General features: G+C 43.6%; 3 protein-coding genes and 2 long non-coding RNA genes across 8 annotated transcripts; 4 read left to right on the forward strand and 1 right to left on the reverse strand.

Moving 5' to 3' along the window:
- Positions 1-24620: 24620 nt before the first annotated feature.
- On the forward strand, positions 24621-27720 carry LOC136506956 (uncharacterized). Its single transcript, XM_066501832.1, has 6 exons — positions 24621-24821; positions 24948-25010; positions 25110-26408; positions 26472-26799; positions 26881-27443; positions 27591-27720. Exons 3-6 carry the CDS (start codon positions 25138-25140, stop codon positions 27718-27720), a joined length of 2292 nt encoding a protein of 763 aa, XP_066357929.1. The 5' UTR covers positions 24621-24821; positions 24948-25010; positions 25110-25137.
- Positions 27721-28149: 429 nt separating this feature from the next.
- LOC136508968 (receptor like protein kinase S.2-like) lies at positions 28150-31635 on the reverse strand. Of its 2 annotated transcripts, none has more exons than XM_066503744.1 (2): positions 31502-31635; positions 28150-30605 (listed from the first exon to the last, which is right to left on the reverse strand). In XM_066503744.1, exon 2 carries the CDS (start codon positions 30554-30556, stop codon positions 28526-28528), a length of 2031 nt encoding a protein of 676 aa, XP_066359841.1. In that variant the 5' UTR covers positions 30557-30605; positions 31502-31635; the 3' UTR covers positions 28150-28525. The 2 variants fall into 2 exon arrangements, with proteins under 2 accessions (XP_066359841.1, XP_066359842.1); XM_066503745.1 differs by having other exon boundaries at positions 28150-30599; positions 31502-31612.
- A 1278-nt stretch (positions 31636-32913) lies between these two features.
- On the forward strand, positions 32914-37250 carry LOC136509119 (pentatricopeptide repeat-containing protein At4g18975, chloroplastic-like). Of its 2 annotated transcripts, none has more exons than XM_066503924.1 (10): positions 32914-33217; positions 33878-34149; positions 34392-34413; positions 34506-34619; positions 34974-35084; positions 35678-35821; positions 35898-36110; positions 36229-36433; positions 36643-36746; positions 36844-37250. In XM_066503924.1, the coding sequence occupies exons 2-9, from the start codon at positions 34061-34063 to the stop codon at positions 36738-36740; spliced, it is 996 nt and encodes a 331-aa protein (XP_066360021.1). In that variant the 5' UTR covers positions 32914-33217; positions 33878-34060; the 3' UTR covers positions 36741-36746; positions 36844-37250. The 2 variants fall into 2 exon arrangements, with proteins under 2 accessions (XP_066360021.1, XP_066360022.1); XM_066503925.1 differs by having other exon boundaries at positions 33926-34149.
- Positions 37251-38716: 1466 nt separating this feature from the next.
- On the forward strand, positions 38717-40807 carry LOC136506611 (uncharacterized). Of its 2 annotated transcripts, none has more exons than XR_010771677.1 (5): positions 38717-38793; positions 38929-38985; positions 39149-39219; positions 40029-40101; positions 40748-40807. It is a non-coding gene; the product is annotated as an uncharacterized lncRNA (long non-coding RNA). The 2 variants fall into 2 exon arrangements; XR_010771676.1 differs by having other exon boundaries at positions 38720-38793; positions 39153-39219.
- A 27-nt stretch (positions 40808-40834) lies between these two features.
- On the forward strand, positions 40835-41914 carry LOC136506612 (uncharacterized). The gene is made up of 3 exons (XR_010771678.1): positions 40835-40853; positions 41194-41362; positions 41877-41914. It is a non-coding gene; the product is annotated as an uncharacterized lncRNA (long non-coding RNA).
- Positions 41915-72089: the final 30175 nt, after the last annotated feature.

Raw genomic sequence — 72089 nt, forward strand, 5'->3', positions numbered from 1 at the left:
CAATAACATCTTGAGGATGCTGGCCCAGGTTACAAAGAAGTGATGTCTCGTGATTGTCTAAAGTCAACCGTTTTAATCTGGAAAACTATAGGGTGAAAACCACCTACAAATGGAAACAAGGAAACTAGTTTTAAAAAATACTTTTGTAATTTGAAAACATATATAGTGCATCTACTCCTATATATCTAACCCACATGCAAAAGTTGGGATGCAGACTTATTTTTGAAAAAAATATACAAAAATCACAAATTTCACTTGTATATGCACTACAAGACAAATTCTGGATTTTGTCTTCTAGTATTATTGCACATGAATTTTGTTATTTTCGTATGATTTTTTTAGAAATGATTTTGCATCTCAACTTTTAGGTGTGGGTTCATGTATGGATGGACTACATATGTGTCGAGTTTCAGAAATTTTCAAGTTACAAAAGTGTATTTTTTAAATTACTTTCCATGTTTCCACTTAGTTGGTTTTCACCGCATATTTTCTCTTTTAATCATTAGTTATAAATTATTTTCACCTATTTAGTATAAAATAATACAAAGTATGTTTGTATTAAAATCTGGTTTCATGGAAGTACTATTTTACCATGTCTTGCAAGTATTTTGTGATATGTACTAATAAGTTGTTTTATGGAAACCGTCTTTGCCACCCAAACCACCTTTTTTAGAAAGATACTAAGAGTGACTCATACATGATGTTTATCAAGAGAAACAATAGATAGCACACACAAAAGGAGTACTACTTAGACACAAACATCTAAATAGTAAAACTACATGAAGATCTTTTTGGTCATCTTCCTTCGATTGTTTACCACTTGTTGGCGCTTGAAGATTGCACTAAGAAGGCACAAAGGAAAAGATATGCCTGCAAAATGCCCTCGGTTCACAAAGCCTTGGAGACTGCAATAACCACTCGATGCTAGCTAGGTATATAGTAATCAGTGAAGAATAGGGGAGCACTCCAAGAAGGCTTACAATTCTTCACAAAAACAGAGTTAAAGAAATTGGGTCTTGTCGCAACCCCCCCTAAAAGAAGACTCCAAAATTGGGTCATGGCGCCAAAAAAAGCCCCAAAATAAGTCGGAGTCAGTGCATCAAAAGCTATTTCCCTTTGATCAACACATACAAATCTGGAACAACATACATCAGAAGCCCTTCGTTAGTGTTGGACGAACATCGACGAGGTCAGAAGAGGTCAAAGGGACATTATTCTAATACGCCATTGTTGTCGTCACCTCCCCGATGCCACAAGGAAAACCAATTCTTAGAGGAAACTAAAATCTATTAGAAAGCAGAAACTAGAGTTTGGGTTTAGGGTTTAGGGTTTTTTTATCCTATTATAGACGCACATGCTCGTATACATGAGCATACCCTGATACTTATGAACATATGCGCGCGCGCACATACACCTACGAGCACCTCCTAAGGATCCCGCAAATCTCAAGAATGACAAAGTCTCCACAGGCACCTCCTGTCGATGTAGTGGCAGTCACGGTCATCATCGCGCCGTTCTTTGCGGCGGTCATCGTTACGACGCGGCTGGCGATCAGACCGAGAAGTCCGGGTGACGTCATCCTTATGGTGTTGGTCGGCCTCTTCAGCATTGGCGTACGAATTGGATGTTTGCAACAGCTCGCCAATCATACGCGGCGTCTTCTGGTTGAGCTTAGAACACAGCTCGGGGTGATGATAAAGACCCCGAATAAACGCAGAGATGACCTCGCCGTCATTCATGTTGGGGATGGAATTCCTCGTTTCCGAGAAACACCTGATCTAGCCGCGGAGAGGTTCACCGGTTCTTTGATAAAGCTTCTCCAGGTCATGCTTCGTACCTGGTTGGACGCATGTCGCCATGTAGTTCTCAATAAAAACTATCTTGAGATCACCCCAAGAGCCAATGGAATCCGCCCTTAGGCTAGTGAACCAGTTCATTGCTGAAGGACCAAGCATAACAGGCAAATAATTTGCCATCGCATCACAGTCTACCCAGCAGCGCGCACGGCAATAGCGTAAAGCTGCAACCACCGCTCGAGGTTGACTTTGCCATCATAGGGTTCAACCCTAGAGATCTTGAAACCGGATGGCTAGCCTGGAGTCTTGCTGTGATGGGATGGGGTCCTTTGGGGTTACCAGCAGCGGGCAAAACAGCGTTGCCGGGATTAGCCGGCAGGTGAGTGTTGGTGGGATTGCCGAATTCGTCGTCATACGGCTGTCAGCGAATGGCCCCGTGCTCATGGCGCTCGTTGCGTTGCCACTCGATGTGGTTATGAACGTCATGGCGGGCATTGAGGATATTGCAAACATCACCAATAGGCTGATCGACTTCCTAATTGGCGTTGCCAGGATTAGCAGGTTGGGGGGTCGGTTTCCGGCTCCTCGCTGGCCATGGTGATTTCTGGCTCCTTGCTGGCCTGGATTGACGGGTGTAAGGTCGAGATGGCAGACTAGAGGGGGTGAATAGTCCTTTCTAAAACTTCATCATGTCGGCTAACCGAAACAAGTGCGAAATTAAAACTATCAGTTTAGCCAAGACTATACCCCTCTATCTTTGTTATATAGCACCTTGCAAAGATCATAATTAAGCAACTAAGGTGCCGGCCTAGCTAGAGCTCACCTAACCAATTCTAGAAGCAAGGTCACACAAACCTATGCCACTAGTACTTCAAACAACGAGGGAGCTCCTACACATGCTAGTAAGCAAAAGCACAAAGCCACCTAAGCTCACTAGCAATGCTCAATAACAAGGCTACATAAGCCAAATTATAGTGCGCAAATTACTTAGCTACACAAACTAAGCAATGTGACTAACAAGGTTACACATACCAAATTAGCCACGCAAGGTAGCTACTTCTATGCTACACAAGCAAGAAGATAACTAGTGAGCTACACAAGCTAACTAATTACAAGAGCAACTACACAAGCACAATGTATATGAAATGTAAATATAAGCTTGTGTAACGAGGATGCAAACCAATAGGAATACAAGGATGACACAATGATTTTTATCCTGAGGTTCACGTGCTTGCCAACACGCTTTCCCATTGAGACAAGCTCCAAGGTTGCCGTCGGTCCTCTTGCTAGTGGCGACCCACAAGTCACACTCTCCCAAGTGGAGTGCTTACCACAAGCTCTAGCACTTGACCTGGCCAGACCACTTGTCGCCCTTCGTGTCTCGCTCTACTAGAGTTGCTCTTCACGGCTCCCGCGAGGCGAGCCCAATGCCCCTCACAAAGCTCTTCTTCGAAGCACCGCACAAGCTTCATGTGGGCTTCGATGGAGACCACCACCAAGCCATCTAGAAGGTGGCAACCTCCAAGAGTAACAAGCGCCACTAGCTTGCAACTTGATCACCTAGTGCCACTCGATGCAACCTCACGATGCAATCACACTAGAATCGCTCTCTCACACAATCGGATGATCACTATCAAGCATATGTGAGATGGAAGGCTCCTAAGCACACCAACACAAGCCACCTAGGCTCTAGGGTGCTTAGCTCTTCTCCGCTATTGGCCGAAGGCCAACCAACACTTCTATTTATAGCCCCACGGGCTAAAATAGCCGTTACCACTTCACTGGGCGTTTTTTTGGTTGACCGAACACGCCGGTCACACTGATCGGACGCACCCGGCCAGCCTCCGATCGCGTTAAGTCGTCCATGTGTCGCTCTGTGTTCAACCAGAGCCATCCAATCTCAATGGTAACTTCGCGCGTCAACGGTTAAGTTACGACCGGACGCAGCACAACAAGGATGACCGGACGCTGCTACGCCTGAGTTTGGTCGTTTCCAGAGAACTCCTCAAGCCTCTATTTTGTGACCGGACGCGTCCGATCATAGGTGACTAGACATAGACCAGTGTCCAATCAGTTCTGCGCCCACGCGCCAACTTCAGCGCCGCCTATGTCACCCTACGTCACCAATGACCGGACGCTGCCCCTGTGCGTTAGGTCACTTTCAATGCCAACGTATGATCGAAGACCGACGCCTACACGTGCTCTACTGCCACTGACCGGACGCGTCGGTTCTGTCAAGGCCAGCGTCCAGTCACTCACAGTGACCACCTTTCACCTCCTTTTCTTCACCGAGTTGATCCGTTTAAACTCCAACTTCTTCTCCTTTGCAAATGTGCCAACACCACCAAATGTACACCACCATGTGCATGTGTGTTAGCATTTTCACAATCATTTTACAAAGGATTAGCCATTCAACTTGCCACGCCACTCGATCCTAGCGACGATGCAAAGTTAGATCACTCGAGTGGCACTAGATGACCGATATGCAAACAAGTTTGCCCCTCTTGATAGTATGGCCATCTATCCTAAACCCGGTCATAAACTTTTCTACACACCTATAACCAATGAAATGAAATGCCCTAGGTTATACCTTTGCCTTGCGCATTGCATTCCATCTCCTCCATTGTGGATGCAACACATGCACCAACCAATCACCAAATGATACGATCCACTTCATATCATCACATGACCGTATTGGTTCATCGATCTTGACTTCACTTGCTTTTCATCGTTGCCTTCGTCCATTAGTGCCAAGTCTTGCTCAAGCTTCACCGCCACATGGTCCATCACTCCAAAGCCTCCAACTTGCCCATCACACTTGCAACCGGTCCATCAAGCCAAGTCATGTCTTGATCTTCTCCACCTTGATCACATGACTCAATGTCATGTCTCATGTGCAATGAGCTCCTTCATCATCACATGTGTGAGCTTTGTAACATCTCCGAGCCATTTCCACCTCCATGGCATATGTTGCTCACACACATGTACCTATGGACTAATCACCTTTGTATCTCACATAAACACAATTAGTCCTCCTAGGTTGTCACTCAATTACCAAAACCAAACAAGGACCTTTTAGTCTCCCCCTTTTTGGTAATTGATGACAACTCTACAAAGAAATGGAAATTAAGCTCTTTTGGATTCATGTTGCTTGCCCAGGTAATTTTACCATGTGTAAATGATTTTGGACAAGTACCACAAATCCGAAATGGTAGTATTAGCTCCCCCTACATATGTGCTAGAGTATTTGGTTTGAAGCTCGCACATATGCATAGATTAGAATTGTGGGAGAATAATTACTACCAAATGATGCTAAGGTGTATAGAATAAACCTTTAACATGTTATACCAATCGGAGTTGCACTTTTGACACCATCATTAGCACCATGAGTAGCTAGACAACAAAAATACTAGAAACCCCGTAAGATCAACAATATAAGCAAGGTTCTAGTACCACGTGTAATAATAAAAGTCTAGCTACCATCCTATGCATGCTAGTTATCAAATCATCATTCAAGTTCTACAAGTAGCATACACCACACAAGCATGCATATTGAATTTAAAAACTTATGCAATGCAGGCAAGCACATGAATATGCATATATCAAATGCAACCAATCAAAGTTCATGAGCTTGCTCCCTCTACTTGTGTGCTTCTCTTGTCCAAGAATTTTGATCCATCTCTTTTCTTCAATGTTGCTCTCTCTTTGCCCATGTCCATGTCCAACCTCTACTTCTTTGTCTCAATCTCTCCCAAAGCTTTTATATCTTTGTACAATCTCTCCCTCTTTGTCATCAATTTCCATATAATGTGTGCTTCTCATTGATGCAAAGGTTTGTATTTGGGGTAGATGGTTGAGGCTTGAATCTTGCATTTTTTATGGACATCACTTGATTATTGGAATGACATAACTTGTTGCCCTTGAAAAACCACACATTGGATCTTTGACCTTAATACCAATTTATGGGACACCTCCCCCTAAGTCATTTCTTGGGTCATCCATTTGATAAACTTGAGCTCTTATAGTGAGGGATGCATTCTTCATTTGATGATCACTTAAAGTTGAGGATCACTTGTAGAATCATCATCTTGCATGATTGATACCACGTGTAGATGTGATACCACTTGAAAGAATTTCTAGTATGGAACCACTTGTTGGATTTATCAATAAAAACTATTTCTTGAACATTTGCTATCTTTATGAGTGCCACTTTATAGGATATCACTTGTGAGTTGATCTAGACATCACTTGTGAATTCTTGATGAAATTCTTGAGTCTAGATACCACTTGAAACAAACTAGATATCCATTTGCATTGTTGTCTTGTGCTTGTACTCTTATCGCTATCATGATCTTCTATGGTTGACTTACACTAAATTAATTTGCCTAAGCTTCCAAGTCCGATTTGAACCAATGACAAGCTTCTTCACACCTCTTACAAGAGTTATCTTGCCAATGTTGTAGTTGTCACTTGTTAGCAATCCAAATTAAATCAACTACTAGGGTTCACTAGCTCATGAACAAATTCATATACTAACCACTAGATCAACTAATCATTCAAGCAATAGTGGTAGGCTATGAATTTAAATATTTTATTTGTAATGCATGATACTATGAAGCATGTACTATATACACTAATCGCATACTAGTAAGGGATGAAATGATCATGTATATTACAATGATACCTTTGCTATGTTGGAGTAGAGGATAGTCACATAGATACCAATTCATTACTTCAATAGAAATGTGAAGTCCAATTTATAGCTTGGTGAAGACCAATCATCATAGATAGAGACCATTCTTCACCCATATGAATTGAGAACCACTAATGATCAAGTGCACTTTCTTGTAGTGGTTAGCTTGCTTCAACTTTTGATCAATGCTTGCATGAGAGAACTATTTGGAATACAACTTGAATGGCTATGACTATCTCTCTTTTGGGTGTTGCTTGTTTTTCTTGATCAACCATTTTGATTGCTTCAACTAAGCATCTCAAATGTCTCTTGGATCACTACTTTCATGTTAGCCTTTCAAGTACCACACTTGGTTTACCTACACATAGGCGGCAAGCCCCTACACTAGGGTGAAGTGACCTCTCTCCAAGAACCATTCTTGACACTCACTTGAAATAGCTTGATTGATTGATCCAAGTGATGGACTCAACTTGATGAGTAACCTTGATTCTTTCTTTAAGTCCTTTTCTTTCTACTTGTTTAAGTCCTTTTGTTTCTACCAAATGATTTCCAATAGTCTCTAGAACTTAAACTTTATCTTCATCTTGAGTTTGATCTTGATCTTCTAATTTGAGTACTGAATGTGTGCAAAGTACACTCCACAATCAAATGCCCTTGTACTCTTTGCTTGTCATGCTTCTAGATCATCTCAAAACCAAACTTAGGTACCTCAACCACTTATAAACATGTTTCCAACTTGATGACCTTTCAATCAAAGTGACTCCAAATAAATCCAATAATTGCCACTTTTCTGGCAGATTCTGTACACTTCAAAGAAAAATGCATATCTCCCAAAATACAAATCCAAATACCACGAAATTTGGTGGAGATGTGGTTCACTAAGTTATCTAGCAGCTATAAAATTTTGGGCTTCATTTGACTTCTAGATTGCTACCAGATTTCAATTCTTCTACCACTGCTATATGCTAAAAACTACTGCACTATAGCTGATAAGATCTACTCCAAAACCGAAGCATCTCTTATCTAATTCATATGAAATTTGTACAACATCTTATACCATAAGTCTAGAGCATGTAAACCAAATTTTTAATGATAATCCAATAAGTTTTGATCACTCAAATATGGCTAAGATCATAACTAGCTCAGATTTTCAATATAGGACAGATTTCAATCACTAGAGCTATACTTCATCAAATGTGAATCAAACTTGAAACTAACTTATTTGAATACTTTAACAAGATATAAATCCATTGAATCCACTTACTAAATGCCATCTTATGAATTTATCCAATACAAATAAATCCAAACTTGAATACTAAGCAATTGTCCATTCAATCATCTTATAGCAAGCAACATTGTATATTTATCCACTTCAATCAACTCATATGCACCCAAATGAAATAATCAACAAGAGATATACCTTGGTTAGATTATGATCATCCACTAGCAAGCTTAATCTCAAATTCTTTTGCAAGCCATCAAATAATCCAATAAATCACCACAACTTGAATTATAGCACTTGTATGATGTAGCACATTTGGACTTCACTCAATTATCATGGCATTGGGTTTGGATGTGCACTAGGCTTCATAACTTGATTCAACATATGATGATTAATATGAAATCAATTGAATCAAGTCTCCAATACCGATGGTACCTGCAATTAATTATCCACTTTTGATGGTACCCAAACTAGTTTGGATCCTCTCAAGTTAGGTGCAACATACTTAGGCATAGCCTTAGTATGAGTAGCGGGATGTTTTGTAATTGCAACCGTAGAGATACCATTACCATCCTTTCTAAGCATATTATCATCAATAATTGAAATAGGCTTAGAAATATTACCTAGGGGACATGAATGTGCCATGTGTCCCCTTTCCTGGCATGAGTAGCACTTTCTCTTTAATTGAGCCTTCTCTTCCTTACTCATGTGGTGCTTCCCATTACCTTGCCTCTCATGGATTGCTCGAGCCTTCTTCTCAAGCTTGGTAGGACACTTAGAGGCAAAGTGTCCCATATTTCTACACTTAAAGCACTTGATGTGAGCATAGACTTTCTTCTCATCTTGTTTCTTGCTCATCATCTTGGCATCTTGAGTTTGCATTGGATGCCTTGCCTTTCCACCCCTTCTTGTTTTCTTCTTCTTCTTCTTCATCAAGTCACCACCATCATGGTTGATCTTGATTTGCTCTTGGGGTGTCTTTTCTTTTGGCTCAACTTGAGGCTTCTTGGTTGGGCAATACTTGGCAAGATGTCCCATATCATGGCACCGGTAGCACATGAAATGAGATATCTTTTCTTCTTGCATCTTCATGTTCTTGACCTTGCTCTTTTTGAAGCCAATGCCACTCTTGTCACCATAGCTTCTTTGATTTTTCATCATATGCTCAAAGGTGACTTTGGTGTTGCAGCACCTCTCTAATTTGTTGCTCAAATTCTTCACTTGTTCATTGAGCTCATTGTTCTCCTTCAAAAGGTTAGTCTCACAAGACATAGAAGTAAAACAAGCATCTATACATGAAGAACATGGCATAGCTAATAAATTATCAAAGAGGTGGATACATGCTTCTTGCCTACATTACAAGGGTTAGCAACAATATGTGATGGATCAATTGACCCATGTGATGAGCTCTCACTAGTTTTAGATTTTTTATTTGAAAGTTCTTTAGTGAGAAAAGCATGGTCTTGTACTAAGTTATCATGAGTAACACTAAGTTCCTCATGAGCCAATTTTAGCTCCTCATGTGAACAAGTAGTAACATAGAGTAGATGCTTTTGTTGTTCACATATGTTCTTTGGAAAAGAGTTTTCATTTTTCAATTTCTCGGTTTTAGCCATCTCTTTTTCTAAAGCTTTGATCATGCAACCATATCTATCTAGAAGCTCCTCATATGAATCAAGATCAATCACATTTGCATTAGATACCTTAGTGTCACCTTGTAACATGAAGCAATGTGATGATGTAGGAGAGCTTGTAGTAGCAATGTCATCCGGGAATGATCCATCATCATCACCATCAAGTGTGCATGAGGTAGCATCATCATTTGCAACACTTGTGGCATTATCAATCTTGTCAAGTGAACTTGTAGTGGATCGATCATCATCATCATCACTTGACCATGAGGTGGAACAATCTTCCACAATCACTAAATCGTGGTCATGCTCAACACACTCATGCGTCTCCTCCTTGGGCTCCTCATTCTTGAACTTGCCATCATCCCATGTAGAGAAATCACCGAAGGTGCGCTTGATGGACTCCCATATCTCACGAGTGGTTCCCGTGTAGTTTACTTGTTTCATCAAATCAAAACTCAATGCATTCATTAGAAAACAACAAGCATGTGCATCAAGTTTAAAGAGAACCTTTTGAGCTTTGGTGAGATTTCTATGGTCCAATACATGAGTGAGACCATTAGTGACAATCCACCAAAACTTAGGTCCCTTTGCACAAAAATGATCAAGCATGTGATTTTTCCAAAGTGCAAAGTTTGTGCCATAAAAAATATGTGTCTCACAAATATCTAGCCCATTAGATGCCATCCTCTTGGGTCGATGAAGACCACAAATGAGAGAACTAGCTCCGATACCACTTGTAAGGTCGAGATAGCAGACTAGAGGGGGGTGAATAGTCCTTTCTAAAACTTAATCGCGTCGGCTAACCAAAATAAGTGCAGAATTAAAACTATCGGTTTAGCCAAGACTACACCCCTCTATCTATGTTCTATAGCACCTTGCAAAGATCATAATTAAGCAACTAAGGTGTCGGGCTAGCTAGAGCTCACCTAACTAATTCTAGAAGCATGGTCACACAAACCTATGCCACTAATACTTCAAGCAATGAGGAAGCTCCTACACATGCTAGTAAGCAAAAGCACAAAGCCACCTAAGCTCACTAGCAATGCTCAATAACAAGGCTACACAAGCCAAATTATAGAGCACAAATTACCTAGCTACACAAACTAAGCAATGTGACTAACAAGGTTACACAAACCAAATTAGCCACGCAAGGGAGCTACTTCTATGCTACACAAGCAAGAAGGTAATTATCAAGCTACACAAGCTAACTAATTACAAGAGCAACTACACAAGCACAATGTAAATGAAGTAAATACAAGCTTGTGTAATGAGGATGCAAACCAATGGGAATACAAGGATGACACGATGATTTTTATCCCTAGGTTCACGTGCTTGCCAACACGCTAGTCCCCATTGAGACAAGCTCCAAGGTTGCCGCCAGTCCTCTTGCTAGTGGTGACCCATAAGTCACACTCTCCGACATGGAGTGCTTACCACAAGCTCTAGCACTTGACCTGGCTAGACCACTTGTCGCCCTTTGCATCTCGCTCTACTAGAGTTGCTCTTTGCGGCTTCCACGGGGCGAGCACAATGCCCCTCACAAAGCTCTTCTCTGGAGCACCGCACAAATGTCTTGTGGGCTTCGACGGAGACCACCACCAAGCCATCTAGGAGGTGGCAACCTCCAAGAGTAACAAGCACCACCAGCTTACAACTTGATCACCTAGTGCCACTCGATGTAACCTCACGATGCAATCGCACTAGAATCACTCGCTCACACAATCGGATGATCACTATCAAGTATGTGTGAGATGGAGGGCTCCTAAGCACTCTCAAGCATGGACACAAAGTCCCTCGAGGTGCTCAGCACCAGCCATGGCCGAAAGCCACTTCTATTTATAGCCCCAAGGGCTAAACTAGCCGTTACCCCTTCACTGGGCAACTATTAGGTCAACTGGACGCTCCAGTCGTGTTGACTGGACGCTGGACCCCAGCGTCCGGTAGCCCGATGACCGTCACATGTCACCTGCGTTCAACGGCATTCTTCTGATCTCAATGGTCATCTTCTGACCGGACGTAGCAGCTTCAACTGAATGGACGCTAGACCTTAGCGTCCGGTCGTTTACAGTAAGTACCGACCTTGACCGGACGCGTCCGGTCGCACGTGATCGGACGCAGCCGAGCGTCCGGTCATACTCTAGCTCCTGCGTCCCCATGCGTCAGCCTGACCGGACGCGCCCTGCCAGCGTCCGATCACTTCTAGTGCCAGCGTCCGATGCACTCAGTGAGACCCTGTCTTTTCCGTGTAGGGCGCTGGTGGTACCGTTGGACAGTCCGCACTCTACAGGCGGACACTCCGCCAGTGGAGTTTCTTCACCAAGTTGATCCACATCAACTTCAACTCCATCTCCTTTGTAAATGTGCCAACACCACCAAGTGTACACCACCATGTGTATGTGTGTTAGCTTTTCACAATCATTTCCCAAAGGATGTTAGCCACTCAACTTGCCACGCCACTCGATCCTAGCGATGATGCAAAGTTAGATCACTCGAGTGGCACTGGATGACCGATATGCAAACAAGTTTGCTCCTCTTGATAGTTCGACCATCTATCCTAAACCTGGTCATAAACTTCTCTACACACCTATGACCGGTGAAATGAAATGCCCTAGGTTATACCTTTGCCTTGCGCATTCCATTCTATCTCCTCCAATGTCGATGCAACACATGCACCAACACGATCAACAATGATATGATCCACTTCATATCATCACGTGATCATATTGGTTCATCGATCTTGACTTTACTTGCTCTTCACCGTTGCCATCATCCATCGGCGCCAAGTCTTGCTCAAGCTTCACCGCCACACGGTCCATCACTCCAAAGCCTGCAACCGGTCCATCAAGCCAAGTCTTGTCTTGATCTTCTCCACCTTAATCACATGACTCAATGTCATGTCTCATGTGCAATGAGCTCCTTCATCATCACATGTGTGAGCTTTGCAACATCTTCAAGCCATTTCCACCTCCATGGCATAAGTTGCTCACACATATGTACCTATGGACTAATTACCTATGTATCTCACATAAACATAATTAGTCCACTTAGGTTGTCACTTAATTACCAAAACCAAATAAGGACCTTTCAATGAGGTAGTTGCCTCTTGACCCCATCATGAGGTACTGGCCATCCCCCTGGTGATGAGAGATGGAAATATGTCTCCCCCCTGCTCGGTGGGAGCAATTAGGGTGTCAGCCCATAGAACGATGGTGATTCGACGCAGTGGAGTGGGAGGGAGCCTGGTCGTTGCCGAGCTCGTTGACTTGAACTTGGGCTGCTCTAGGCAATACTCTGTCCTTGATAATCTCTAGCGTCTGTTGGAGTCTGTCCAACTCATGAGCGGCTATGGCCAGATTGGCGCTCGGTGTCTGCTCAACATCCTAGTTGCTAATGCGGAAAAATTCTTGATCAAGATTGTGGACAAAAGGGCGTGGATTACCTCCTACATTGGCTAGGTTGGCTGCATTGGCAGCATCTGCTTCTTCCTGATGATGTCGCTCATGGTCAGTGTTCCTGGCTTCTTGAGCCCCACACTAGGCGCTAGTCTCCCCATCTTGAGCGACGCTGTCGTGGCTGACCATGAAAATTTCTCCACCAAAGCGCCTAGGGATGGTGGAGTAGCTGACGGTGGTGTTGGTGGAACCCTCCAAATTTGACCCTAGGTCTTCCTCCAGGATCGTGAGCAGGGAGTCCTCAAGTGGATGGATTTGCAGTAGATCAATCTAAGACCAACTCCGCAAGAGACAGGCAGTCTGCTAAGCTTTTACCGACCCAATCAATGGAAACAATCAAATCATCCTCTTCAACGGACTTCCTCGGCTGACGAGGCGCTGAGCGGTGAGCCCTCAGTGAGGAAGATGACCGAAGATGTTCCCCGAAACTGGTTCTAGGATCGAATCTGCTGGCACAGATGTTGGCATGATTGGCACAGGATTATCCTACACCGCGTCCATGATCTCCCCTTTGCCGTCAGCGTTGATGACCTAGGAGATGGATCTGACCATGAAGATCTGGACTAGTCAGGGGGAGAATGGAGAGCTTGGGATGCGCACCATCTGGTTTGCCATTGAAATCAGCACGCACACCCCTACCTAGCGCGCCAACTGTTGACGATATGTGGTCGGCAGTCCACCGAGAGGTATACCATGATGGTAGATTGTGTGGTAGAGGTGCATGTGATCAGGAACTAGATGGCAACACAAACACAAGATTTAGATAGGTTTAGGCTATCAATTCAACGTAAAAACCCTACGTCCTGTGTTCTGTTGGTTTGTATTGGTTGTGTATGCGATGGAATAATAATGAGGTGATTTTGAGGGGGTCCTCTACCCGCCTTATATAGTCTGGGGTAGGGTTACAGGTCGGTTAGATCTAAATCTAGTCGGTTACATGATAATCATTATAAGGAATATGACATCTTCACATATCCGATCAGATCTAGTTTCTATCTTCAAGACTCCTTGAAACCTTGCGGTGCACGCCGAGTAGTGCCTTGCACCGCGCGCCTTGATCTTATGGGCTGGACCGCCCTTGATGGTGAAGCCCATGTCTTGTGCCATGGGTACCTAGGGTTATACCCCCACACATTGCCTACCATTAAAAGAATAGCGACATTAAATTTAAAAAAATGTGAGTACGCGTATCAAAGTCGAGAACTTAAACATAGATGAACATGTTACAACACAAGAAACCTAACCCAGCGAGTTACAATCAGTTCACATCATCAAAACATTCATGAATGCTACTAGAGACTAAGCAAGGGAGCAGAGTGGGGAGGCTTCAGAGAGTGGGGTTGAATATGGAGAGAGCAGGCGACCGATTTTTTTTTTGTTTTTAGCCCTTTTTTTGAAAAAAATTTCACAAATATGCCCTGGAGGTATGATTTCAAAATTTGGACCCTTAGCTCGGCACCATCGTTGGTGGCGCCAAGCATACACGTCTCGACACCATAGATTTTGGCGCCTAGGTCTTGGGCTTAAAGCAGACGTGGCGGTGACTTGGCAGGCTGCTTGGCGCCGTAGATCCTAGCGCCGAGCTCGGTGCCGTAGATCTTGGTGCTGAGCTTGGCACCGTAGATCTTGGTGCCAAGCTTGGCGCCATTGATCTTGGCACCGTGGTTATTGGCGTCAAGCCCTATCTTACGTATGGGCCCTCCCTTCCTTTCTCACTTCCTCTCGCTCTCTACCTCTCCCAAGCCAGCGCTGCCGCACCATTGCCACTGTGCGTAGCCCCGGTCGCCCACGCTCGTGCCTGCCCCTGCGCCCTCGCCCATGCCAGCCACTGTGCCCATGCCCGTGCTGGCCCCCACACCCATGCCCATGTCGGCCCCTACGCCCACGCTCACGCCGACCACCGCGCCTGCGCCCATGCCCGCTCCCGCGCAGGCCGCCCACGGCCCCAGCCCACTCGCGCCGCCTCATCGCGTAGAGCACCGACCGTCCCACGCCCACATAGGTGCTCCCTTGGGCGACCCCAGCCGCGACATGACCCCTGTTCCCAGCGCGCCGTGACCTCACCGTCGATGCCATCCTCTGCGTCCGCGTCGCATCGTTGAATTGACTTGATAGGTAAAATTTTTGAATATGCAATGTAGGTACTTAGTTAGCTTGAATTATAGTGCTACTTTGATTATTTGGTAGTTTCTAGTAAATTTGATGATGTAAGTAGTTGATTTAGTTAGTGAGATAGATATAGTTAGATAAATATAGTTAGATAGCTAATGACATAGGTACATAGATATAGTTATTAGATAGCTAGTTGATTTAGTTAGTGTGATAAATATAGTTAGATAGCTAGTGACATAGTTATTTAGGGTGTAGTTAGTTAGTATCTATTAGAGAGGTACTATATAGCAGCTACTTTGGACTAAACGAACTATATTTCAATTTTTGTTTGAACTACAGATGGACAATCTAGTGAGCATATATCATGGAGGCACCGTGGAAAGAGATCGCTATGGATATGTTGAGTTTGTTGAGATGCAAAGCGTGCCTGTGTTATTCAATGAGAAGCCATCATTTAGTGAGTTGGTTGCAAGGGCTCGGGAGGAGCTACATTGCCATGGAGTTGATGATGATGATGGCATCGCAGTGGAGGGTGTACTTCACCTAGGTTCCCCTCCCAACATCCTTAGGAAGATGATCTCAATTGGGTGTGCAGTTCAGTGGGAGAACTATGTGAGATCTGCTATGAAATGCTAGTTCCAAAGTTTGGACATGGTTGTGTGTCGGGTGTTAGTTGATCCCATCCCTCATGGGTTTTCCCCACCAATGGGTCAGCAGGCACACTTCAACCCTCCCGTCCCAAAACTTGATATAGATGTGGAGGTTGCACCTATGGTTCCCAATGCTTAACCTGCCCCTAATATGCTAGTTAGAGATGCTTGTTAGACTCATGATGTTGTGGCAGATCCTCCTCATGAGATCCCTTTGACACAAAATCATCCGAGTAAGTATCTTATCTGCATGGTTATTGGGAGCTTACCCCTTTCCTTACATCCAATTTTTTATTCTTTTCTCATTTTTCTACTTATGTTGCAGTAGACATTCCTAACAATGTGGATGTGCCCACTGTTGCTATGCAAGTGCTCTATGGAGATGGATTCTATGGCTCCAATAGTGTTGAAATTATGAATGATTCGGAGCCATATAAGATGGCAAGAGCTCTTGATTCTAATGATGATCGTCCTGTTGGAGAGCTAAGAAAGAGTGATGTTGAGATGCTGAGGCGTATCTTTTCTGGCCACCGTAATCCAAGAGTTTATGAGTTCAGCGATCTTGCTCATTTCGATCAGGTATGTGCAGAAGGACATGATGATGAGCTCCTAGAAGCTCCTAAGACCGGACCTAACATGGTAATTGAGAATGGGAGGGTATTCAAGGACCTCCCTACTTTGAATAGGTGGTTGCAGGCATTTGTAGTGATACGAAAAAGACCTTACAAGGTCTTGCATTCATATGCGGAGCGCCGTTACACAGTTGTGTGTGACAAAGAAGGCTGCCGATGGAGGGTTTGTGTAAGGAAGTAAAAGGTCACTGGAAAGTGGAAGATAACAAAAGTCATCGGGCCACACAATTATGCTGACCATGTGCTGACACTAAAGCATCGGCAGTTGACATCTACCCTCATTACCAAGCGGTTGATGGGAATATTGCAAGGAGAACCCAACATGAAGGTTAGGACAATTATTAGGACCGTTGAGGCATTTTATGGAGGTTGTGTGATAACTTATGGTAAAGCTTGGAGGGCTAAGCAGCGAGCATGGAAGATGATATATGGGGACTAGGAGGATGGGTATGAGCAGCTGCCAGTACTTTTCAATGCAATCAAAGTAGTGAATCTAGGCATGCATTATGAGTACATTCCAAAACCAAATGCATGGAAGGATGGGAGGCAGATATTCTTCTATGCTTTCTGGTGTTTCCCTCAGTGTGTCGAGGCCTTTGGGCACTATCGTCCCATCTTCTCCATTGATGGTATGTTCTTGATTCGCAAATACCAGGGCACACTTCTTATAGCAATATCCTATGACGTGAACAATAAGTTGGTTCCTTTAGCATTTGCTTTGGTTGAGAAGGAGAACAATGATAGTTGGGGATGGTTCTTGAGGCTAGTCCGGATACATATGGTTGGGCCTGGTAGGGAGGTTGGCGTCATATCTGATAGGCACCAAGACATACTTAATGCTGTGCAAGAGCAGATAGAGGGGTATGCACCTTTGCACCATCGTTGGTGTACTCGGCACCTTGCCGAGAATCTACTCTAGAAGGGTGGTGTGAAGGATAACTTTGATCTATTCTAGGATGCTGCTCGATAGCTTGAGGACAAGTACTTTTAGAAAAAGTTGGAGCAGGTCAGAACCACATCAAATGTAGAAGGTAGACAATGGCTCATAGGTTTGATGAGGGATTTGGAGAAATGGACAAGAGCTCATGATGTCGGTGGATGGAGGTTCGAGTTTCAGTGCAGCAACATAGCAGAGTCATTCAATAAGTTGCTATTGGGGATATATGGTATGCTCATGAAGGCAATCGTTCAATTCACCTTCTATAAGCTTATTGCCTGGTTCAACGATAGACACGCCCATGCATTGAAGTTGCGGAGTGATGGAGAGATATGAGCTCCGAAACCAAAGGCACACCTAGAGAAAGCAAATGAAAGGGCTGGCACACATGAGGTTACATGTTTTGACCACGCCATAGGGACTTATCAGGTCGAGTATAGGGGTGGTACAACGTCCGATGTTGAGGTCTGAGAGTCAATGATGCATGTGGTAATCCTCCAATATTTCACATGCACTTGTGGTAAACCAAAGCAGTACCACTTTCTATGTTCTCATTTGGTGGCAGCAGCTAGGCATCACAACTATAATATCGAGAGCAGGATACCTCACGAGTTCAGTATCGACACGCTTGTCCACATATGGAGGTCAGAAGGTTGGAGAGCATGAGTAGAGGCCTTCCTTGGGCGTGAGGTTGGCGAGCAAGGGGCTCGCACTTCTAGAGTTCTAATCTCCTGGCTCTGGCAAGAGTTCGCACTATGCCCTGAGGAGGCAGATGAGGAGAAAGTTGTGTACTACTATAGGGCGTGGATACTACACCTATTTGCCTAAGTTCTCTTTTCCGATGCCATGGGTGACACTGTGTCGTGGATGTGGGTCCACTGTCTCAGTGACTGGGACTAGGTGAGTCAGTACAGCTGGGGCTCTACAGTGTTGGGTTTTCTTTACCGATAGCTTTGCGAGGCTTGTCGTCGGACTTCATCCTCAGCGTCACTTGGTGGATGCAAGTACCTGCTCTAGTTGTGGATATGAGTTCATCTACCAGTTGGCCGTCCCGAGGTTTTGGCTCGTCGTGAGTGGTTCCAAGGTCAGCCTCCATGTCGGCAGCCGACGTGGGTGTACCTTTGAGACTAGGTTAGGGTTCCGCATGTGAGGTTACAGCGGGCGTACATTGAGTTCATGAACAAGCTAGACACGCTCATGGTGTCTAGTGTAAGTAAATTTTATTTCCAATGCTGATTTGAAATGGTTTAGTATAGCATCTAACATCTTGTTTGGACTGTTGCAGGTGTAGTGGGAGCTATATGATGGAGAGGGGGCACTTCCTTTTCAGTTGAGCAATGTGTGGGTGCGATGACGACTTCTATAGGATGAGGTGCCCTCTAATCTGTTTCTATGCTATCGAGTTCCACCTGCTAGATAGAGTTGCACGACAATTTGGAGTGAGACAGTTTTGGCCAACGGCTTTGTTCTCAACTGGCATTGACTTACACAAGTAAGTGTTTTGCTATTTCAATTGTCTCGTGATGGTCCATTTCAATTAATATGGTGACATGTACATGGATTGAAGTAATGATGACATACATGCACTTTTAATATGGGGACGTGCAGATTGGATCGTTAGAAGAACAGGAAGATTTTTGATTGGGAGAAGCACCACCAATACTACATTGAACAATGGGAGCTGTTGCACGACAGCGTGGACAAGAACAATGAGCCGCTCACGAACCGTGAGTTCAGGCGCTACCAACTTTGGTACCAACGTGCGACACGTTGTAGGCTGAGGCTACAATGTACAGAAGATGACTACACCGACGTCGAGTCCTCCGATGATGAAGACACGACGTACGACCAAACTACTCGTGTAGGAAGGCAGGTGGAGGCAGAACCAATCTTGGATAGAGTGGTAAGTCAATTGCCTTATTTTTCTATGTTAAGTTGCATACCAATACATTATGCGTTTGAGGTATCTATTTTAGTTAGTGCACCTTCGAGTCATAGCATCCTTATAATTAATGTAATCATGCAACAAATCATGCCTTCAGAAGAGGATTGGATGGAGTTTGATGCATGACCAAATGGATATTGTGATGACCTGTTGGTGATGGTACAAATTCTGATGGGTTTAGTCCTAGTAGTTGTTTAGTAAATTTTTCTTCTACAAAAGAAAACAAAACTTGTTGCTATCTGTTGAGAAGTATTATTACTAAGAACTTTGCTGCAGGGCAGTACCCTCAAATGCTCCATTAAAGACATTGAGCGCTTTCATCCGAGAGTCAGGGACGACGACACGCGTAGCTTCCTAGATGTAAGATTTAAAATATTCTTTCAAACATATTATTAATACGTTAAATTCTTTTAGTTAATATAATTTTATACAACAGAGGCTGTCACGTCGGCTACGCTATGTGGCTGCTCATTGTGGTTGTAGGACAATCATGACGCAAGACGTGCACGTTCCTTCCGCAGGCAGAGGAGGCTTAGGTTCCTCTAGCCAAGCACCTACAGGGTCCATAGGCACCTACGAGGACGAGGACGACGACGAGGTGGACCAGAGGCATGAGGAGCTTGGCCCATCTTAGCTCCAGGACACTCCCTCGACTCAGCCTACATAGCCTTCAGGCACTAGGCGACGCCGTCCACCTGACCCTTACACTCCAGGCACCAGCGCTCTTGGTCACAAGGGTAAGGGTAAGACTAGGAGGCAGTGAGAGTTTGTGGTAGATGTTATTATGTACTATTATAGACTTTGTGGACTTTCATTATGAACTATTGTGGACTGTATGGACTATAATTATGGACTGTATGGACTATTAATATGCTTGTTATTATGTATATGGTTTCAGATGAATATGGCATATATTTATATGTTTGTACATGTTGTATTGAGGTTAAATATTCATCTCATATTTATGTATGGATGACATCAAAAAATAGGGGAAATTATGGTGAAATTTTCTGCCTACAATACGTATTAATCAGCGGCATTAGTTTTTCACGTTCAAAATAGTGATTGAAGTCTAAAATCGAATATGCTTTTTAGTCATGGAATATAGGGAAAATAGCCTTTACTGTGATTTGTCATGTCACCGTCAAATAGACTTTTCAGTATCCTTCGAAATAGTGATTCAAGTCTTAAACCGAATAGACTTTTCAGTCATGGAATCTAGGGGAAATAGCCTTTATAGTGATTTGTTATGTCACCGTCAAATAGACTTTTCAGTGTCCTTCAAAATAGTGATTGAAGCCTGAAATCGAATAGGCTTTTCAATCATGGAATCTAGGGAAAATAGCGTTTACAGTGATTTGTCATGTCACCGTCGAATAGACTTTTTAGTGTCCTTTAAAATAGTGATTTAAGTCTGAAATCGAATAGGCTTTTCAGTCATGGAATCTAGGCTCTCCAGTGTCCTTACGATGTAGGCTTTTCAATGATTCTGAGTAGACTTTCCAGGAACATTTACAGCACAATTCAATGGCTAGCAAACCTGCCTCCGTCTATATATATGCGTTCTAGGATGCATTGCTAACCAAAAGGAAAACCAAACTAGTATTCTGTTTTGTTGGAGTAGGAATGTCTGGAGGGTCATATAGAGGAAAGGGTTTCTAGAGTGGGAGAGGAAAGGGGGGGATGAAAGGAACTCCCATTGTGTGGGAGGGGTCTCTTGGGCCTGATTTCTTTAAGGAACCAGTGTATCAGTTTCCCCCCGAGAGCAAGAGTGATTTCACTAAAGAGTGCCCTCTCAGAGGATACGATAACAGAAAGGAAGATTGGACAAAATACATGCATAGTGAGGACTACTTAGTGCAGATGTTCACCAAGGAGATCGACGGAGGCCGTCGCTTCTTCAAATGTCCGCGAGCATGGGTAATTGCTATTACATTTCGTTTGTTAAATATGTTTCTCGAATACCCTTACAACTCACTGGACATACTTATTGTAGTCTTCCGAGTCCGAAGAAAACTGTGGGTTCACTAAGTGGGTCAATCCTCAACCAATTTATCCACATCAGCAGTACATCTACTACCTACAGGACCAAATCTTCGATCTACAAAGGGAAGTTAGCAGTGGGTACAAGGAAGACGAAGACGATGATAACAACAATGGTGCAAGTTCATAGGAGGCACTCTGCAATGATCCATATTGCACCTGCCCTAATCACAAGAACAAGGGGCCTCCGCCGTCACCCCCGCCACCACAGCCACCAACAATGGGAGGCTAGTGTGGAGAAGGTGCAACACAATTTGCTATGTGGCCACACTACTAGGATGACCCTATCTTATTTACATGGCACATCCATGTGTTTGTTATTTGGTTTAATTACCTAATGCATGTTAGATTTAGTCGAAGGAACTATGTATCATTGTTTGGTACATGTTCTCACATGTCATTTCTTGTGCTTGTTGTTCGCTTCAATTACCTAAGGCATGTTAGGTTTAGTTCAGGACCTCTGTACCCTAGCTCAGTACATGTTCTCACATGTCATTTCATGTGTTTTGTGTGTTGAATTATATAATGCCCTACTTCGTTAGGTCTTGTTTGCAGCACATGATCATATTTCACTACGTCCGCAATATTAAACTGAATATTATGACCACAAATAATGAAAACAACTAAATAATGAAAAGTTCAATACTATGCCACATTAAACAACATAATAATACTAGAAGTACGTGTCGACAAACCAAATAACGCAGTACATGACCTAAGCATGCCCATACTTAAAGTGCATTACATGACAACACAATGAAAAGTCCAACAGTAGACAACATTGTTCATGAATAAACTATAGAACTAGCAAGTAATGAAGACTACTGAGTGCAACAAGGCCACTTTTCCTTCCTCAGGGCATTGGGATTCTCCTCCATCGCTGCTTTTGCTCGGCGTGCACGCTCAAGCTTCTTCTCCCTCTCCTCCCTGTACGCAGCAACACATCTCCTTTTTTCCTCTTCCTTGTGCTCCTTTTTTGCAGCCTCCTCTCCGCGTCTGTTCTCCATCATCTCCTTGTCCTCTACCTCCCACCGCAACAGTTTTTGAATCTATTCCTTGTCTTCAGGCTTGATCTCATTGTCGATCCACTGCTCAAAATCACAGAGTGGTGAAGGGGTCTGTAAAAAATGCAATTGTTACAAAACAAAAAAAATCATGCAAGATGTCATATGACACAAACATCAATTCCTCACCATCTTGTTAATGCGGCGCTGATGAAGTGTAGGCTCAAACGCAAAATTGAAACACATCCAATACATCTGCCTATACGTGTCCTCTTCATCGGACTTGGCTACCTTGCAAGGATCACCGTAAAAGCACATGAGCACTAGAACACCACTAGGCAGAGGCAATGGATCGAAGGCATTTTCGGTCATCCGGCAATAACTATAATTTAGCCATTTTCGTTCTAAGAACCGAAAGCAATCAATATTAAACCCTACACCTAGGGTTTCCCATTTGATCCACAACAATGAACCCATAACATAACAACGTGCGATGAGGTTACATTGGTTTGCTAGCTTTTCCACGCCTTGGCATCCTACGGTTGTATAATATAAATATTAAAATTGCATGAAACCCTAAGTAATGATGATTCTTAAGTTGAAAAATCCGACTAATATATACCGAATCGATGTGAAAAAAATCTAGGAGGGAGCGAGGATACCTTGCTCTCGAAGATCCACGGATCAAATCTAAGTTTTCAAGGTCCAATATGCCGATTCGTGAGGTAGGACGAAGTGGGGAGAGAAAAAACCCGAGAGGGAGGAGAAAGAAGAGGAAGAAGGCTCGGACAGGAAGGTTGGGGGCCAGGTTAAAACACCACCCCGGCGCCAATAACCACGGCGCCAAGCTCGGTGCCAAGATCTACGACGCCGAGCTGCCTGCCAAGTCACCATCACGTCTGCTTCGAGCCCAAGACCTAGCCGCCAAAATCTATGGTGCCGAGACGTGTAAGCTCGGCGCCACCAACGATGGCACCGAACTAAGAGTCCAGATTTTAAAATCATACCTCCACGGACATATTTATGATTTTTTTTAAAAAAAAGGGCTAAAAAAACAAAAAAAAAAAACGGGCGAAGAGACTGAAGATGGAAGAAAGATGTGGGCAGGCAATATAAGTGGAGCGAGTTTTGGCCATCGAGGACGATAGATGGTGGCATAGATGGCTAGATTCTCGTTAGATAATACAATGGCTTGGGGTAATTTTAGGGTACATTTCATCTCATGAAATATCATTCAGCGGATGGCTTGCATCTCGAGTTCTGAAAATCTTGATGTTGGTGGTGGAGGTACGTTCCCATTTTCCGAATTTTAGGGCAACCGGAAAGGCAGGGCAAAGGGAGAATCCGGTGCAGTGAGTGTGAGAGTGATGTGTCTGCGAGTAATGGAGGGGGAGACCTGACGGGGAAATGGGAAACAGCACACGCGCCCTTTCGGTACGCGATGGGACGGCCATCGCCAACTTGCTTCGTGCACGCAGCATGCACTTGTTTCTTTCTTTGGTTTTCCGATTCCGATAGGAGGAAACCCTGCAGTGCAATGCAGATATCTGTGCATGCCGTGGGTTTTGTGTTGGCCTCGTCCTCACACCTGTTGGCTGTCGCCAACAAGTTGTTTGTGCTGAGCTAGAGACGACTAGTACTAGAGTGTGAACAAACCTTGCTAAGCAGATCTGAGCGTCGGCACATTGTAGCCGGCGGCCGGACTGAACCAAACTGTTGATGGGAGCATGCCATCAGACACCAGTGAGAAAAAACAGTGCAGGTGTCTTCTTGTTAAGGACGGCGATCGCAGCAGCAGCAGCCAAGATAAACGAACATGACATTTTAAATGTGTCATCACGGACACAGACTAACGTAGGCCAGCCTTGCTTGATGACCGTGTACTGTACTTGGTAATAAACGACCGATTTTATCTTTTCTCAGAATAAAATAGAAGTTGGTGAAGCTGCTATCTTTTTTATTTCACCAGCTTATTCAGGTTCGACTTATTATAGACACTAAACAAAGATAGTGGTGCTGTGTGTCATTGTCAAGAATACATTTTGTACATACATGAAACCATAATTTAAGAGTTTCGTCTTATCATATTACGAGTCCTTTTTTAGTCATGCGCCCAACAATGAGATGCATTAAGAAAACAGCAATATTCAAATCGACCATTATAAAAAAAATCTAAACATGATCTGGTCAAGGTTCCAGATGATCCTTCACCAAAAAAAAAAAGGTTCCAGATGATCAATGCTGCTGCTTCTGCTATACTCCAGTAAATAAGCAACCAAACATATATAGGACAACTGCTTCATCAACTGATAAACACACAAGGGCTAATTAAGGAGGAACATGATGTGCTAAGATTACTTGCAGGCCCGTCTTAAAGGTACGTGCAGGGGGTGCGACGGCCGGGGGCCCATGGCGTTGGGGGTCCATGAGTATACCCCTCTATACTACAGGTCCATTTGCTGGTGCGCTCGATCGCTTCATATGACGGCGACCCTTCCTATTCGCGAGCGACCCTTCCGATTTGCGATCAGAGTCGCGACTTCCTTTGCGTTGACGGCGACGGCGTTCTTCGCGGGAATCATGGCGGATTGAGGGCGGCGGCCGGCGGGCACGGTGACCTCGTCCGCTCGTCGCCAGGGCCGTGCTGTACTGCTGTGCTGCTGCTGCAGTCCTTCACGGCTTCACGTCACTACGTCAGCAGGTATACGATAATACTATAATAGCATACTAATATACGATCAGGATCAGCACGTTCGGGTATGGGCGTCTGGCCTCCATCTCCATCCTCTAGCCTCCCTGTCCCTGATCGCTATTTTTTTCAATTCAGTTCGTCAGTTCGGCACTAGGCACTTCGGCCGTGACTCCGTGACTCTGTGGCCAGCACCTAGCAGTAAGTGATTGCATTTTTCAATTTGCAGTTCTAGTTCAGTTATCAGTCGTAGGGATCTAATTTCTAAATTCTAATTGAAATATTTTTTGTAAATGATAGATGCCGCCAAAAAAACATTTGTCTGGTTATGAGAAAAGGAAAAAAAAGAAAACTAGAAGAGCAATCGAAAGAATCGCAAAAGGGTGCTATACATAAGTTTTTTTCAAGTTCAAGAAATGCCGGAGTCATTCAAGATGAGAGGCAGGAACATGATCAACCAATAATTGCACAAGATTCCAATGAAGGTGCTACTGAGGAGGAAAATTTACAGGAAAATTTGCAGCCTTCGGATGATACAGAAAATGTAAACATGGATGAACAAGAAGATTCACTGCCGACTATCTTTGATCCTAGAACATGGGAAAATATTGATAATAGCAAAAGGGATATCTTAATTGAGAAAGGGCCTATGAGAGAAATGGATTTAGAATTCCCTAGTGATCCTAGTAATAGGCATTTTTCATATGCTTATTACTCTAGAAAGTTAACTAATGGTGAAGTTGTTGACAGGAAGTGGCTGGTTTACTCTAAACATGTGGACAAGGTCTATTGTTTTTGCTGCAAGTTGTTCAAATCAAATCAGAACAAGTCTAATTTTGCATCTGAAGGAGTGAGGGATTGGAGGCACTTGAGTGTGAAACTAAAACAGCATGAGAACAGTGTGGAGCATTTGACAAACATGAATACATGGAATGATCTTCGGATTAGATTAAGCAAAAATCAAACAATTGATGATGAAATGCAGCGGGAAATTGCAAAAGAGAAGGAGCGTTGGAGACAAGTGCTGGTAAGAATAGTTTCTGCTGTGAAGTTTCTTGCTAAACAAAATCTAGCCTTTCGAGGATCAAATGCAAAACTTTATCAACCAAATAATGGTAATTTCCTGGCCACGGTAGAAATGATTGCTGAATTTGATCCTGTGATGCAAGAACATATTAGGCGCATTCATAATAGTGAGATTTATCATCATTATCTTGGCCCTAGTATTCAGAATGAGTTAATTGCTATTCTTGCTGATGCAGTGAAAACACATATCTTAAAGATTATAAAAGATGCCAAGTATTTCTCTGTTATCTTGGATTGTACCCCAGATGTGAGCCATGAAGAACAAATGACACTAATTGTGCGTTGTGTTAATATGTCAAGTGCCATTCCAAGAGTAGAGGAATTTTTTCTAGAGTTCTTAAAGGTTGATGACACATCAGGATTGGGGCTTTTTAATGTATTGTTGGATGCATTGCAGACTCTTGATTTGAACATTGATGATGTGAGAGGTCAAGGGTATGACAATGGTTCCAATATGAAGGGAAAACATCAAGATGTGCAGACACGTGTGCTTGAAATTAATCCAAGAGCATTGTATATGCCATGTGCATGTCACAGTCTAAACCTTACTCTTTGTGATATGGCAAAATCTTGCAGAAAAGCTATTTCGCTTTTTGGTGTCATACAACGGATATATGCATTGTTTTCACGTTCTACTAAAAGGTGGAAAATTTTGACTGATAATGTTGAGAGGTTCACTGTCAAGCCCTTGTCTGATACTCGTTGGGAGAGTCGAATAAAGAGTGTGCAACCTATCAGGTATCAAGCCCCTCAAATAAGATCAGCTCTGCAGGAGGTGGAAAGAACATCTTCCGATGACCCAAAAGCAGTGAGTGATGCTCAATCATTGGTAACAGCACTTGAGAATTTTGAATTTTTAGTTGGTATGGTTATTTGGGATGATATTTTATCTACTATCAACATGGTGAGCAAAAAGTTGCAGTCTCTGATTGTGTCCTTGGATGGTACTCTTAAACAGATTGATGGGGTCATAACATATTTCTAGGACTACAGAGATACAGGCTTCAGTGCTAGCATTGAGACTGCAAAATCCATTGCATCTAGTATGGATGTAGAGCCAACATTTTCTACAAAACGTCAAGGTAAAAGAAAGAAGCATTTTGATGAACAAAATGATGAAACCGAAGAATTACAACGTTCAGCTATAGATTCCTTCAAAGAAGAGTACTTCCTAGTTATTGTTGATCATGCAATTGTTTCATTGACTAGTCGATTTGATCAGCTAAAGAAATTTGAAGAAATATTTGGTTTCTTGTTCAACTCGGAAAATCTGAAGTCCTTGGATGCTACTGATCTACAAAAGTGTTGCACCACTTTTGTAAACAAATTTTCTCATGACAACAAGTCTGATGTTGAGTTAGATGATTTTTTCTCTGAATTGAAAGTGCTGCAAGTTACTTTGCCAGATAAATTAATGTCAGCACTTGAGATTCTTCACTTTGTTAAAGATTTAGATTGCTATCCAAATGTCTCTATTGCATATCGGATTCTCTTAACTGTTCCTGTGACAGGCGGTTTTTTAAAAAGCACTAAAACACTACATTTGAGGTAACCATAATAGTTATCTTACAGCTGTTTTAGCTTCTTCGATTTGATGTAATGTCATTTTTTATTGAACTAAATATATGCTGCAAGTTATCCCTTATTAGTAGTACTATGTATTTCAGTATTTGAATCGTCATATTAAAACATTAGATTGCCGGGCCCTTTGTGCCTTGCTTGCACCAGGGCCCTTAAAATTATTGAGACGGCCCTGATTACTTGTGATGGTAACAACGTCATAGACAGGGGAGTTGAAAACTTGAGGCCTGCGCTGACCAAGTGAATCACAGGCACATGTGCTACTACCACACACACACACTAGGAGTGAGTACTTGTCATCGCCTGGCTGTCAAACCTAACCTCCCCATCTCTTTTGACTACAGTCCTGGACACTAATGTCGGTGAAAATGTGGTCAACAAACATTTCCTCTGCAATAGAGGGCACAGCGATATTAATGGGCCGGGAGCCCCACTCCCACTCTACTGGCCCAATTCAGCCCGGACCACCCTGCAGCATCAGCTATATGGCATATTACTGCAAGTCTGTGACTGTACCAACGGGTAAAGCAAGATCACTCGCGGTAATTTGCACGGTTGACGGTACAAAATCACTCGCGGCAGAAACAGAAGAAAAAAAAATCTAGGCGACGAAATCACTGGGTACTGGCAGTCTTGATATTACAGAATTTCAGCAATCTCGTTTCCTTTACAAATGTTCAGTTCAGAATTGCAGTGAGAATACGCTGTAGTTTCTCAGAACAGTTTCAGAGTAATCTTCATTTAAAATTACATCAGTGAAACAAGAAAGCACAGTGTGAGGAAAAACATCCAGATCAACACAAACAACATTATTGCAAACGGAACCTGAGCATGGACTGGGTTCTTGAAACAGCAGTGCATTCTTTCTTTCACTACTCACAATAATACTGGGGGTGTTCGGCTGATAAGCCGGCTGACGCTGTTTTGTTGTAAGAGAAAAACACTATACTATAGCTGATAAGACAAGAGAACAGGATGACTATAGTCTTCAGAGTAAAAGAGCTCGATAGAGAAATATTTGTTCATCAATCAGTGGTCTCTCCTGTTATCTACTCATTCTCCCGGAGCACCTCCTCGGCGTGCTTCAAGTCTCTTAGCTTCTGAAGCACCTCCACTATTTCTGGTCGCTCGTCTACATCTGCCCTGAGACAATCCACTGCCAGCTTGCCCATCTCTTCCAGGATAAAGATGTTCCCTTCGACTGCAATCTCCTTGTCAAACATGAATTCCCCACTATTTTCATCCCTGCAAGCTTTGATATAATCAATCGGGAGGAAAGAGTTTTTATGTATTGGTTGTTTTCTGGTGATTAATTCCAAGAGCACAATTCCGAAAGAATAAACATCACTCTTTAATGTGCGGAGCCCACTGTTCATGTAAACTGGGTCAATGTATGCCACGTCATTCCATTCCAAACGTACAATCGCACTATGGTCAAAGTATGCCATGTCATTACATTCCAAACGTGCAAGAAAAATATCCGTGACCTTTGGCACAAAATCGTCACCTAGCAGTATACATTTAGATGTGGCATTGCCATGGAACTTTTCCAAGGAGTGCAAATATCCCAAGGCCTGTGCGGATCCAATTGCAATACCTAGGCGTAAATCAAGTGAGAGAGTACCATTATAACAATGCAGAAGCTCGTGCAGACTCCTACGGGGGGCAAACTCATATACCCAGAGAAGAAATTCCGTCTCCAAGCAACAGCCCACTAGACTGATGATATTTGTATGGCGAACCTTAGATGCAAATGTCATGTCGTTAACAAAAGTATCTTTATCAAATGTTCTTTCCCCACAAACATACCTTCTCACTGCAACTGCCTGTCCGTCGATATGTCCCATGTAGACAGAACCAGTATGATCCTCACTAATTACAGTTGAATAGTTGCGGGTAATCCTTTTGAGTTCATTTAAGGTGAAAATATTTATGCCACCATATTTCAGTATTGAACCACCAATACTCTTGAACATGCGTGATTTCCTATTGAAGATGTCTAGGATGCTGAACTTGTAGGTTACACTTGAGTTGGAGCTGGATCTGGGAATGCTTGAGCCATGATTGTCGACCTTTTGTGTTATCGCCAGCGTTCCTGACGATGAGTGTTGACCTATTTTTTCTTGAGCTTTCTCACGGCGAAGGGATCTTCTAAGCATATGCAGGCTCACCAGAACCTCTTTCATTTCAGGGCGTTCCATGATATCCTTTGTGAAGCACTGTGCTGCCAGATTTCCGATTTCGTCAAGAATCTCAATGTCTCTCTCGTTTGCTATCTTAGTGTCAAACATCTTCCGTGCCTCCAGCTTTCCTTTTCCAAGAGCATCAGTGAAGTTTCTTTTCAGGCCAGTACTAAACCCATTTTCACTTGCCTTGGCTCTGGTAATTAGTTCCAAGAGAACGACCCCAAAACTGTAAACATCACTCTTTGGATCAAGGAGCCCAGTCTCAATATACTCTGGATCCATGTAACCTCTGCTGCCTATTACATGCATGGTGTATTGAGCTTGGTCGATGGAAAGCAACCTCGATAATCCAAAGTCTGACAATTTTGCACCCATATTATTGTCCAGGAGTATGTTATCAGGTTTGATATCACTGTGAATCATTGGTTGGTACATGGATGAATGCATGTATCCTAATGCATCTGCACATTCTATAGCAATACGCAACCTTGCATCCAGAGAAATGGGAGCATCACTGCCATGGAGGAGATCTTTGAGGTTTCCCCCTGGAACATACTCAGTGACAATCATTAATGCATCATCCTCAGAACAATAGCCCAAGAGCCTGACTACATTCTTGTGGTTGATTTGGCAATGGACGATTAACTCTTTAGCAAATCCATCTTTCAGATTCTGGAAGGTGTATTTCTTTACTGCAACCATAGTACCATCATCAAGAGAACCTTGGTAAACATGTCCAAAGCCACCTTGGCCAATGGGAGTGCTATAATTGTTAGTTATCCTTTTAATCTCATCTTCTGTGAAGTTGTTTACATTGTGATTGTTGACTGGTATCCATTTTGCCTTTTCACTGCTTTTGATGAAGTCGGTAAGCTTGTTCTCAGGGAGTTCCATTAAAGGACACCTAAGGATTTTATAGCATAAAAGTCTCTTGAACCTGCCACTGTCAACGAACAAGTGAGTAAATTTGTGTACGAAACTCTAGTGAAGACACTGAAGCTTTCATTTCATTTTATTTTTTATTTTGTAAAGGAAGACATTGAATGATTGGAGTTTTACATGAACCATACTATACAAGTAACCCTGGCATCAATATATTTAATCTTTGTGGGAAAAAAAGGTATTGCTGCTGTACACTTTGAAATTGCCATATTTTCAAAGTTGCTGATCTAATCAATAGAAATTAATGGACTCCTGTAGAAATTGGCCGTCTCTGATGATACTAATAGCCTGAGACGCTTATACTAACAAAAAAACTGTGGGTGAAGACAGAAGCTTTCGTTCTTTTTCTTTTCTTTTTCTTTTTTTTTGGTAAAGGAATACATTGAATGATTGGAGTTTTACATGAACCATACTATGGAAGCAACTGTGGAATAAATATATTTAATCTTTGTGGGAAAAAAGGTATTGCGTTTACACACTTCGAAATTGCCATATTTTCAAAGTCTCTGATCTGTAATCTGAGATGCTTATAACAATAACCGTGGGTACACTAGTAATATGGTCTTTTATCAAATATATATAAAAAAAAACCTTCGGCGGAGTATCAGATGCCTAGTTTGCTCGCCTGATTTGAGTCGGTTTGGAACAGTTCAGAAGCAGAAGCTTAGCTTACAGGTACGTATACCTTCTTGGTTCTTGCTGCCTCTAACAAACATGGATCGCTAAAAAAAAATAAGCCGAGACAGGATGGCTGCAGCATCAACGGCATCAGTTTGAGATCTATATACCCTAAGCAATACGTCGGGGCCGTTCCAGCTAAGAACTAGTAACAAGATCTATATACGCTAGTGGAGAAAGGGAGGGGGGGTAAGAAGGGAGCTAAGCACACACACGTACCGTATCAGGGCAATCGATGGGCAGGGCAGACTGATCCTGTGAAAAAATGAGTTGAACTCCGGGTACAACTGCCGGGAGGCGACCTGCGACCTTCGCTCGGTCAACTCTTGCTCTCGGTAGATGGTGGTGGCGGGTGGGTGAGGAACAGACGACGACGACTGGGAGGGAGAAGTCGGACGGGCTGGCCTGGGTCTGGTTCGGCTCGGGCGTTTCTTACTCTTTTTTTGGATACTCCTTCCCTGAACCCTGATTAGTCATGACTCCTCCTCATGACATTGTCAAATGGTTCGAATGTTTACTCTTCCCATGTACATTGGCTTTGTCTATGATATCATTTCACCATTTACACATTGCAACCGTTCTGTACAAACATAATACACCCATGAAAACTCCTGTGGAAACCTACTAGTACTACCTTTGTCTACAAAAAGGTACAATTCTAGATTTTGGTTGAATCAAATTTCCTTAAGTTCGCCTCTTAAATTGTTCTTTACCGAAAAATTTTGTTGCAAAAAGTTTTCATTACACATTTACATATCAATTAGAATATGTCTTGAGATTTTTCTAGATATTATACATATTTTTTGTAGAGATAAATTATTTTTAAAGAATGTGGACATTTTCATGAGTTCTAAGTAGTTTAGTTTATTTGGATCTGTTCTATGCAAAATCCATATCTAGATTTTTTAGAATTTTTAAAACCATAGAGATAAATTTTTTATGGCTTAAAAATCTTATCAAATACTCATATTTACTACTTTTTAAAATAATTTGGATAAAACCATCTGTAAAATCACTCCAAACAACGAGAGAAAGGCAATTTGAACGGTTTTAACTCTTTTTCTTGGTGGGAGGAAACAATTAGATGATTCCCGAAAGATCAGCGATATGGCCATCTTATATCACGTGGAACATTTAGAAAGAGTGAAACCGATGTATATTTGAAAACAACTTTCAAACATCCGAGCAAGTGGCCCAAAGGATGAAGGATGATATTGACTAACACGAGAGGGCTTTTGGATTTGTATCCTAATTAATTTCTAGTTCTCATGTTTCTGTTGGGCCATGGTGTGGTGGTGCCAATAGGTTGCTCCTAGAGGATCTTGACTTGAGTGTTGGCCTGTTGGGGCTGTTTTTCGAGGCCGCATCCTGTTTCCTGTATCGGTAGATTGTTGAAGTTCTTTTCTATCTTAATTCAAAGGTTGCCACTTACGTCGATAATTAAAAAGATAAAAATGGACGTTTTGGCAGTGGAGTCTCTCTCCGTCAATCGCCAGCACCAGTGGCAGGCCCACACGGTAGCTCGTACAGGCCCAGAACCGCCATAGATTTCGGCCTAAAAGAATTTTGATGGCCCAACAGGCAGCCTGGCATCCTGAACCGTTCTAGCAGGCAGCAGCTCTCGAGCGCCGGCTGCCTCACGCCTATTCTCCGCGCCACGCCGCGGGTTCCGCGCGGTCCCTTCTCCGAGCAGCTGCGCGGCGCCACACGCCCTTGTGGGAGCCATCTCCTGTCCGCGCCACGGGGAAGCCACGCTGTGACGCTGCGTCGCCGCCTTCGCTTCTTGGGGCCGCATCATAAGGAAGAGCCCAAGAGGAACGACTGACAACGCCCCTGGCCTGTCCATCTTGGCGAGGCCCCGAGGCCAAGTCGCCGCCTGCCTTCCCAGCCTCCCAGCATGTTCCCTTCAATCCGTCCGCACTGTAGATCTAACTGGTAAGCCCATGCCGCTTTTCTCATTCATTCACAATTCCCTGTTCCTTTTCGAGATCTGTCAGGATTAGTAAGAAGTACAAATGTACAATTGTACAAAAGCTACATTGAATTCCAATTGAGATTGAGAGAATACGGAGCTCGGAACTGGCCTTGTAGGTAGTACCCACATAAAGGGCGTACCCAGTGCAGAGAGCTCCCGCTCGGGTCTGGGAAAGGGTGTCAGTGGCAAGCCTTATCCTTGCTTGTGCAATGCGAAGAGACCACGACTTGAACCCGGGACCTTCCGGTCATAGGCAGTAAGACTCTACCGCTTGCACCAAGCCCGCCCTTGTACCCACAGTTTAGTTTTTTTGTAGGCTCAAAAGTGACCCTTTCATTTTGTGTACAATGTTATTGGCTCTATAAATAACCAAAGATAAAAACAAAACTTTTCTGGTGTGTATCTGAAGTTCAGCTCTGATGCATTTACTGACATTACATTAGCGGATTGTGTTTTCGTCAAATGCTTGATTCTTCATTTATGCAACCTCGAGCTTATTTGTCGCATTTATAATATAATGAGACCATCTAAATATTTGTTTACCGTTCTTCTGGCTAATTTCTACTAATCTACCATTTTGCTTGGCAAATTTTATACTTATGTACCAAATTGTGTACTAGATTATTGGTTAGGCCTACCCAGAGTTCAATCCGCCACTGCCTACACAGCGGATCGCAGAGGCAGAGTGCCGCCACCGCCGCTCGTGACGTCTGCATCTCTGCCTTCTCCAACCGCTAGCGCCGCTCCCAATCCGAGACCAAGAGGCACCCGTGAGGACCTTTCAGCAGCCGCCCGCCGCCACCATGCTCCGGCATCTACAGCGATCCCTCCGCGCCATTCACTGCCTACCCGTCACCAGCCACGTCACCTGCAACCCCGTCCCTTTCCACTGGTGAGTTCCTTCTCTTTTTTCCCGTTGGCAAGCGTCTCTATCTGTGAATTGTGATGGTGGAAATTGAATTTTCTGAATAATTTGATTTTTCGAACTATAAATTGCGAGCTCCTAACTCTTGCACTCCCTTTTATTAGCTTCATAGTTTATAGTCCCTTAAGGAGATAGTGTTTAATAATAGTTTATAGTCCCTTAAGGAGATAGTGTTTAATAAACTTTTCCTTTTTACTTACATTGTGCAGGTTATGGGATTCACATATAGAGGTACACGCGTCTGCATCCTAAGCAAGAAGTTGCTCTTCCTTAATTCTGTTTATTGGTCCTAAACTAGTTGCACCTCTGGCTCATCTGTTTAGCCCATATCTGGTTTGTGTGACAAGCATGCTACCAGAGATTTCTCTACTTCCAAAAGAGTTACAAGAGATCCAATATATCAGCAGACTGAGTTAGAACCAACTACTCCTGTGAAGGTACCGACAGCACTATCACTGTTTGCTTTGTACTGAAATATTTCTGTTTATCTTTGTTACTACTTTGTGTTGCCAGTCTTTCCTTTCTGGTTGATCACTATTCAGAAATCCAATATTATTTTTATATTTGCCATTTTTTAGTTGTAGAGATGCTCAGCATGTCAAATAGCCTGGTCATATTCAAAATACACGCCATTCTTCGGATGCACTGATTGCATTGAATAGTTTCTTGCACATTTCTGGGTTGTTTACATACAAGCACTTATGATTCTTTAGTTTGGTTCATTTGTTTAGCTTCAGAACCATGGCATTATATAAGGTGGGGATAAAAGAGTTTATTTTTCTTATAAACAGGATACTGACATAATAATTGATCGCATACGGAAGAGCACAAGAAAATTGGAGGAAGGCCCTGTTGGAAAAAATCTGTCTTCAGCGGAGAAAAGGAAATTTCTTGTCAACACTGTATGTACAGATAGTATTGATATAATTCGTTTACCCTGTACGAAAATATTCTAGTATGTTTCAAATGATGATGATACACATGCTAATAATGTGTTTGCAAATATTTCGGGAATTGTAAGTGCCAATTAAAGAAACACTGACAGCATTTTCTGGCATTAATGTAATTCCATGTTCTGATTACCAGAAACAAATTGTGCAAGACATTTTATAGACAGTTTCATTTCACCTGCATCATAATAGATATTAGTGAGTTCACATTTCACATGATTTTCTTGATTTTGGTAGAAGAGTGATAACAGCTAATTCATTTATAATGTATTGTTGACCTGGGAAAGTAGATTATGTGAGCACCTGCCAGTTCTTCTTTGAATGACTAATATGTATAAAAAGAAACAAAACAGTGCATTAATCTTCTGGTCTTGACCTGGCTGGCCAGTGGCCACCTGAGTGCACATATTATAAGCTTCATTTTTGTTCATTGTGGATAAAATTATACCACTTGTGCATATTGAAATTTGTCAATTTATTGCAGTCATTTAGCTGCTTTTGCCTAGTGCAGGAAAATAACGAAATACTGCATTCTCTAACTGCAGCTTCTTAGCCTCGAAGATTCAAGAGAAGCTGTTTATGGCACCCTTGATGCTTGGGTTGCCTTTGAGCAGGATTTTCCTTTGGCCTCACTAAAGCAAGCACTTTCAGTTCTTGAGAAGGAGGAACAATGGCATAGAATTGTCCAGGTATTGTATAGTGTCAGCTGCTTTCATTTGTATTTGCCATCAATACACTGTGAAGTAAATGTCTGTGACTACATAGGTGGTCAAATGGATGCTGAGCAAAGGGCAAGGAAATACAATGAGAACATATGAGCTATTAGCGTGTGCACTTGAGAAGGATAATAGAGCTGAGGAAGCACACAGAATCTGGCAGAAGAAAATAGGCCATGATCTGCATTCGGTTCCTTGGCGTTTCTGCCGTCTTATGTTGGCTATCTACTACCGAAACAACAGGCTAGACAGGCTCGTGAAGGTTTGGACCTAAACTTTGTAACTTTGTGATGCAGTTTATATTTTACTTTTACTTGTTTTTCATTTGATAATAACGCGCCTTATATGAATTACTTTACCTGCCTCTTCTGATGATTTAGCTCTTCAAAGAACTAGAAGCTTGTGGTCGTAAACCTCCAAGCAAAGATATTGTACGGAAAGTTGAAGATGCATATGAAATGCTTGGATTACTAGAAGAGAAAAAAGCTTTGCTTGATAAATACAAGGATTTATGCAACGAGCCATCTCGAAATGATCAAAAGAAAGGTTCCAAATCCAAAAAGACTGAGACTGATAAAACATCTGGTTAGTTTCCATTCCTCGTGTGAAAAGTTCCTTCAGACATTATGTACTATATGCCTGTAAAATTCCCATTTTCTTCAGATGCTGAACTTAGTTCTTTTATGAGGATATATGACTAGCATTGTTTAATCCTTAGAGCATTCCCCCAGTTGCATGAAATCAATTAATTTGTTAGGACACTAAAAATCACAACATTATTATTCTGTTCTCAGCTGATGGCAGTAAGGAAAGCAATATGGAAACATCTGAAAATCTTGAAGATCACTGTTTCCCTTTAGATGAGAAATCAGATGCCTCCGCTGAGTCATGATAAGAGGTAATGTAAACTACACAGTCCATGACTTTCAGTTTGCAGTTATGTGTTTAGAAGTGCTGGTTGGACATTACATCTTCCTTGTTTATTCTCCTTCCAGAGTCATCACTGATCCACTGACGTGGCCATAAGATTTGACCAAAACTAGATATGCTGGCAGCATTAGCAACCGCCCGTTCCCTGCATATTTAAGCCATTGCGGCTGCAGCAGGTCTTGGCTCAGGGAAAAGAGCTGCAGGCAGCTGCAGACTGAAGCCACAGCTGACGGAGCAAATAGTGTTCTCCCCTAATCTGAAACATGTTTATTTTTTTCTGATCTTGTTGATAGTTGACGCTACTCAGTTTTTTCTTTTTCTTGGCTTGGTTAGGCCAAACATATTTATCCACTGCCATCAATTCGTATTTTTTCTAGACATGGTACTAGGGCATTTTGTATTTGCACTGAAATTTTTGGGAAGATCCTAAACAAGTGTGGCATCTTGCCTTCTGGCTATGTATAATCTGCAATTTTCATTCCTGGCACCAACATATACACCCCATTCGATTTAGTGTGCACAGGGAATCGAATTTTAATAATTTTATCATGTTTGCTGTGCAACTCTGAAGATGAAAGAAAAGTATTCCTGTGTCAAAGGAGAATGTGGATAGCTATAATGACAAGTGAAGTGGGAAGCTAAAGCAGGAAGCAGCTGCCCATATCTTTGCTTTCAGGATGCTTTTGCCTGCATGTTCCCTCTTATGTGCTTTGGAAACTTTGAAGGCAGCATTTCTGTTGGGCCCAGGCCGGCCTGATGAAGAGCTTTGGATACTGACATGGTGCTCCTTTTTTCTTTCAAAGGAAGGCCTCTAGATGTGTGTATGATTCCTTCTAGCTAGTTTTGGGTTGCACTTGGATGATGGTGGTGGAAGTGGAACCCTAGTTGGCATGCGTGCATGCATATGTAGTGGGAGGAGTTGAAGTGGTTTGCACGCTCACTTCACTTGATCACCATACAACATACATGCATGCACAGTGGATTCGTACCACTGCATCCATGTTGCCAGCTATACTCGTATGTGTGACCGACTTTGTTGCTACATGATGTGCATATTTTTGCAAGGCAATAAACTGGAATGTGCATTCCACCCAGTGCCCCGTAAGTGCATATACATATATAATACATATAGTGGTAATGGAGGGCCTGCAACTGCAAATTCGATTCCTCTGTAAAGCAAGCGTTTGTTTCTGACGTTTGTGCGCATCGAATCTGATCTGGCATTTCTATAATTTGGATTTGGACGTACAGACAGGAACAGGACATGTTTGCGATGCCGTGGCCGCGTTGCTCGCCACAGAATTGTAGATGCCAAAATTATATTCCTATCCTGCATGAACACGATGACAGATTTCCTGATTGTTGGTGTGCACTTCAATCCCAAGCCAAGTGCGTTCTGCTCTGTTTTTAAGGCTCACTTTGAACATGGGAGCTTCCCCCCGTATTTCCTGTATTTTTTTTTGATATATACGAACTGATTCATGTGGAATTACTTCACGATTCCGGGGAAATCCTTGCGTTCCAAATGCGCCCTAAAACAGGGAGGCATGAAATGCAAAGCAACGCAGTTCAAAGTTAAACTAGACAAGCCGTCGCCCGAAATTTCTGCAGCCGTCCGATCTTGAATCGTGTGGCTGTGATTGCTCGGATCGGATTTCACTGGAATCAGCTTCCGCCGCTCCTTAGTGGCTTCCACCGGCTTCTCGTCTGCTTCTCGTCTACGCATTCTCTCAGCGTAGTCCGGCTTCTACTCCGGAGCCAGCCCAGCGAATATATACCGCGGCTTCCGATTTTGGCTCCACATAGTCGGCCTCATCTCTTCCCTGTCCTCCCCCATTCCTCCCGCGGCTCGCACGGACGCCGCCGCCGCCCGCCCGCCGCTCGCGCCTCCCCTCCCCTGCTCCTCTATTCATCCTTCCTCCCCTTCAACAACAATGTGAAGTTTTGTATGCCTTGATATAGACCTACACCAATGAAAGTAGACCAACTCAACTAAGCTTATGGATTTCTCTCTCGTATGTGTTAGCACTCTTATGACCATGATATTTTATTTAGTTGCACATGATATATCATATTGATCCATAATTCCATTAGTCTTTCTATCCGTAATTTTACCTAGCCTAATAGTTCCTTTTGTTTTTTATGGCCAGCAAATGTGACTGGGAAGAGTATAATTGGAGTGCTTCAGTTCACATTTAGCAAACAAAGTAACCTCCAATTCATATTGCTCCTCTATTTCATGTAGTATCTCAGTTGAGTTGTTTGGGTATTAAAAAATAGAAACTCGATAAATATTTTTCCTTATAAATTTCCTGTCATTTTACCATGTCTAAACTTTGACGCTCATGTTTCTCACATCCCTCAACCAAGGCAGCAAATTGGCGAGGGGAACTACAGCTATGATTCAAGCAGTCCCATGAATGCAACCCTTCTGAATCCAGGTCTCTGTCTGATGCCCCCTAGCTACTTTCCCCTCCATCTCCCTTTCCTGTGTTTCTGTGATTAGAAAAAGAGAGGATTCAAGAGTTCTTATGGAAAAATTTATGAATAAAATGGGTTACTGATTACACGAATTGATGGCTTCCATTCCAAAGCTCAATCAGTTAGCTCTTTTTTTTTCTCAAAACAACGCAGAAAAGCTCTGTATCGTTTCGTTAAGAAGAATCCATTAGCTCTTGAATTGAAACCAATTTATTTAGTCGGATTTGGGGGACACACAACTGTTTATATGGCCATGCATTTTTCCTCACAAAATTCAGAGTTAAAGTTTCTTGATATGCAATGTTCCAAAAAGAATAATTATTCCTGTCATTTGGCTTTAGCTTCCCATGGGCAAGTAATACTTATGGTAATGACCAGCCTCAACTACTACAAAGATATTGAGTTAGGGATATCCTATGAGCCACATTTATTCCGCACATCAATATTGTATTTTATTGACCGCCTAATTTTACATATGTGCTCTCATCAGTCAAGTTTTTAGCAGTGCCATGCGAAATTTTATCGTATCTGATTTACTGGTACCAACCAAAAGCCAGTTCGGCATTAGATTTTCTGTACTTCAAATTCGACATTTTGTTTCCCTAAATGTCATAATGAAAGGTCAGACATATGTCATGGTCAGCTTAGTTATGGAGAGAGTATTGGCTCAGCTATGTCAATTATCCTTATATGAGCTTCTATGAATTTTTTTACTAACTTGTCCAACCATTTAAAGGACTGATCATCTACACACCTATTCGATTTGTAGTGGGAGCCAACAGACCAGGGCAATGTGCACGGATGTGGCTTCCATCTATTCTGATTGGTAATTGAATTGTCAGGTACGGTTGAATTACTTCTGCATATCTGTCTTCACAGTGATTTACTATAGCTTTCAGTTTGATCCAACAAAATTGGCCAAACCTACTGTATTGGTGGTGTCTGAATATTGGTTCATCCTGTTGGTGTGTTGAACCTAATATTTTTGAGTGATCCACAAATTCTTTGTATGATGTGTAGATTACTATTGCATATGCTACGCTCTTTTGAGAATATGTGGTTCTATTTTGCTAACTTCATATTCTACTATGGGCTAGAGCAAATTTATGCATGCTTACATTCTTCGAAAGAGTAATCTGTTTTCTATTAATTAACAGTAAATGTCAGCGACACAGTCGACACCTCGGCGACCATCTAATTCCGAATTATATCCATTGCTGGAATTATTCAGCGAAAATTCCTTAAACAAATTTCAGCCTCTGGTGCTTTGCATGCTCCTGTTTTGTCATAGGAAGTCAGCAGTTACCTCACATTGCTAATTTCTAATTCCAAAACCTGTCTACCAGTTTGATTCTTAGTTCGATATCCATAGGTAACCTTACTTTGTAGTTATGCTAAAACTATGCTTTCTTGGACAAAAAGGGATGGCCACAGTTAACTGATACAAATTCTTTCCCTTTTTTTTCTTGATTGATTATGTTCCTGCAGGGAGTGGTGCCACAGAACAAGATGGCATGGCCGCTTCATTTTTTTGCCAGACGCGTAAGGTTACATTTTGCAACTCAAAGACACCTGCTTTGCCTTGCTATCTCAGGTTCTCTTTTGCAACTCAAAGACACCTGCCATTGCCTTACCATCTCAGGTTCTCTGTACATAGCAAAAAGTCTGCCTATTTAGAACCTTCGTCGTGGACTTGGTGTTTGTATATTAATATCACTGCTTCAAGTATACTTAGTGCTCTATTCTGTAACGTTAGTAAATAACGTTCTCCTCTTTAACTTCTTCGGTCACAAAAAAAAATATAACATAGATATTAACAATCGACAAATCAAACATTAGGAGTAGCACATATTGGAGCCTCGAAATAAATGGTTTGTCATTGATCAATATCTGCTGGATCCCACTTCAGATTTACCTGTGTATACTTTTCCTAGGCTTCTTCTATCCTTTTGTGCGCTTATCCAAGGGAGTCCTAATGAAGGTTGCCATGAACTGATCCCAAAAAGGCTGAAGAAGAGGTGACCACCATGATCTCCATTGTCATGAACTAATCCCAAAAAGGCTGAAGTAGAGGAGACCACCATGATCTCCATAACCATAAATGTAAGCGACATATGCTTGTGTAGCTGATTGAACATATTCTGAGGACCTTGTGTATGCCAAGGATAGTCTATTATTCTAGAGATTCTTCTATGTACGTCAACGCTTTTCTTCATTGTATTGCTATGCTGTGTTAGGGATGAGTAAAGGACCCAATACTTTTTTTTCCTAGGTCTTCAATTCATGATATTACTAAATCCATGAACCATTTTGGTTTCATACCTGTATTGCGCAATTAAACATTTACACTTCAGTCCTATATTGATCCATCTCTCAGCCCATAGCGTGTTGTCGTTATTCTTGGACAATAGAAATAGTCAACAGGTAACATTCTGTATGCTCATTGCATAACAAAAAAAACTACATAGACAGGTTATGCTTTCCTATTGCAATTATTATTGTTCTTTATTTTTTCTTGTGCTCATGTTTATAGACTTCTCAATTTCCTTTGGTTGTGCACATGTCGACTTGGTCAGCTATCTATTAATTGCAATGGACCTGCCATCATTCCTTTCAGGTTAGAACCTGCTTGATTAAAAGTGGATGCAAAACTGCTCAAAGAGTAATTGATGAATTCATAAGAGCAATAGGCTTTGACCCCATCGGGGGACAAATCTTGGTCCTGCATTGGACAAAACACAGGTTAAAAGAAGGATCTGCCAATTAACATTGGTACCTTCCCCTTCTGATTGTTTTTGGTGTTTGGAGTTTGAAAAGGTTCAAAAGTCAAAGAAGTGCAGTGTTTTCTGCAAGTTGTTTACTCAAATTTCATTTTGATTACTTGAGGTTGGTGAAGAGTATCCCTAGAGAAGAGATATATGGGTTTTGATGAACTTTTTGCCTATTTGTTTCAGTATTTGTAGAAAGAAAGCTTACAAATACAATAATGTAGCACATAAAAATGGACCCAGGGCCAATAAATAGTTCCAAACATACAATTTTAGTGTTCTTCCAAATTAGCTCTGGTCAATAATTAATTTTCATTATTGGTGGCATCTGATTGTTAAGAGACATTTGCAAGTTCTCTATTATTTTTCTTATTCTTAAATGTTGGTATTAGTGAGAATGTAATTTCAGCAATTAATCCATACGAAGACTTTGACCAACTAAAAGTTACTATACTCGATAGTGATTATTATCCTCTGCATATTTGTTTCTATTATGTACAGAAACTCAGAAGAAGCTATATGTAATGCTTGGAATGGATCTCTGTTCAGACAATTTTGCCAACTGATAGGTAATTTTCTTTATGGTCATCGCATAAGATTGTTGCGTATAAGTTGCATTGCATCAGCAGGTTATGATAAAAAATATTATCACCTGTTGGAGTCTAATATGATTATTACCCCAATGCTTAGACCTGCGCTCTATCACAAACTAACAGATTTATGCAATCTGTGAGTGCACAATATATCACTTGAGAACGTGCTTTCATTTTCCCTGTCAAAGGCTACGAAAACTCTAATTCTATTCAAATGCTAAAGAAGTGAATCATCATTGCCTAGATCGCTTGGATCACTCGGCCTCAAGGTGTAAGCCTGCGAAGGTAAAATACATGCTTCACATCTATTTTTTTAGTTAGTTCCCTTTATTTTAGATCGTCGCTCAAATCTGAAATTGGTTATTTAGAGACTTCCATGCAACCTATCACACTAAAAAAATATGCTACGTATTCTCCTTTGAATTCTTTCAGTCAACCACCAACCAGGTTTCACAAAATGATTTAGCCTGCTGATGATGCTCTTTTTTTTTATAAACTAACCATAGTGGAATGCTATATTAAAATGATGAGGCTTCCAATTTTGGTCTCTGCTCAAGTAGCACAATTCATGTAGACATAGCCCAAACATTTTCGTATATATATCATACCTGTCATTGTTGGCTTTCATAGCCTTAATCTTATTATATCAACAAAGAACGTTCTGAATAAGGAAGGTTCTTTGCGCTATAAGAAAAATAGCTTTTCCTTTTTAATAAAAGAAACATCCATCCTAACATTTTTATGTACCCCATCCAAATGAGTCTTCACAATTTTGTCTTTGCACCTAAGGCAAAGTCTAATATTTTTAGGCTAGCTTCAAAAAGATTTGTTGAAGCGGCTTCCCAGCGAAGTTGCTTCTCATCCTGCTTCTCATCTTAACTACTAAGATAGATATTTGTACACACACATGAGTGGGGACCAAAACAATAAAAAATAGGTCATGAGGGGAGCCAAAACAACAAAAAAATAGGTGACGAGGATAACGACAGCTTAGAGTTAATTCCTACTTAGAGTTGTACAGTGATTCTTTTTTTTTGTAAGATTGACTCTATAGAGAAACATTTGATATCACTTTCCTGCTACAGTTACTGTTCCTATTAGTTCAGCCAAGGTAAATGCTGCTATTAGTTTTAGTTAATAAGTTTTGAGTTTATTCTTATTTTTTGCGTTGGGGTGTACCGGTTTCATGGCCATGTTAGCTGCTTCCTGTCTTTTAGGTAAGAAGAACAGCAATATTAGTCAGATCCTTTGATTTGGTTGCAACTGGTTTCTTTTCCCTTTGCCGTGACTAACTGCAGCTAAGAGGTTTGAACCTCTGTATGCCAGTTTTTTTTTTGTGTTTTGTACTTACAGTTTGGTTCAGCTTTCAAAAACTCTGTTCAGTAACTAAATAGAAGTAAAATAGTCAGAGTACTGTGATGCAGTTGGAATGGTGCATCAGGATGCTTAAAATTGTGAAGGTCACTTTCATGCAATAGTGAATACTCTATTATGTTTTTTGAGTGTCAGTGTTTCAATATTTTTGTGCCAGCACAAATTCTGCTTTATTAATATTAGATTGCCTATACTCAGTTTCACTATTCTCTGTCTGTCAGCAGTGCATCAAACCGGTTTTCTTGATTAGCAGCTAGAACAAGTATTCAGGTGAGTAGGTTCAGAAAAAATGGAAGGAGCTATCTCGGCATGTTAGTTTTTCAGTACTTTTGATCTCTAATTCTTTGTGTACATAGGTAAATAGTTTTAGTAATTGCCATCTCGGTTTTGTCAGTATGGTAGCTTTTGCAAATTGTAACTGTATGATTTTTTTAATATCAAATTTAGATGGAGCTCATCACGTGAACTTGAACATCAGCGTGACCATAACAATGTATTTTCCATTAATGTTGATTATTCTATCGTTCATTTCATTTGTATCTCTTTTAGTCAAATGAGTATTTAATTATTTTTTGCAAGATTTTCTCTCGGCTGCACATGTAAAGCTGATGGTGGAATTGTTGCTACACGTGAGGAGGTCGCATATTTGATTAGATCTGGTTGTCGATTGTTGTAATTTTATTCACTCTTTATTGTTTTATTTTTTGGTAAAATCTGGGTGTAATTACCTTCCTTTATCTACCAGATTTTGCTCTGCTTTTAGGAAACTAGGCGTCATGTAATGATTGGATTTAAATCTGATTAATGGACTGAAAAAAATCATCCAAAAGATATGTAGTGGCTCCCTGATACTGCTGCACGGGCGCGTGAAGGCGCGCCCTGATACTAGTGTTCAACAACAGGGCGGAGTAAGAATTGAAGTGAGGCAGTAGGTACAGTACTGGTAGTGAGGTGATATGCTCGTTGATTCCGAGGGCGTGTTTGTTTGCTTGGACGAGGGGGTGAGCCAAGCCCAGCCCGTGCAGGGGGCCTTGTTTGTTTACCGGGACGCCTCTGGGGCCGGTCCGCACACTGCTTAAAGCAGCTGGGAGCCAGCACCCCGAGGTATGCCCCTCCCCCTCATTTCTCCCGGGCTCGGCTCGATTCGGCCTCTCACGCTCCCTTTTGGCTGTTGGCAGGCTGGCGCTCCCCGTCTCGCGCGCGACGTGGAAATTTCCCCCCTCCTCTCCTGCCGCTAGGGTTTCGCCTCCCTTTATATTGAGCGGTGCCGCTCACTCCTCATCTTTTTCGCTCCTCAATCCCTCCTGCTCTCCACTGTCCTCGGTGCAGTTGCCTCCTCCTCCCTCGTCTAGCGGTGCGTGATGGCGGCGGGGTCGTAGACGGGCCTCGCATGGCTTGCGTCGGCTGCTCCTCCTCCGTCTCGTCGGCACATGGGTGCTGCTGCTCGTCATCGTCTTCTTCTTCCTCGAGATGAGCGGTGCTGCTGGTTGCTGGTGTTTGTTTGCCTAGACACGGGCCTGTGGTGGACGCTGCTTCGTCTACCCCAAGCGTTCGCCTTCTTTCTCTTCGGATCTGCTTCCTCCTCCCTAAGCCACCGGCTTGTTTTGTGGTTGCTTCCTCTCCATCCCCAAAGCAAGGTGAAATCTTCGAATGTTGGTTACACTTGACCCGATTTTAGCAGACAAAGTGCTCATAGCATTGTTTCTGTGGGAGATTTGTGATTTCTTTGTCCCAATCCATGATGTTTCCATGTTTTTGATGCACTATGATGATACATATGATCTAGGTTTTACTAGTTGGCATGGTCTAAGATTGGGATCCCACTGTTGATGGTTTATTGGGTCGATCTGTAAGTTCTTGGTCCCAATCCATGATATTCCCATGCTATTATTTGATTGTGATACAATATATGAGCTAGGGTTTACTGTTTAGCATGGTTTGAATGGGATCTGATTTTGTGGGGTTTATTTGGTCGTTGATGTCGAGGTGGAGCCTATGGGTGGTTGTGCTCTGCACATTGCAGCAAAGGCCATGAAGCCCTGTCCATTAGTTCAGTTTGATGTCTGCAATGTGTTGCATTTAAAGGCCGGCAAGACAGCCTTAACCTGAATTCAACATTTCATTCATGCATGTAGATGGATTTCTAGCGGCAAATATGTGCCATGGCTTCTTAGGCTGCTGCCATGGTAGTTGTCATGGTTGCCCTTGTTTCATCCAAACTGAAAAGGCATAGAGGGGAGGATGAGCCCATTTCTTATGGCCCTAGGTTAGAAGCAGATGAGCACAGGGAGAAGAACCTTTCTCTCATTTACAACTCAACTGATGCTGAGTGTATAGCCATGCTTAGGATAAGTAGAGCACCTTTTTTGTACTCTATAACTTGTTTAGGCAGAGGGGTTTAGTTCTGGACACAATTAATTCCTCAGTTGAGGAACAAGATGCCATGTTTCTCCATGTGGTTGGGCACAATCAGAGGTTTAGAGTTGTCCATCAGAGCTTTAGGAGATCTATAAAGACAGTTAATAGACACTTCCACTAGGTTCTATATGCTGTTGGGAAACTAAGGGCTGAGATGATCAAACCACTATCTGGTTCAACACATGTCAAAATCCTGGGTACTCACAGGTGGAACCCTTTTTTCAAGGTAACTGTTGGCTACCTTGGTTCCATTATCTTGGGTTTAGGACTGTATTTCCATACTTATGTTTAATCCTTCATCTTAGGGACTGTATTGGTGCCATTGATGGCACTCGTATGTTGGCAAGGGTGCCTAGACACATACAGGCCCTTCAGGGGTAGGAAAGGCAGCTGTACACAAAATGTGATGGCAGCTATTGATTTTGATCTCAAGTTCACATATGTTCTGGTTGGGTGGGAGGGGTCTGCTCATGATGCTTTGGTTCTAGCTGATGCTATAGAGAAGGATGGGGGGCTGAGTGTTCCTAAAGGTAACATCATTACCCATAGCTGCCTATTTCATCTTAAATCATAAAATTCTATCTTGTAAACCAATCCATCACTCTCCTTGTAGGAAAATTCTATCTAGTGGATGTTGGTTATGCTTGTAGACCTGGGTTCCTGCCTCCTTATAGGGGCTATGAGGTATCACCTGTCTAAGTATGGTTCTAGGCATAACCCTACTAATGTCAAGGAGCTATACAACCTGAGGCACAGCACCCTTAGAGTGACGATTGAGAGAGCCTTTGGTGCTCTCAAGAACCACTTTTGAATCCTAAACAATAAGCCATTTCATAAGTTCAAGACACAAGTGAAGCTGGTTCAGGCCTGCTGCATCCTACATAATTGGATCTTGGGGTTTGGGGTTGATGAAGTAGTACCAACTGAAGCAAGTGGGGTGCAAACCTTGCTTCTTCTTCTTCCACTGGTCCAGCTGTCAATGCTTTGCAGGCACAAGAGGTGCCTACCATGGCATCAGTTAGGGATGCAATCTCTGATGCCATGTGGGATTCTAGGGGGGCTCATAGGACCTAGCTGTGCATTTTATGTCCTAATAATTAATGTAATAAGATAAGGCTACATTGTATGGAACTAATGTTGCATTGTTGGACTTATGTAATATTTCCTTTGTGGACACCAGCTGAGACCAATTATTTTATGTTACAAATCTGTTGTTCTCCTGCTATTCCATAGTATGTGCTTGGTTCATGACAAGTGTGTTGTACGTGGAACTTAGATGGTTGGGAATGGTGCTGGTGGTGGTGTTGGGTTTGTCAATGCATCTGCAATGCTGCCTGGTGGGTCTGTCTTTGCCCCAGCTGCTGGTGCTCCTGCTGTTGCTGCTGCTCTTGTTGGTGATGATGATGTCCATGTTGTTGCTGGTGCTGTTGTTGTTGGTGATGGTGTTGGTACTACTGATGGTGTTGGTGCAGCAGCTAGACCACCCATGAGATGGATAGCCAACACTAGTGGCTTTGTCCTTAGGAGGATGAAGCAACTCATTGAGAGTGGGGCTAGAGCTAATAAGGGATTTAAGGACAAGGAGGTTGTGGCAGAACCGCCTAATCTAATGCCTCCCAGGAGTGCTCGTCTTCCATTAGACACTAAGCACCCAAGAGAGAACACCAAATTACCTAGTTCCGTCGGGCACACACCAGGGGAGAACCCGAAAATCCACATTTTTGCCATCAGGATCACAAACGAGAAAATAAAGCTTACATCATTCTTAACCATTTCTTATATCACTTTTGATACAATATCAGAGTATAATATTTATTATTATAACAGCAGAATGTAATCATATTATCAGAGTTATGAACAATTTAATTTAACAGTGGAATATAAACATGTGATCAGACTTACAGCGGAAATAATTATCTAATCATGACATGATGAAGCATTGATATGTAAATTATGACAACAGATTATAAAACTTTCATTTATAAAAACATTTAGTGAGAGATACAAATAAAAACTACGATCGCAGCGTAAAGAAAATTCTCTCTAAGCCCACCAGGAGGAATCCCACACACAAAGGTCAGCTCTAGCCTCCACCTATCACCTGCAACAGGGGGAATAAAACCCTGAGTACTCAATTGTACTCAACAAGACTTACCTGATAGGAGGAAAGAAAAGACTCTAAGGATATGCAAGGCTATCTGGCTTGTGGGTTTATTGCATCTGTAGGAAGCATTACTAATTGTGCGCCCTTATATTCGATTTTTATTAACAGCCACATAGGTTTATTAACTAACCATTCTATGTAAGCATCTATGCTACTTTCAAGCAGATGGTAAGCAATCATATTTCCCTTTTCCATCTTTCATCTTTCCATTCTTACTACGGTGCTAGACATAAAACAAGCCTTACCGGATTGTCCAACGATTCGTGAATCAATGCCCCAAGCTGGGTACCTCGAAAACACATGTGAAAGCATCTAGGCCCCTAGTTGGATTTCGGTGATTAATGTCAATACAAAGATTACTATGACTAACGTGTGTTTTGCAGAGACAAGTAAGTTAGGTCATGGTAATGGAGATCGATTGGGCAATCGAGGTTGTCATGCCCCTACGATGGAAATCATTTCGGTTTTCAAAGGATGAACGACAAGGTTAAGGATGACTAGTTCTAAGTGTCGATTGGAGTTGGAGAGACACTTAGAGTAGTTTTGGGCTTTGTTTTTCCTTTGGCCGTACTATGAAGGGGGGTATGAACGGGTAGCTTGACCTAGTTGAGTCTAGTGAGTTAGGTGTGGTGCACACTTGTTAAAACTAGCTCTAGGTAGCTCCTATGAATGCCTAAGATCCTTTGGAGCAAACTTCATTCACATATGTTCGGAAGTTGGAAGTGAATGGAGGGTCAAATACTGACCGGACGCTGGCTCCGGTGCGACCGGACGCTGGCCGCAGGGTCCGGTCAGTTCATTTGACTGAGAAGATCAAGTCTGGTGTGACCGGATGCTGGGAGGTCATGTGACCGGACGCTGAGGGCTAGCGTCCGGTCAACTCCAGTAAGGGTCCAGACTTGGAAAAGTGTGACCGGACGCGTCCGGTCAGTGTGACCGGACCCTGAGTATCCAGCGTCCGGTCGTTTACAGTAAGCATCCAAGAGCGACCGGACGCGTCCGGTCAGTACTGACCGGACCCTGACAGCGTCCGGTCATCACTTGAATACTGGTTCGTGGGTTGAACTGACCGGAGCGTCCGGTCATCACGACCGGAGCGTCCGGTCATCCCGCAGAAGCTCATAACGGTTCGTTTTTCAGGCTGGCTTATAAATAGAAGCTCCACTCGTGAGTGGAGTATCCTTTGCTCATTCCAACAGCTGAGAAACACGTTTGTGAGTGCCAAGAAGAGCAAGATCCTAGTGAGGTGTTTGTGATTTGAGAATCCAAGAGAGTAGCCTCACTAGCAAATCAAGAGTAGCAAAGTGTGCATCCATCTTCTCATTAGGCTTCGCGTGGTCAAGTGAGAGTTCGTGCTTGTTACTCTTGGTGATCGCCATCACCTAGACGGCTTGGTGGTGATCGGGAGTTTGGTGTTCACCCGGCGGAGTTTGTGGGTGACCCAACTCAAGTTGTGAGCGGCTTTGGGTGATTCGCCGCGACGGAGTGTCGAAGAATCAACCCGTAGAGAGCACTTGATCCTTGCGCGGATCAAGGGGGAGCTACACCCTTGCACGGGTGCTTCAACGAGGACTAGTGGGGAGTGGCGACTCTCCGATACCTCGGCAAAACATCGCCGCGTTCCTTTCTCTTTCTACTTACTTTGAGCACTTACTTTGAGTATTTACTTTGAGCAATTCAATACTTGTTTTACATCCATAGAATTGCTTGCTAGAGTAAGTTTGGAACATAGTTTGAGAGGTTGTTGTGCATTAGTTTGATATAAACACTTTTCTAGGCACAAGGGGTTAATTGGGCTATCCGTAGGATTTGATTATTGCAAGAGAATTTAGAATTAGCCCAATTCACCCCCCCTCTTGGGCATCTTGATCCTTTCAATTGGTATCAGAGCCTCGTGCTCACTTTTTAAGCTTAATCGCTTAGAGCAAGATGTCTCACGGGGATGGACCTCCTCCTATCTTTGAGGGAGATGATTTTCCATATTGGAAAATCCGCATGGAGGCATACTTAGAAGCTTAGATGTTGGAATTCTCAGAGCCGCCTCTCAAGGGTTCCCCACACCTAGGAATGCCGCACAACTTCAAGGCAATGAAGTGAATTATGAGAAATGGAATGCAAAGGCTCGCAACACCATTTTTAGAGGCCTTTGCAAAGAGGTGTTCAATCGTGTAAGGTACCACAAAGACGCCCATGCTCTATGGTCGGACGTTTGTGCGCTCCATGAGGGAACCAAGAGTGAGCGTGAGGAGCGCTATCATCTTGTGATTAAAAAGCTAAATTCTTTTGAGATGTTTCCCAAAGAAAGTGCTAATGAGATGTATTCTCGATTAAATGTTCTTGTAGAGGAAGTCAATGGGCTTGGACTTACTCAAATGTCACCATCCGATGTTGTGAGAAAAATCTTGAGTGTCCTCCCCATTGATAAATATGGACACATTGTGACCGTGCTACATCAAGGTGATCTTTCCACCGCTACACCGACACAAATCTTGGGAAAGATCAATGCTCATGAGATGTACATGCACATCACACCACAAGATGGCTCATCCTCTACAAAGAAGAAAGAGAAGGACTTAGCATTCAAAGCTAGCCAAGACAAGGGCAAAGCAAGACTTGAGTATGAGAGCTCAAGTGATGAAGATGATGAAGAAAGCCTTGCCCTCATGGTGAAGAAGACCACAAAGATGCTAAAAAGGCTAAACAAGAGTGGCATCAAGTTCGACGGCAAGAAGAAGAAGTTCTTCACAAGCTCAAGAAGAAAGCCAATCTCCGAGATGGATTGCTACAATTGTGGTGAACTTGGCCACTTAGCTCATCAATGCACAAAGCCCAAGAAAGACAAGTTCAAGAACAAGGGCAAGAAAGATGATTCAAGTGATGAAGATGAAAAGAAAAAGAACAAGCCATACAAGAAGAGAGATGGCAAAAAGAGGGACTTCTACAAGAAGAAGAAGAGTGGCAAGGCCTACATTGTCGGTGATTGGCTCACGAACATTGATTCATCAAGTGGATCATCCGATGATGATAGTGACGATGAAAAGGTGGCCGCCATTGCTATTGATCTTGCATCTTCACCGCCACCATCGCCATCATCCTCTACACACCTATGCCTTATGGCCAAAGGTGAACGCAAGGTAACTAAGAGTGATGATAGTAGTGATGATGAACATGCTAGTGATGATGATAGTGATAGCGATGATGATGACTCACCCACTTATGATGATCTTGTCAAAATACTTAGAAAATATACTAAGATCATTAGAAAGAGTAGAGCTACAAATGAAAAACTTGATGCTAAAAATGATTCACTTTTAGCTAAGTGTGATACATTAGAAAAGGCTAATGATGAGCTCAAAGAAACAAATGATTCTATATCATCCAAACTCAAGGAGCTCAAATCTTCTAAGAAAGAGCTTAAAGATAAAAATGATAAACTTGAGTGGGTGCACAATGAGCTTGTCACTAGTCACCATAAGCTAAAAGATGAATATACAACTCTAAAGATCAATTATGATACCCTTATTATTGCACAAGAATTCTTACCAAATGAGCCACATGATGCTACTAACCATGTTGTTAAGATTGATATAGCTACCTCATGTGATGATTTAATTGATGAAAGCATTGAGCATGGATCTAGTAGCAAGGGCAAGCAAGTGGTTGAGTGCATTGACTATGATGAGTATGTCAAGCTCAAGAGTGACAATGAGAAGCTCATGAAAGATCTTAAAGAGATGAAAAGTCACAACACCATTGTGCTAGAAACTCTTGATCATGACAAAGAGGTGATCCTTGAGAATGAGAAGCTAAAAGAAGAAATCAAGAAACTCAAGGAGAAGAAGAACAATGATATTCTCAAGGAAGAGAACAAGAAGCTCAAGATGGAGAAAGAGCATCTCAAAGTGGGATTGAGCAAGTTTGCTAGAGGCAAGCATCTCCAAAGTGAGCTACTCATGAATACCGTCATGAAGATGGATAGAAGTGGCATTGGATATATGGCAAGTGTAGAGAAGAAGAAGGCTCAAGCTCAACACCAACAATCAAAGCCAAAGCCAAAGCCAAAGAGATGTTTTGAGTGTGGACAAGAAGGTCACTTTGCTCATGAGTGTCAAACTCCACCACCACAACCCTTGACCAAGCATGCTAGACCCTTTGCTTTCAATGCTCACTACATGCTTAGAAAAGATTCGAGTGGAAAGATGAAAGTCATGTTCTTAGGTCCCCCCAACAAGAGTAGGCCTAAGAAAGTTTGGGTGGCTAAGTCACTTGTTGAGAAGGTGAAGGGCCCTCAACAAGCTTGGATCCCTAAAGCTTGAATCTCTTGTGTGTAGGTGAACTACAAGACCGGTGGAAGTCATTGGGTTATTGATAGTGGTTGCACTCAACATATGACCGGTGATCCTCGTATGTTCACCTCACTAGATGAAGAGGTAGATGGACAAGAGAAAATAACATTTGGAGATAATTCAAAGGGCAAGGTTAAAGGATTGGGCAAAGTGGCAATATCAAATGATCATTCCATCTCCAATGTGCTCTATGTTGCTTCATTGAGCTTCAACTTGCTATCCGTTGGGCAATTGTGTGATCTTGGTTTTCAATGCTTATTCACCGAGAAGGAGGTGGTTGTATCTAAGGTAGATGACAATCAAGTGATATTCAATGGATTTAGATACAACAACTTATATCTAGTTGACTTCACCTCCGAAGATGCAAACTTGAAGACTTGCCTATTCACCAAAACAACACTTGGGTGGCTATGGCATAGAAGACTTGCTCATGTTGGGATGAGCTCACTCAAGAAGCTTATGAAGAATGATTTGGTGAGAGGGTTGAAGGATGTGAAGTTTGAGAAGGATAAGCTTTGTAGTGCATGTCAAGCCGGCAAGCAAGTTGCAAACACTCATCCAACCAAAGCTTTCATGTCAACCACAAGAGTGCTAGAACTCCTACACATGGATTTATTTGGACCAACAACATACAAGAGTTTGGGAGGAAATCTCTATTGTCTTGTGATTGTGGATGACTATTCAAGATATACATGGGTGTTCTTCCTTCATGACAAATCCGAAGTTGCATCTTGTTTCAAGAAGTTTGCCAAGAGAGCTCAAAATGAATTTGAAGTGAAGCTCAAGAAGATAAGAAGTGACAATGGCAAAGAGTTTGACAACACAAATATAGAAGCTTATTGTGATGAAGTTGGAATCAAATATGAAGTCTCCGCAACCTATACTCCTCAACAAAATGGTGTAGTTGAGAGGAAGAACCGGACTTTGATCACTCTTGCAAGGACAATGCTAGATGAGTACAACACCCCCGAAGCTCTATGGGTGGAAGCAATCAACACCGCATGTTATGCATCCAATCGCCTATTTCTTCAAAAGTTCCTTGTCAAGACTCCATATGAGTTGCTCAATGGGAAGAAGCCGGACGTCTCCTTCTTTAGGGTGTTTGGTTGCAAGTGCTACATCTACAAGAAGCGGCAACACCTAGGGAAGTTTCAAAGGTGTTGTGATATAGGTTTTCTTGTTGGTTACTCATTGAAGTCCAAAGCATATAGAGTATTTAATCATGCCACCGGCTTGGTTGAAGAAACATATGATGTGGAATTTGATGAATCTAACGGCTCCCAAGGAGCACATGAGAATCTTGATGATGTAGGTGATGAACCATTGAGGGAGGCTATGAAGAATATTCCGGTGGGAGACATCAAGCCAAAAGATGATGAAGATGATGTACAAGTCATTAATCAACCCTCTTCATCAAATGTACCACAAGATGGTGAAAAAGTTGGGAGAGTAGAAAATGAAGATACTCATATCTCCCATGAGCAAATGGTGGTACAAGCACAAGATGTTGATGCTCCACAACCTCCTCCTCAAGTGGTCAATAGAAGAAATACACCTCTCCTACAAGATCATCCACAAGATCTCATCATAGGGAGTCCAACAAAGGGGGTGATGACTCGATCTCAAAAGCTTACTTCATTTATTGCTCATCACTCTTTTGTCTCTTGCTATGAGCCTACCAAGGTAGAAGATGCTCTTAAAGATCCAGATTGGATCAATGCCATGCATGAAGAGTTGAACAACTTCACTCGCAATGAAGTTTGGAATCTTGAAGAGCGACCAAAAGATGCAAGAGTCATTGGAACAAAGTGGGTGTTCCGCAACAAACAAGATGATCAAGGTGTTGTTGTGAGGAACAAGGCAAGACTAGTGGCAAAGGGGTTCTCTCAAGTTGAAGGTCTAGATTTTGGAGAAACCTTTGCACCGGTTGCAAGATTAGAAGCCATCCGTATCCTTCTTGCATATGCATCACATCATGAAATGAAACTATATCAAATGGATGTGAAAAGTGCATTCTTAAATGGCTTTATTAATGAACTAGTCTATGTTGATCAACCTCCCGGGTTTGAAGACCCTAGATATCCTAATCATGTTTATAGGTTGTACAAGGCACTATATGGGCTTAAGCAAGCCCCAAGAGCTTGGTATGAGCGCCTTCGGGACTTCCTTATTGAAAAGGGCTTCACCATTGGGAAGGTCGACACCACACTATTCACCAAGAAGCTTGATGGGCATATCTTCATTTGTCAAGTATATGTTGATGATATCATCTTTGGATCATCAAATGAAGACTCTTGCAAAGAATTTGGTGAATTGATGTCTAAGGAGTTCGAGATGTCAATGATTGGTGAGCTTACATTCTTTCTCGGTTTTCAAGTCAAGCAAATGAAAGAAGGCATATTCATCTCTCAAGAGAAATACACAAAAGATCTTCTCAAGAGATTCAAGATGGATGAATGTAAGCCAATCAAGACCCCAATGCCTACCAATGGACATCTCGACCTAGATGAGGGAGGTAACTCGGTTGATCAAACTCTCTACCGTTCTATGATTGGTAGCTTGTTATATTTAACCGCATCTAGGCCCGACATCATGTTTAGTGTGTGTATGTGTGCTAGATTTCAAGCTAGTCCTAAGGAAACACATTTAATTGCCGTAAAAAGAATCCTTAGGTATCTTAAGCACACACCAAGCATAGGCCTTTGGTATCCCAAAGGAGCTTTATTTGAATTAATTGGCTATTCCGATTCGGACTACGCCGGATGCAAAGTTGATAGAAAGAGCACATCCGGAGGGTGCCATTTGCTTGGTAGATCACTTGTGTCTTGGTCCTCCAAGAAACAAAATAGTGTGGCTTTGTCCACCGCCGAAGCAGAATACATTGCCGCGGGTGCTTGTTGTGCACAAATATTATACATGAAACAAACTTTACTAGACTATGGAGTAGTTCTAGAGAAAGTACCTCTTTTGTGCGACAATGAAAGTGCGGTAAAACTTGCAAATAATCCGGTTCAACATTCTCGCACCAAGCATATAGATATCCGCCATCACTTTCTAAGAGATCATGTAGCCAAAAATAATATATCACTAGAGGGTGTAAGATCCGAAGATCAATTAGCGGATATCTTTACTAAACCGTTAGATGAAGCTACATTTTGTAGATTGCGGAATGAGCTCAATGTACTTGATTTCAGTAACTTCACTAAAAATTGAGCTTGTGTTGTCCCTTGCATTCATTGTAATATACAACATGTTTAATTTGTAGCAATGCATATAGGGCTTGTCTAACATGGTTAAGATAACCGCCGAAAAGCGTGTGAAGAAGCTTAACCTTGGATCAAACTTGACAAGCAACTAGATTTACTTACAAGCATTACATATGCATGAATGTTTGTTTGTCGTTTTGTTCCATTTGCCCTCTTGTTGCCTATTTTCTTAAAAAGAATTATAGCCTAAGGCAAAATATTTTGAAAAATATGGGGGTTTGAGAGAGGTCACTCACATCAGTCCCAATTGGTGTTTATTTGGATCTTATTCAAGTTGGGACTTGATTGGGAACAGGCAGCGCAAAGGAAGGTTGAAGGATTGCTGAAAAAGGTGCACCGGACGCTGCACTGGACGCTGCAGTCCAGCGTCCGGTCAGTTCACAGGAGGTGAACTGCTGTTGAAAGAGTGACCGGACGCTGCGTCTGTGCGTCCAGTCAGAAAGGGCTCGGCGTCCGGTCGATCGGAGGATGACAAAGTTAAACTGACCGGACCCTGCCCGCGTCCGGTCATGGACCACCGGACGCGTCCGGTCACGATTCCAGAGGATTTGGACCTCTCTGGAATCGACCGGACGCTGGGTGGTAGCGTCCGGTCGCTACCACCGGAGCGTCCGGTCAGTGGATCTCGCGCGACCTCAAGTCTCTTTTCGGTTTCCTTTTCTGTCGCGTTTGGGGAATTATAAATCCGGACCTTCGGTTCACCTGCCTTACCAGCGCCTCCGTGAGCCCGCAACCAAGCCGCCACCTCCTGCCTAGCCGCGCCGCCGCAGCCTCGCTCGCCAGCCCTAGCCCGAGCAGCCGCACGCCGCCGCAGCCTCGCCGCGCCACCACGCCTGCCCAGCCGTGCGCCACCACGCCTGCCCAGCCGCGCGCCTCCGTGCCCCTGTCCCGTGCCACCACCGGTCCGTCGCAGCCAAGCGCCGCCAAGCTCCGGCCCTGCCTTGCCTCTGCTCAGTGCCTCGCCGGCCTCCTCGCGCCCTAGCTCGTTGCTTCATCGTTGCTAAGGCTGCCAATCTTCGCCGCTCTTGCCCTATCCTCCCATTGTTTGGTAAGGCAAATCTTGTGGTTCAATCTTGATCTCCAATTGTGACCTAGATCAAATTCTAAATACATTGATTCCCCATTGTATTCAGGGCGTTTGACCTAACCCTAACCGGTTCCGAGATCCCCCACGTGACGTCTTATCTATTCTCGGATCGCTGATCGTCAGGTAGAAAGCCACTCGATTCAAGTTCGCATCTAAAATTGCTTTCTCTATTAGGATTTCGCATCTATTAGATATATGGTATTTATTTGTATATCCATCTATTCTATCGTGCAGCGAGTCGGTTCCGTTGTGTTTCATCTGGCAGTTGGCAGTAAACTTGGAGCCAAGCTCGCGAGTAAGGATCGAGGCCAAGCCTCGAAAGCAGCAGTTTGACAGTCGATCTTCATCAGCGACAGTTCACCATCTTGACAGTTCAGATGGCTCGCACCAAGAATGTTGGTGGTGGCCTAGGTGAAGATGATCGGAGGCCCCCGCCTCGTCAGCCAGCCGGATCCAAGGGCAAATCAACCAAGCAAGTAACATCCAAGAAGCGGAAGTACCCCGACGCAGAGACAGCCAGAGCAGCAGCTGTTGCAGAGGCCGCAGAGCGTGCCGAGAGAGGTGGCACCCGCAGCGGAGTTGTCATTGCAGATCAGCCAGTTTCACCCACAGTCAGAGCTGCAATTGAGGAGGTTGAGCGTCGTCATGGTAGTCCAGCAGGGACTGCCACGTTTGCAGGACGACGGGTTGCCATTGAGGAGGGTCCGTCAGCACAGCAGCAGCCTCCACCAGCAGAGCCTCAGCTAGCCCAGGAGACTCAGGAGAGTCAGGAGACCGAGCCGGCACCTCAGTTACGCCGCTCGAGTCGTACCAGTGCTGCAGTTCCACCGAGGCCAGCTACACGGCGCAGGGGTTCACGCCCTCCGCCCAGACCACAGGGTCCGCCTCCAGTGGTTCACCTCGACTTGAGGGCCGCTACAGCCAGGCAGGTTCAGCAGCTGCGGTTTGTTGAGTTTGAGGTTTGGTTCCCTCCGAGGAGGGATGAGAGAGCAGCTGAGGGGTTCTACACGCCACTGCAGGAGGATTTCTACAATGCATATGTAAACAGTGGGGCAGTGTTCAGATCACAGAGGGTCTGTCCGATAGAGTCCATAGTGGCAGCAGCCGGAGAGGGCATTCGGCAATACTTGTCATATTTGCCAGGACTGTCAGATCTGATTGGACGGACAGGGATATATGTACCTTCTTAGGTTCGTCAGTTTTATGCCTCGCTCTACATCGATTCTCATCACAGATTCATTCACTTTGCCTTCAACGGCAAAGACTATAGAGTGACGAGTAGCAGGGCCAGAGAGATACTGAGACTACAGGAGCAGCCTGTAAGGTTGCATGAGGTTTGCTATGGACATCAGGAGCCTCCCAGGCGTCCTCATGGAGGGTTGGTGCCCCCTACAGACTTAGTGCGCCATTGCTTCAAGGAGCCGTTTGGTGAGGGGTCGAGCAGGAACCCTAGTGACTTGACTCCTACAGCGAGGGTACTAGAGGCCATCATCAGGAGGACACTGCTTCCCAGGTTGGGATACAAGGAGGGCCTGACTCGCTTACAGCTCTGGCTTCTCAATGCCATCATGCAGATGACAGTGTTTGACATCTGGGACCTCCTTCTTTCAGAGATGGAGGATACTATAGCTGAGGGATTCAAGGGTCGCAGGCAGCTTCCCTATGCTCACTGGATCACGTTCCTCATCCGCAGAGTTGTGATTGATAAGCCCCCTGGCATGATGGATGAGTATACAGGTGCCACTATAGAGTTCCCAGCTTACAACCTATCACAGAGGATCAGACATGCCACTCCTCAGGCACCCAGTCAGCCTAGCCGTCGCCCTGATGTGCCAGAGTCTACAGCTCAGCAGGACGAGATCATCAGAGGGATTGCAGCCACTGAGGAGGAGGAGCTAGAGGCACAGCAGGGAGTGAGTGAGTACAATGACAGCTCTGACAACGACTACCAGCCTATACCTCAGATGCCTCCACGCAGACACGATGCAGAGGCTAGTAGCTCCAGTTCTGCTCCACCTGCTCCACAAACAGACCCTGCTCTCATTGCTATTCTTGAGCGGATGCAGCAGGATCAGACACGACAGGCACAGGAGACAGCTACAAACTTCGCACAGTTTCAGGCTCGTCAGGATGAGTTTCAGCGGCAGCAGCAGCTCCTTCAGCACCAGCAGTTACTCATGCAGCAGCAGCTCATGGGATTCATGCAGCATGTAGTGACAGCCATTGGGATTCCACTGCCACAGACTTCGCCCCAGCTTGCACAGCCTCCTACCACTTCGACGACTCTAGCAGTACAGCCCATCGGGCTTCAGAGTCAGGGACAGCCTCCAGCTCAGTTTACTTCACCTCCTGTACAGGTGTCCCAGTGGTTAGCTTCACCTGGTGTAGCCCCGCAGTTCACTCCTTATCACACGGGTTTCTCACCAGAGCAGACTTCCTCGCTATTCGTGCCTGAGTCGTTAGTCTCCAGGAGTCTTGGAGCATCATTCAGCGAGTTGACCGGCATGCCTACTCCGCCTCACATGCATACTGCCGGTCCGTCTACAGCAGCTCCAGCTATCATGACTACTCAGAGGCTCCCCTCGTCTGTCGCCTCGTTAGATCCTACGACAGACATACTTGCAGCTTCACAGGCAGCACCAGCCCTAGCTCAGACCCAGACCGCTTCAGCGACACTTCCTGCTTCAGAGGGTCAGTCAGTTCAGAGCTCAGGGTCAGATGATGATGGCGCCCAGTTCCACCTTGCTCCATGTACTTTAGCGCCCGACTCGTCCGCTGCAGCCCCGCCGACCGACCCTTAGGTTTTGGTGTTTGACGCCAAAGGGGAGAGGGTTTGAGTATGTAGACTTAGGGGGAGCGAGTTTTAGGGGGAGCTAGTTATCTAGTATTAGCTTATTATATACATTTGGAGTTTTATTTGTGTGATACACTATTACTTATGCATTCGTGTGTTTTCTTTCATGCATACTATTATATATACATGTGATAGTGCTATCTACATGATTGTGATATTTGACATATGTGATTTCTACTTTGCTTTATCTATATGTCATATCACTTGTGGAATGCTCATTTGCTTTTGCTTCCGTGTTTTTACTTCGAAGCAAATGAGCTTTGTTATTTGTACTCATGCTTAACTCATATCCTTTGAGTACATTGTGTTGGCTTGGGTCATATAAGCTTGACTAACTCTTTTGTTCTTATTGACAAAAGCTTATATGAACCAAGCCCGTCAAAAACCTCACTCCATAACATACTCGAGGTGGTATTGTCATCAATCACCAAAAAGGGGGAGATTGAAAGCATCTAGGCCCCTAGTTGGATTTCGGTGATTAATGTCAATACAAAGATTACTATGACTAACGTGTGTTTTGCAGAGACAAGTAAGTTAGGTCATGGTAATGGAGATCGATTGGGCAATCGAGGTTGTCATGCCCCTACGATGGAAATCATTTCAGTTTTCAAAGGATGAACGACAAGGTTAAGGATGACTAGTTCTAAGTGTCGATTGGAGTTGGAGAGACACTTAGAGTAGTTTTGGGCTTTGTTTTTCCTTTGGCCGTACTATGAAGGGGGGTATGAACGGGTAGCTTGACCTAGTTGAGTCTAGTGAGTTAGGTGTGGTGCACACTTGTTAAAACTAGCTCTAGGTAGCTCCTATGAATGCCTAAGATCCTTTGGAGCAAACTTCATTCACATATGTTCGGAAGTTGGAAGTGAATGGAGGGTCAAATACTGACCGGACGCTGGCTCCGGTGCGACCGGACGCTGGCCGCAGGGTCCGGTCAGTTCATTTGACCGAGAAGATCAAGTCTGGTGTGACCGGACGCTGAGGGCCAGCGTCCGGTCAACTCCAGTAAGGGTCCAGACTTGGAAAAGTGTGACCGGACGCGTCCGGTCAGTGTGACCGGACCCTGAGTATCCAGCGTCCGGTCGTTTACAGTAAGCATCCAAGAGCGACTGGACGCGTCCGGTCGGTACTGACCGGACCCTGACAGCGTCCGGTCATCACTTGAATGCTGGTTCGCGGGTTGAACTGACCGGAGCGTCCGGTCATCACGACCGGAGCGTCCGGTCATCCCGCAGAAGCTCATAACGGTTTGTTTTTCAGGCTGGCTTATAAATAGAAGCTCCACTCGTGAGTGGAGTATCCTTTGCTCATTCCAACAGCTGAGAAACACGTTTGTGAGTGCCAAGAAGAGCAAGATCCTAGTGAGGTGTTTGTGATTTGAGAATCCAAGAGAGTAGCCTCACTAGCAAATCAAGAGTAGCAAAGTGTGCATCCATCTTCTCATTAGGCTTCGCGTGGTCAAGTGAGAGTTCGTGCTTGTTACTCTTGGTGATCGCCATCACCTAGACGGCTTGGTGGTGATCGGGAGTTTGGTGTTCACCCGGCGGAGTTTGTGGGTGACCCAACTCAAGTTGTGAGCGGCTTTGGGTGATTCGCCGCGACGGAGTGTCGAAGAATCAACCCGTAGAGAGCACTTGATCCTTACGCGGATCAAGGGGGAGCTACACCCTTGCGCGGGTGCTCCAACGAGGACTAGTGGGGAGTGGTGACTCTCCGATACCTCGGCAAAACATCGCCGCGTTCCTTTCTCTTTCTACTTACTTTGAGCACTTACTTTGAGTATTTACTTTGAGCAATTCAATACTTGTTTTACATCCATAGAATTGCTTGCTAGAGTAAGTTTGGAACATAGTTTGAGAGGTTGTTGTGCATTAGTTTGATATAAACACTTTTCTAGGCACAAGGGGTTAATTGGGCTATCCGTAGGATTTGATTATTGCAAGAGAATTTAGAATTAGCCCAATTCACCCCCCCTCTTGGGCATCTTGATCCTTTCAACATGCCCCGCTTGTACCCCGAGCACAAGTAGAACCAACCCATCACCCTCCTATCCTAGGTGTCTAGGTCCCCATTCAAACTGGGACTCCAAGCCCCCGCCCCTGAGTCCCAGACTCAGTGCGATGCAAGGACCTCCTAACCAAAAAACCACCCTGACAGTCGGTTTGGAAAGAGCCGAATCCATGACAAGAGAGCAGCAAGTCTTCCAAGCGCCCATACATAAGTATGTGCTCGGAATAATAAATCTATGACTTACCCACAATGCCTTATGCAACGACCGGTCCTTAACCAACACAGACAGGAAAAGCAGTGTAACCAAGCCATGCCCCGCGTCCACGGTGACACAACCTCTTACACCCACCAATACCCAAACCATATTCCTACCCTGTCACCATTTTTCCTTTCCACCATTTATATTTTCGAAGTGATAATAATACAGTAATATATTTCCTATCTCGCGCGAGTGATAGACAATCACTCGACTTCTACCGGAGTCCTGTAGCATAGCAATCTATATGATCCTATCATACTAGTAAGACTCTTAGGGTAAAGATATATATATATATATATATATATATATATATATATATATATATATATATATATATATATATATATATATATATATATATATATATGCAAGTGGGTTTCATTCAACTCCTTAAAACTTAATGCACAAATATAATTTAAACTGCAGAAAAGTAGATGTTATGCACCGGGGTTTGCCCGGGTAAAATATAACCAAAAGTTAGTATCTCCATCTCCAGATCATCCACCATCAACTAAATAGAAAGCCCATTGCATCATCTCCTGGAGAGAATGCCATTACACCATACTCGAATTCCCAATCATCCTTCAATTGATCTGTTGATCCATCATCGTACATATATGATATGTAATGCGATGCAATGCAACGAGATAATTAATCGACTGTAACCGTGACTCGTAAAAATACGATTTACACCTCACAAGCTAACGAGATAGCTCTAACGCTGGTCTACGTATCTTTGCTGTCGAATAAGGCGTTACTTCCCAACCAATGTTTTAGTTATACAAAACCTAAGGTGTTTCTTTATTCCATTCTATCAATTTAATCTTTATTCGTAATATGACATCATTATCTATTTAGCAAACTAACTATTCTAGAGCTACAAAAATTACAGTGAGTACCTAATATTGCTAGGAGCCTACTGTAAAAATTTTAGATCCAACACTATTACCAATTTACCATAATAATTTCTATAAGTTTATATTTTTACAATATTAAGTACCTTAAATTAATTATATAGCTTCCAAGAATATTATTAAACTATATGAACAAAATAGACTAACAGGTAGATCATGATTTTAGGAGACTAACAAAACTGGTTTTGCTATTTTGGAGAGCTACATAAATTTATATTGATTTTACAAATTTATTCCCAAACTAAATTAGCTAATTGTTTTAGAAATTAAAGGCCAGCGGCTATCAACCGGGTCAGCGGCCCGTTCGGCTTGGTCCAGCGGCGAGGCATCCTGGCGAGCAGGCGCGCGTAGGCGCGGGTGGCCCAGGCGCGGTGATAATTGGCCAGCCCATCGGGGCAGGCGGCGGCCCAGCCAGGCGGCACGAGACCGGCCCAGACGAGCGAACATGGCCCAAGCAATGCGGATGGCCTAGGCGCAGCACGAAGCAGGCCACGGCCATAGAGACGCAGGGCAAGCGGCCCAACAGGCCGGCCCATGCGACATGGCCCAATCTTGGCGCGTGTTTTTGCAGAAAAGACCCCCGGTCTTTAACTAATCAACCTATGATCTAGCTCACTATTCAAACGAGTCATGTATTTCACAATAAGGACCCTATATAAAACTTCTTCTTGGATTCTCACCCATTCCTTCATCCTCCAAAGCAGAGCACCGGCGTAGAGGAACCGGGCGGCACCGTAGTGAGGGCGCACCGATGGCGAGGTGGTGGTACGGGGGCAACGCGGGGCTCAGGCGCGCTCGCACACGGGGTGACTGTGTGATGGAAATGGCCATGGTTCGGCTGAAGGGCACCCAGAGCAGCGGGCCATGGCGCGGCCGCACGGGAGGCCAACGGCGTGGCCATAGCTGCATAGGAGAGGCTTGGCCAGAGAGAAAGAGTGGCCAAGAGGTGACCCTCAACGTGGTCCTCTGCGTGGCAGTGCGGCGAGGTGGAGCTATGCGTGGCTCAAGGCAAGCAGCCATGGTGAGGCGCAATGGTGGCGTGGAAGGACAACACGGTGGTGGAGCACTATGGCTCGATCCAGTGCGGACCTGCGGTGGTGCTCCGACGACTGCGGGCGCACGGGAGGGGCAGCGGTGCTATGGCCATCCTGGAAGGGAAGCGGCGCGGGGCAACACGGTCTAGGCATGCGCTCGCAGAGAGGAAATAGGAGGGGGCATCGAGGAGCAACCGGCCCAGCACGAGTTGCTCGATAATGCAGCAGAACAAGGAGAAGGGAGGCGGGGAGATGGAGCAATAGGGCGCAACAGCGGTAGCGGCCTCGGTAGGCGCTGTGGGGCAGCGGGAACCGGAGATGGAATGGCGCGGCCACATGGCCTTAGCGCGCTCGTGAGGGGACCGGCCATGGATGGCTATGGACGGCGTGAGGCGCGGTGCGGCGACACATAACCACGGTGGCTGCACGGTAGAGAGAGGGGAGCGGATGGAGGCAAGGAAGAGCAGACACGCGAGGAAGAGTTAGGCGTCATGCATGGCTCGTCACCAGCTTCATAGGCGCAATGAGGGAGGGGATAGGGCAGCATAGCACCACGCGGCCGGTAGTGGCGTGTCAGCGCGCACATAGGAAGGTGAGAAGATGGCACAGAGAAAAAATGCGAGGAGACCTGAGCGAACTCGTTCGAGCACATCCTCCGGTCGATGAGTTAGAAAGGACTTGGTGATGCAACCATGATGCTCGGCTTCATAGGCAACAACAGAGAAACTTGATTTGGAAGAAGCAAGTAAGCAATGGAGCTGGACGGCTTGGTGTAGCAGAGGCGACAAGGACAAGCAGAGATAGACAACAGCTCAGCCTTGACGTGCATAAGAAGGAGCGTAGGGAGAGGGAGCAGTGAGGCGTGGACACGGCAAAGCCACGTGCTCCCATTAAAATTTTGGACATGACGCAAGCGAGGAAGAGAAGACAGGGGCGTAGGCAGACGGACGTGCTGGGGTGCAGAGCCATGACAGAAGACAAGGCGGTGCATAATTGCAAAGCAAGGCGAGTACATTGAAACCGCGCTAGAAAAGTAAACAAAGCTGCTGCGCTCTCTCTCTCTCATTAGTTCATGCTTATCAAAATAAACCCATGAGTATATATATATCGTTCTATTTTTTAATGGATTTTATTCTATTTATAAAAGTTGCTTTTCATGCTTAATCTAACAGGACAAACCGTTCGCTAGCATCGTCGTTCGATATTCCTAAATATCTTTACGCACTGAGTAATTTAACTTGGGTGTTGATTCGACTCCACAAAATTCAGTCACATAGGATTCACTCATCACGTCGAGTACGTTTAAATCAAAAATCCAAAAAACTTGTTTCAAAAATTTTACTTAGGCCCAAATCGTGGTGCTAAACAAGCTCGTAACACCAGGGGTGTTACAAAGGTGAACATGGTAGCCAAGCGGCTGAGAGAGTACTGTGGTGAGGAAGTGTCCTCCACCCAAGTGTACAACCACTTGAGGAAATGGATGCAGAGGTGGGATAGGATCAGTGTCGACATAGAATTTTAGTCCCGTGCCGACACACATAGCAAGTCGAAAGGGTCTACTCGATGGAGCTGTAGATCCACCTAGCTTTAGTGCAGGGATGGTCGATCCTACGCACTTCCCCGGAGATGTGCCAGTCCATTTGACCATGTAATTGACAAGGAGAGAAACTTTATCAGTAATTAAGGGTGGAACGTGCCGGTGTTGCCAGGCAGCCCCAAATGTGCGGCTCTGAGAGCCGATATGAAAGGAGATCGACTAAACAGTCGATTCTAGCATATTCGTGAGAATAAATCGGTTAAATTTTATTGGGTTGTATAAGAAGAATCGGTTATCATTCAGGATAAATGTTATTATTTAAACAAATATTAATCAATGGCAATAAGATATCAACAATGATTGGTTTATGCTAAGCCAATAATTACAAGTAACCGAACCCCTCTCTATATAAAGAAATAATTCAACACCATTTAACCGTTAATAAAGATAAATCTATTGAATATGTTAGATCTCATCTATCGCTATGACCAGTGGGGCACGAGGCAGAATCATGCAGGCCGTAGAAATAATAATAGACTCGACGACCATAACTCATTACTAATATCAGTGGGGCATGAGGTAGAATCATGCAGGCCACAATACAATAATAAGATCATGGGGCTAACACATCTTTCAACCTATCTTTATTTCAACAGTCTCGTAATACAAACTATTCGTGGAAGCACTCGATATCGGCTAAAACAGTCGATTCAGGCATAACGCATAGTTAAAGTCATGCCTTATCAGGAATAGATCTACCAAATAACGATCCCCAATCTATGGTGCTAATAGTAGGGTGTGAGGTAGAATCACATAGGCCGTGATAACAGGCCATGGAACAGTTTTCACCAGCCAATAAATCTACTCAAGACGCAACATGCTTTAACCGCACGCTACGCACGATCAAGATTGATGTAAAACAGCCGATAAAACATCGTTTAATATATAGATTAGATCAGTTTTAGATTAACAAACGATGGGCTAAACAAAATACAAGGCCGATCTAGATCAATCCCAATCGGGCAAAGTGATATTGTTGTAATTAGATAAATAATGAAAGCAATAAGCAACATCGGTAACTTAATGAATCTACCAAAGACTGTCATTCTAAGGTAGAGCCGATAACTTGACCTTGATCTAGTTCATGCAGTGGGGGTCGACCGGATCGATGTAGCCATACTTGAACTAGGCAAGAATCAATAACTAACTTATACCAGAGTCGCAGTAGAGGTCGACCGGATCGATGCAGCCGTATGAACAGAGGTATAAGCCATGACGGTACTTACAACAAGCAGTGGAGGTCGACCGGATCGATGCAGTCGTACTTGTTGAAGAACTTGCCAAGATCTACTCTACTCCTACTCCTAAGGGGTGGCCGGAGCCGAAAAAGTAAATGACTTGTATATTGGATTGATTGTGTGTTTTTATAATAGTCGGGCTCTGATATTTATACCTGGGACCTACGTCTGTCTCCTATCTAGGCACAACTCATCATAATATTTGGCCCTAAGAGAAAACATTCCTAATTTAAGATAACTTGGACTCTAATCTTTCCCCTTTTATAGAGTCCATCATGTCTCGTCCTGACGCCGATCATAGCCTTTGTCATTATCTGCCGACGCTGCCTAAAGAAAGCCGATTCTAGTGCTGCATTCGAATCATCGGATTCTAATCTACACATAATTGATTCCTTGGTGACATGATATTGGGAGCTTTCGAGTCCCTGCGACTCTCCTTCCAAATTTTGGTGTAAACACATGCCCCCAATTTTGGGATAAAAGTAATTTTATTCTAAAATTATCATGTTTGTATCCCTAATTGGTCCATAGTCTTGGGTAGAGAATCTTGATCTGGGGTCTACTATTTGTAGCCGCTTGCGTCAACTCATGAGCCAATGCCTCAAAACTTTGACAAGAGCGTCACTGCTTCACGGGCACTAGGATTCATCTTTCTAGGCCGACTATAAAATGTCTATCCGACCCTGGCGAGAGCAACTCAACAATTCAAACATGTTTTTCTTCCATATGTTCCCTCGAGCGCCTCTAGTTCCACTGGACCCTCCATGGTCCGTTCTCTTGCTATGAAGATCTTGAGCGGTTAGAAGAATTCTTGTGCATAGGGTGATTGTGTCGCTCATTCTAGCGCCTTGTCGAGCAAGAGGATCAGCTACTGTGGCTAGAAGAAATCTTGTGATATCACTTGTGTCTTCTCACCATGCTCGTAGAGCTGTTCTAGTGTTTGCAAGGGCTAAAATACCTAGACATCTTCCCCTTGTTTGTTCTACCAAATATCCACCGGGAAAGCCACAGGCTTCTTTCCCACAGTTTCCAGCCACCAAGAAATCAGCTGGGCATCTGTTGGGCGGCCTTTCCCCTTTTCCTGGCACAATTCTATCAACGGGTCGACATGACTTGGTTCACGATGAACCTAGACCTTGTGAGGGTTCAGACTCCCTTCAATCCAAAGAAATCTTGGTGGGTCGGTCTCTAGTCAATGTAAATTTTCGTATTCGCCCCACGATATTTTGTAATTCGAGGAAGCAATAAGTCTGAATTTGTTATCTCTTCGTTATCTGTCCCCTGAATTTTTAGAGTGTCGATCCATTTCTGTTCCTGATTTTAGTTTTACACCCCTAGTGAAGTCTATCTTCTTGCCTTCCTAGGTTATATATACGGGCCATGGTTCTGGATCAAAAAACTACCCACTTTGTCTCAAACCTCCTGTATCCTTAGTATAATTTTTGCTTTTTTCGTAGGCCTGAGATTATGGAGAACAACAATAAATCTGTTGAGGAGGCTCTCGATGGATCTGCTTCATCGTGTCAGCGCATCCATCGTCAAGAGGGTGCACCGCGTGATGCTCTTGTCATTTCAGAGCAGAGGGTTGACTCTGCTCAGCCTTTGGGTCATCCTCAGCACCAATTTGTTGTCAGCTTCCCCGCTATCCGAGGAGGCTGAGAGATAACGATGACTTGATCGCTTCCATCGACCGGACCGGCAAGAAACTTGTCGACTGCCTCGCTATTGCTGAGTCGGCCCTGGCCATAGTTCAGGGCCAATCACCCCCTAAGGCCAACCTGGTGCGGGAGAGGCTGGCTAAAGCTAAAGCCAGAATCGCAGGTGAGACATCATAATTTTCTGTTTCTTCTTAACTTTTGCCTCCAAGATCCTGATTACTTCTTCCTTAAATCCTTTAGATCTACCGGCTCAGCTAGAAAGCCTTTGTCTAGCTGCGGACCATGCGGCGGGATTCGTCAATGCCAGAGGCGCTGTTTCGGTGGTTTGCTTGCATGACATCCCAAACCATGTTAGAGAAGTTGCTCTTCATGGCGCTCATCATGGAGCTACCATGGCGTTGGCTGTTGCGCAAGTTCACTCCAGCCACGATCTTCGGCTCCTTCCTCATGGAGTTCCAGCCACCGGATACCCCGGAGATTATGAGCTCCTGGTCGAGGATTTCTCTGATGTCACCAACTCTGTAGGCCTGACCTCCTAGGCCAATGATATAGTGAACAAAGTGTTTTCTAGTCTATAACTTGTAATAAGTGACATCAAGCAAACAATTCCCTCGTCTACAATGATTTTCCTTTTACTTCATGCACCACTTTATCCGTGTTTGCCTCGCTCCTGCGGGTGACACATATCGTACTGGCTTTTATCCTTCTGGCATTGGTTGACAGCTGAGCAAATCGGTTGTCAAGTATTACTCCAAACGTTAGAGTAATATTCCTTTAAATATTCTCCATTCGATTGCCTTGCCAAATTCCTCTTCTCCTCTCAGTGTTTCCAAAATATAAATATTACCATGCGCATAATGTTTGATCCGATAAGGTTTCTCCCGATTAGGCGACCATACCTTCTATCTCGCTCTTGGCTGTCAAGGGTAATCCATCCCCAGCTCTCTGGAGACTCATTGCCATTGACCGTCATAAGTACATCTTCATGAGCGACCCTAGATTAGCTGAAAAAATCAAACAGATCACAAGAGCTGATGCTATTCGGCTAGAAATATTGAGAGCGATCCATGATGTTCTGGACTTAAAATCTACATGTCAACGTGTATCGATCATATTCTTTGTTATCTAATTACGCTTATTTTTTGGCTAAAGAGCTGATTTGATACAGCCGATCCTAGACTTCTAATCCAATCAAGTATGAAAACACGGCTTTTATTAAGAGAACCCTTTGATTTCCTGCCCTCAGTTGCTCAACGTCGTATTCCCATCGGCATTAGTGAAGTGGCGCTTCGTCTTCCATTAATTGCGGTTGCCTTTTGTGCGTCCCGATGCACCCACCTCTTCGCTTCATGTCTTTAAATACCAACCGATGGCTTTGGCCTCGAACACATCTCCACTCGCAACTGTTCCTTTGCTCTTCTCTGCCTGTCGAAGCTCTGTAGTAGTTTTCTTTCTCACTTCCATAGATCCAATCACCCTTCATGGCTGGTGAAGACAACCGAGGCAAGCACACGGCAGAGGAAATCCTAGAGGAGAACATGCTGATGAACCAGCTCTACGACACATGAGGTGAGATTGACATTTCTTGTTTATGATGATGAACAGTTCTGACTCGCCTATAGGTTTGTTGTGAATGACAGTCTTTGTCCTCTTCCTAGGGCCAGCAGGCCCTCTAACGCTGCATCTTCCATGTCGGCTTCGTCGTTGGACTCCTCTGATTCATGCAATGGTGACGACGCCCAGCGCTTTCTTCGAGAGTGGAGGGTGGCCCAGAACCATTATTCCAAAGCAACCCAGAAAAATGGCTAGCTTGAGATCTGTCTCGGGGTCTCTCAAGCGGCCCTTCATGCCACCGAGGAGGAGGCCCGTGCCATTCGGGCATGGCTAGCTAAATCCAATGACATGGTGGTGGGTAAGATGAACTCCATAAATGCTTATACTCCGACTTCCATTGTTTTTTATGTTGACATTCCTTCCGTCTTCTGTGATCATCAGCCCTGACAGTGTAGTTGGAGTCTCTCCAACTGGCGGCGAATGCGGCCGTAGATGCCATCAATGCTCGGGGTCCCTTTATTGATGCTCGCCTCCATGACATTTCGGCTCGTGTTTAGGAGATCGCCCTTCACGGTGTTTGTCATGGTGCTGCGGTGACGCTGACCGCGGTGCAAGTTCAGACTGGGTACAAGCTCCACACCATGGAGACTGGCTTCCCAATGGGCGACGGCCTAGAGGAACATGAAGACCTGCTCAAAGGATTCATCATGGCAGCAGAGGCCATAGTGGATATCACATCCGCTCAGGATGTGGTGAACAAGGTCTTCAATTAGGTTGTATTTAGGGCGAATTGATGAATGAAATCTTCTGCTTTTCCATGATTGTCTCAGTGCAATGCCCTTGTGTATAACTGTTTTTATCTTTTTGTTTTTGCTCTATAGGCGATACATATCGTATCGGCTTTTATTGTCTTTGAAGATTTTCATTTTTTGAATTAGAGATGATACCCTCCTGGTACCGGCTATTAGAGTCGAGAATGAATCGGCTATCAAATATTGACCAAATGTTAGGATAACGTCCCGCAGAACTTTTCATATCAAAGGTCAGATGAGTAATCAACCCAGGTCAAGCATCCTATTGAGCAAAATAGAACTTCTTTAAGGAATCCATTAACTCTAAACCGCACTTACAATTTGACTCAGTATCCATATACGTCGGCCTAAACCCATCTCCAAGACTCAATGTTTATTTTTCCTTTAATCCAATGGCCGACGTGAAGCCGTGTCTTTTCTACTAAAACAAACTCTCAGAGCTAATTGCTTGCACCGGCTGTTGGTTTTCATTGTTGATCTTAATGAAGCCTCCTTCCCATGACTTGCCAGAAAAACATTCAAAGTCTCCTAGTTCCCAAAAGACTGGATTGGCTGTTGCAATGCTCATAGACTCATCAGCGCAAACCAGTTCGACATCATCTCCATGCCATTGAATCAAACATTGATGCATGGTTGATGGTATATAGTAGTTCGCATGAATCCAATCACAACCAAGGAGCAAACTATATGACCCTTTTCCATCAATGACGAAGAATGTGGTGAGCAGAGTCTTACTCCCGATTGTTAGTTTGACATTTATTGCCCCTCGGGTCATAGATGCATTACCTCCAAAATCCTTAAGCATCATGTTAGTCTCCATCATATCTCCTAGTCCTTTGCCAAGTTTACGAAAAGTGGTGTAGGGCATAAGATTGACAGAAGCACCT

This window comes from Miscanthus floridulus, chromosome 15, assembly GCF_019320115.1.
Source record: "Miscanthus floridulus cultivar M001 chromosome 15, ASM1932011v1, whole genome shotgun sequence".
NCBI classification, from domain to species: Eukaryota; Viridiplantae; Streptophyta; class Magnoliopsida; order Poales; family Poaceae; genus Miscanthus; species Miscanthus floridulus.

Coding starts and splice junctions, on each gene's coding strand:
- LOC136509119 (XM_066503924.1), top strand. CDS start 34,061: ATGCTCCGGCATCTACAGCGATCCCTCCGCGCCATTCACTGCCTACCC. Junction 34,150..34,391: donor AACCCCGTCCCTTTCCACTG/GTGAGTTCCTTC, acceptor TACATTGTGCAG/GTTATGGGATTCACATATAG. Junction 34,414..34,505: donor TATGGGATTCACATATAGAG/GTACACGCGTCT, acceptor TCATCTGTTTAG/CCCATATCTGGTTTGTGTGA.
- LOC136506956 (XM_066501832.1), top strand. CDS start 25,138: ATGAGAAAAGGAAAAAAAAGAAAACTAGAAGAGCAATCGAAAGAATCG. Junction 26,800..26,880: donor TTTTATCTACTATCAACATG/GTGAGCAAAAAG, acceptor ACATATTTCTAG/GACTACAGAGATACAGGCTT. Junction 27,444..27,590: donor ACTAAAACACTACATTTGAG/GTAACCATAATA, acceptor TTAAAACATTAG/ATTGCCGGGCCCTTTGTGCC.
- LOC136508968 (XM_066503744.1), bottom strand. CDS start 30,556: ATGGAACTCCCTGAGAACAAGCTTACCGACTTCATCAAAAGCAGTGAA.